This window comes from Prunus mume, linkage group LG1 (assembly GCF_029339155.1).
Source record: "Prunus mume cultivar Tortuosa linkage group LG1, ASM2933915v1, whole genome shotgun sequence".
Taxonomy (NCBI): Eukaryota; Viridiplantae; Streptophyta; class Magnoliopsida; order Rosales; family Rosaceae; genus Prunus; species Prunus mume.
The window spans coordinates 2,209,599-2,273,552 of record NC_142698.1 but is presented as its reverse complement, the minus strand read 5'-3'; the positions used below and the strand labels follow the sequence as shown (position 1 = coordinate 2,273,552).

Here is a 63,954-nt window from a genome sequence, read left to right as displayed (position 1 = left end):
TCCTCAATATGCAAGACCTCATCATGCTTCAACAAAGGCTCATCAATAAGCCAATTGTCTTTCCAAAATTTAGTAGTATCCCCCTTACCAACCCTCCAACCTATTCCCTGCCTCAACAACTCCACTCCATACATAACACTCTTCCAAGTGGTAGAACAATCCTGTCAAAACATCAAAGAAGGATCTAAGACAGATTTCCCTTTAAGATATTTAGACTCATAGATCTTAGCCCATAAGCCTTTGTCATTTTTATGTAATCTCCACCTAACTTTAGCCAAAAGGGCCTGATTCATGGCAGTAGTTTTTTTAAAACCTAAACCCCCCTTGTTCTTAGGACGACAAGCTAAATCCCATTGACAAAGGTGGATCTTATGCTTTTTCTCACTGCCACCCCAAAAGAAATTGTGATTTAATTTGTCCAGCTCTTGCCCAACACTAACAGGTAACTTGGAGGTCTGCATAGCATAGATAGGAACAGCAGAAGTGACAGCTTGTATAAGAGTTGCTCTACCATCCAAAGAAAGAAACTTTGACTTCCAAGAAGTAAGCCGCTTATGCACTTTAATTAAACTGCCATAGGTGAATTTAGTAATTCTAGAATGCAACATAGGCATGCCCAGATACTTACCAAGGTCCTCAGTAAAATGAGAGCCACAAATCAGACTTACCTCCTTAGATGTCTCCTTCCTTGTATTTGGTGAGCAGAAAACAACAGATTTATCATAGTTCACTGTTTGCCCAGAAGCACTGCAAAACCTCTCCAGACAACTCTTTAGCACCCTAGCTTGAGTAGAATTACCTTTAGCAAAGAGAACCAGGTTATCTGCAAAGAATAAGTGAGACACAGCTGGGCCAGATTGTGAAGATTTAACTGGTTTCCACACTCCTTTTTTAACAGAATCCCAAATAAGATGAGATAGCTTCTCAATACATATTACAAAAAGATAAGGAGATAAAGGATCTCCTTGTCTAATGCCATTCTTAGGAAGAAATTGATCAGTAAGCTCACCATTCATGCAGATTTGATACCTCATAGTAGAAACACAACTCAAAATCAATTTAGTGATAGGACAAGATAACCCCAACTCCACTAACACATGCTCAACAAACTTCCAATTTAATATGTCGTAAGCCTTAGAGAAATCAATTTTCTGGGCCATATAGCCTTCCTTCCCCTTAGACAGCTTAAATTTATGCATCAACTCTTGAGCAATAAGTATGTTATCTGTGATTTGCCTACCAGGCACAAAACTTACCTAGTTAGGGCTGATGATGTGAGGCAAAATATGTCTTAATCTAGCAACCAAAACTTTGGAAATAACTTTATAAAGGGTAGAGCAAAGGCTTATGGGTCGAAAATGCACCATAGTCTGCGGGTTGTCAACTTTAGGGACCAAGGTGATTAGAGCATAGTTAAGCTTCTCTGGGATTCGACACTCCTTAAAATTATTTACCACCATTTGAAAAATATCACCAGCACATTGATTCCACTGACTCTGATAAAAACAAGCAGGGAACCCATATATACCAGGAGCTTTATGCCCACCAATATTAAAAAGACTAGTCTTAACCTCATCCATATTAATTGGTTGAACCAACCCATGCAGATCAGCCACATCAATAGGGGGGAAAAGGTTAGGAGATCAACCACATAATCACCAAGAGAAGTAGTAGAAAAGAGATTGGAAAAATGATCCACCGCCAAGTTTTTTAAGCTATTAGCCTCCTTAATCCAAATACCATTAGCATTCTTCAACCTTTCAATCTTATTTCTTCTCCTTCTTATGATAGTAGTAGTGTGGAAAAACTTGGTGTTTCTATCACCATCTTGTAGCCAAGTAATTCTCGATTTTTGTTGCCAAAACACAACTTCTTGCTGAAGAATATTATTAAAATCATCAATCAAAGAGGTTTTCAAATTACTAAGAAACCTATTAGGCCCCTTGCATAAAGCTCTCTGGATACCAGTAATTCGAGCCAACAACCAACATTTTCTTTGGCGCAGCTGTCCAAAAACATTGATATTCCAATGTTTAAGACGCTCAATTAAGGCAAAAGTCTTCTCCACAGCTGTACCATCACCAAGACCCCAAGCTGCAAAAATAAAATCATTAAACTTCTGGTGATGCAGCCACATCGCTTCAAATCTAAAAGGCCTTAAGGCGGGGGAGGCTGAAAACATGAAGTAAGACAGATCTTAACAAGGTTATGATCCGACTTAGTTCTTGGCAAATGTCTCACAGTGGCTTCAGCAAACAACCCCCTCCACTCCAAATTACATATAGCTCGATCAAGCCTTTCAAAGACTTCCTTATTATTCCAAGTAAATTTTGGGCCTGAGAAACCCAAATCAACCATAGCATTGCAATCAAACCAGCTTCTAAAACCTTTTAATCTACAAACAGGAGCTCCTTCTAGCTTATCATTCACATTCAACATTTCATTAAAATCACCAACAATTAACCAAGGCAAATGTTGACTGTCAGCGATAAAACTTAGATACTCCCATAGCTTAGCTCTTTTAATACCACAAGGGCTAGCATACACATCTATAAACAACCAAGGAGACTGGCCAGGCCACGCCAAAGAAGCAAAAATAGATTGGTCTGAAGTCCCCAAAATATCAACGTGTACTTTAGTGGCATCCCATAGCAACCATAGACCACCAGAAAAACCAGTAGCATCCACAATTTCAAAATTAGAGAAACCTAGGGATTGAGCAATAGAAGCAGCCTTGCCACCGCTTATACGAGGCTTACAAATGAACAAGATGTCCATATGATGAGAATGGATCAAATCCATCATATTAGTCTTGAATTTTGTGCAAGCAGCACCTCGAACATTCCAGCAGACAATATTCATAAAAATAAGTAGAAAGATAAGAGGACCCAAGGGCTAAACCCTTTATTAAATACCAACAGTCATACCTTCACCATCGTTGAAGGTATTGCCTGCCAAGTTCCCACCACGTCGATTAACTTGACCTTCCAAAAGATCCATTTATCAGCTTGACACAAGCTATCAGAAATATTAGAATTCAACGTATCCTCATCACCCTCAGAATCTGTGCTCCCCACACTATTAACATCTTTCTCACTTATATTAGGTGGTTGATGACCAAAGATGTAGACACCTTTCTCATAGTGACTCTTTTGATCAGTGACCCAACTAAGTGATTTGATCATTAACAGGGCTAGAACAATCAAACTTCTTTCCCTGAACAACCATGTTTCCAATACAAGTTACAATTCCAGCAGACACATTTGAAGGACCACCACCTTTCCTGAAACTTATATCACTAAGAACTTTCCCCTCAAAAGGCTTATTAGAAATATCATTCAAAGCACTTCTAAGCATGGGCTTAGCATTCTTGGTTTTAGTCCCTACTTTCTTGCCATGCTCCACATCATGAAGAAATGAGCTATTAAAATTGGACTTGTCTTGCTCAACAAACACATCACTAGCCGCCTCATCTCTTCCAAAATTGTCACTAAGGTTCCTAAGCGCATCAAAACGTGAACCCTTAACCTTTGCACCAGAACCTTTACCACCATAAGCTTTAAAATCAGGTTTAGATCACCTGCGAGATTGAACATTTATCCATGGACCTCTTAAACCAGAATCAGCCAAAGGATCATTCACACTAGCTCCAGCAGAATCAGTTTTCATTTTATCTGAATCATCACCAACTGTACTCTCAGTGTTCACATCAGCAGGTACCTTAACTCTCAACTCACAATTTTCTCATTTATGCCCATATCTTCCACAATGGTAACAAATATCAGGCAAACCTTCATACTCAATGTTGTACCAATTTTGATTGATTTGTGCAAAAGCCTCCAAAGCTTTAGTTAAATCTAACTTAACACAAAACCTAGCAAACTTACCACGATTCTGAGCAATGGTCAGCGAATCAATTTTTAGTAACTTGCCCAGCAAATTACCAATCCGCTTCAAGGACCAAACGTCAAAGCACTTGAGTTGAATAGCCGACACCCTGAGCCAAGCTGCCATATGAGTAATATGAGCAGTGGCTGGGCAAAAACCCGGTCGCCATTTCTGCATTACCAAGTATTGTCTCGCTATGATCCAAGGACCACCCGTCAGAACAAAGTTTAGATCCTCTTCAAGATCAAATTTCACCACATAGTAATCATTAACCAAATCTACCAACTTCCATGCCCTTTTCAAACTCCATTTATGCTATAATCTAGCATGAATATAATTATAGGTATGAGATTTACCTAACAATTTGACAATCAGAGCGTTTCTCCAAGGCTTACATAAACGATCCATAGCCCGATCAGAGAATTGAATACTTGGCCCACGTTCTCCTTGAGAAATTTGAACATCTTCATCATCATTTAAATCATCATAATCAGCATCAAGAGAATTGATATCAACTCCCACGTTTTTCTCCAAATTGACCTTGTTCATCAATTTGTCACGAAAGCTTTCAACTCCAAAAGTTGAATTCGGCACAGGACCTTGTTCAGATTCAGACATAACATGCTCCATCAAAGAGGGATTGGGCTGATCATCCATATCGCACATAGGGGCGCAATCATGTCCAACCCAAACTCGCTTCATTGAACGGTAGGTTTTAAGGAAAACCTCTGGCGATCCTTCCTCCATAATCAAAGAAGGGGCACCCCAAGGACAACAACAATTGATTAAGAACAAGACCTGGAAACCACCGTGGCCTCTAGTACGACGAAATCAAAAACGAGATCGCAGATCTGAAAAACTCAAAAAATTTGACCGCGCGTGGGGTGCGTACCTTAGTGTTTTAAATTTTGAAGAAATATTAACCCCACAAAGGTTCCTTTTGAGCACCTCATCTTTCAAATAAGCTTATTTGAGGTATCTCTCAACTAAAAGGGACTATATATGTATGTTTTTTTTGGGTGAAATTTAAATGAGCTTAGAGATGTTGAGAAGTAATGCACGCGAAAAGTTGCATTGACTATGAATGTAGCCTAATCCAGTCTCGTAAGTAGTCAAACAATCAATGCATCTTATTGAGTGTTGGTTAGATGAACTTGAGTTAATCGTAGTTATGACAGACTACATGAAAATTACAGTGAGAAATTACACAGAAATTTCAAACAACATATATGCTACAAACATATACCAACCCACCTTGTTTGCACCGTGATAGGTGCATGAAATGTCTTCCAACCAATCCAAAAGAAATAGGCTGCAGTCCTATCCATTATCTGTTGAATGAGTTGCTTCAATAGAATGTACGATATTCAAATCATTTTCAATTAAAACTATCAACATGCAATGGAAAAAATCATTTAAAAGGACCGTTGTACAATAACTTAAATCGAAGCTAGCTCAACTCTTAGTGGATTTGTCTACGAAGGTATGTTAAGATGTGACACCTAGATTAAGAAGAATAAACGGTTAGGTTCAACATATGGACAAACACCCTAAATACATGTGACACTTAAGCTAAATCGTCCAAATATAGTTCCAAATGGTCCAATAGACGGTGTAGGACGTTCTCGAAGGTTGACGGGGCCATGGAAGACCTATGATTTTGATGCAAATTATATAAATGAAAAGAGCACTAGAAGTTATACAAAATAGACAATTTGGATTAGTGAATGAGTATCTCTGTATATATATATATACACACACACACACACACACACATAGGGAGTTTCCATTGAGGGATCCCTCAAATAAGCTTATTTGAGGGACACCCCTTGTAGACCCCACTTCGGATTGTATTTCACTAATCCAAACCGTCTATTTTGTAGATACTCATTCAAAGATCATCTCTACAAAAAATTACTTGAATCCGATATCATTTGACCACTAAATTGAGTTATTAAAATTTTAGTACTTTCTTGAAGCCATGTTCATTGATTTTGTAAGACACAATTGGATGTCGAAATGGTTTCAGATTTGTCTAATTTTTTGTAAGGATGATTTATGAATGAAGACCTAAAAAATAGATGATTTGGATCATTGAGAAAAAAATTGTAGGGTACTCTAAAGGACGTCCCTCAAATAAAATTATTTGAGGGATCCCTCAATAGAAGAGGACTATATATATATATATATATATATATATATATATATAAAGAGAGCTTCTATTAAGGGATCTTTCAAATAAGCTATTTGAGAGACACTCCTTGTAGGGCCCACTCCGGATTGTATTTCACAAATCCAAACTTTTATTTTGTAGATATTCATTCAAAGATCATCTCTACAAAAAAATCACTTGAATCTGATATCATTTGACCACTCAATTAAATTATTGAAATTTACATACTTTCTTGAAGCACTGCGTTCATCGATTTTGTTGGTATGAATTAGATGCCTTAATGATTTTTAATTTGCATGATTTTTGCAAGGATGATCTCTGAATGAAGATGTGAAAAATAAATGAATTGAATCGTTGAAAAAAATTTCATAGAGAACCCTAAATAGTGTCCCTAAAATAAATTTATTTGAAGAATCTCTCAATTATATATATATATATATATATATATGGGACACCCTTTATAAGGCATACTTCGGATTGTGTTTCACTAATCTAAACCGTCTATTTTGTAGATACTAATTGAAAGATCATCTCTACAAAAAATTACTTGAAGTACCGTGTTTATTAATTTCTGTAGGACACAATTGGATGTCGAAACGGTTTCCGATTTGTCTAATTTTTTGCAAGGATGATCTATGAATATAGACTTAAAAAATAGATGGTTTGGATCGTTGAAAATAAATTTGTAGGGTATCCAAAAATGTGTCCTTCAATAGAAAGGGACTATATATATATGTAATTGCGCGCTCTCCTGGTCCATGGCTACCAGGGAGTTTCTTGGTCACTTGCCATTGGAGGTTGGAAAAGCAGAGCAAATGATGAAAGATGGAAAACTTCAAGTTTAAGCTTGGCCTAAATGTCCGATAAGGAACCTCCGCTAAGTGCAGTAAGAAATGCCCTCATTAGAGAGTGGCGCAACTCAATCAACATGGTCGACGTGAAGATTGCTTGGTCCAGACCCGATATCTCCGTCATCACGGTGACAGTTGTCGCCGCTGACTTGCAGATTGTAGGCGTGCTGTTACTTTAATGGGGAAACATGTAGGCGTGCTGTTGTCCCATGCTACCTCTGACCTTGGGTAGTGCTCTAAAATCCTCTTCTGTAGCACAAGGTTGCTTCAACCTGCGCTGCAAAGGTAGAAAACAACATGTATGATGTCTCCACTTACCGGCAAGAACAAAGAAGACATTTGCCATGCATGCCAATAGGTCCCACACGGTTTTTTGCCATTTTTTAATGGCAGATATATTCCAAACGTGGCCAGCTTTTACCATTCAAATGTCAAGACATGTTCCCCGCCGATAAATTGAGAGCCTCCCAGAGAGAAAGTGGGCAGGTAGTTTGGGCCCTCAACTTGAACTTTGAGGACATGAACAGTCAGGCTTAGCCGTGTGTCAACACCGGTTTGACTAAAAAGGAAAAAACAAATCACTCCATCACCGCCTCTTTAGACCACCCAAGCCGTTTGTCCATCATACCCATTCCAAATCTAAACCATATGCCTTCCTCAACCAACGAAACTGATTATGTTCTTGGAAGGAGAAGGAGAGGGGCATGGCGAGAGAGAAATTAAAAAAAAAAAAGTAAAAAAAAATATTTAATCTTTAAATTTTCTTTTAAAATATGTTATATCTTTTATTTAAAACACGTGACACTGTATTATTGTATTTGTGGTCCTATATATGTGTCACGTTAGCATTTTAATACATTTTTTGACAAATACTGACAACATGATCATTTTGATGTATGGATAATAACCTTAAGAACTATTAGTGTCACAAAAAAAATATTAAGGATGAATGCGGTAATTTCACAAACCTCAAGGATTATTTGTGATAAAAAGTTGAAAAAACAAAATTGTGAACAAATTAGAGGTTACAATTTTTTTCTCTCTCATTAATTAGAGGCTAGCATTGAGTAGGCAAATTAAAGAAATTGGTATTATTTAATTGACCAAAACAAGTTCAGATTATCCACAAGCACAATCCTTGTGAAGGCCACGACACCTGTGATGTTAATATTTTTTTTGTTTTAAACAAGTTAAGAAATTTTATTTCTGACGTTTTCTCTGTGGAACAAAAAAAAAAAAAAAAGCAGAAATTTTCTTTTGAAAAAAACTGACATTTCTAATTTTTTTTTTAACAAGGTGGGAAGAAACTTTTTGTTGTTGTTGGAAGATATGCTTTATTAGAACACCAGATGCGAAGAAACTTGTAGATTGGATAAATGTAGAAAATATGAAAGAATATATTTAATAACGGTAAACTTAGAAAATAAAAGCTAGTTTGTTTAATACATTAATGATATTATTTAAAGTGTATTAAAAGTGACATGTTTTGAGGAAAAACGAGAAGGTTAAAGAGAAGATTTGGGCTCTACTTACAACAATTCCCTTTTTCGATTATGAAAATGACACTATACAAAAATTGTACTTATATATGAAATGTATTTTGGTAAATTTGTGTGAGTAATATTTTTTTTAATTTTATTTTTACAATTTGTAACTGATCCTATTTTTAATTGAAATATTGTGTCGAGTTGTATTTATGTATATTTTCCCAAAATCAATTCACTATTTTGTTACTCACTTGTAAAATTGATAGGTAGAGAATGCAAATTAAAATTTACAAGAAATAAAATTAATTTCTTCGTTGGGATCATGACAAGGAGATTTCAAATAGATATAAAATATACGCCAATAGAGACTTCTCACCTTCCTCTCCCTGCAGGTTTTAATTTGCTCCATTTCTCTGGAAAAAAGAAAAACAAAAACAAAAAGAAAGAAGCAAAACATAAACAAAGACAGAAAACGAAATCTAAAATCGAACATGCACCTTTCTTGGAAAGCTACTTGTGCTGCCTTGGTAAGTGTTCTGCTTTTCTTTGAACTCTCTGTATCGGTAGCTTCTTTCAGTTATCTACTCGTTTGTCTGGTTCAAGTTTCTTCATGTTATGTGCCAAAAGCTAGTTTAATCATCACTTCCATTTCCAGCAGATGCATGCTTGCTTATCAGAATCATCTGAGGATTTCTTTGTTGGTTTCTCATATCTGATGTGAGTCGCTAATTAAGCTTTTGTGTGTGTTGTGCAGTTCATTTCTTGAGCTTCTTGGGAATAGGCACACTGGAACTTGTTTCCCAAATTGTTAATGTAAGTGGTTACACTTTGACTGATGAGGTAAAATTAAAAGTTGATTACAATGGAAGATGGGTTTTATCAGTTTTAAAGATGGTTTTCATTTATTTTTGTTTTACAGCAGGAGGAAGAAGACTGTCAGTGGTAACAGTGTTAGATTAGAACTGTTGGTTTTCTGTTCTCTCCCTGGAAACATGATTACCACATCCTCTGATGATGGATTGGACACCGAAACCAAGGCTGTTGAGAGGTTGAGGCAACTTATGAGGGAAGTAGCCCCTAAAACTACCAACTTTCAGGTACTTATCCCTGATTCAAATTCCCAGCATTTCATCTTAGGTCCTGCATCAGAATTCGTAAATGATGTCCCTGATATTGATATTAATGAATTTCTGAAATGCAAAAGTGAGGATTTTCTTATAAACAATCAAAATGCCAAGTTCTATAAATGGTTTCATGATCATCATCGGTTTTGGCCAACTAAGCACCCTAATTGGGTCTCTTGGTTTCAAAGAGTCGAAGATCAAAAGCAGTATATTTGGCATCAAGCAGGAATCTATGATATTCTCCAATTCTCCAAGTTTACCATTCCGTTCAATCGTTCTTTAGTACTTGCTGCACTCTGCTTTTGGTCAACTTCCACAAACTCTTTTCACCTTGGGCATGGTCCCCTTACTGTTACTCTCTTAGATCTTAGTGCTTTGGTAGGACTTAGACCAGATGGCCCCCAGTTTGATGCTCTTGTTGGTAATTCCATCTCCATTCCAGATCATAACTTTGGCATTGAGTTTACGAAGCTCCAAAGTTTTGCTTCCTTCATTAGAGAACATAACAAAGTTGAAGGAGTTGTCACAGAAGAAGAGCATGTAGCTTTTCTACAATACTGGCTTTGTCGTTACCTAATTTGTTCTCCTTCATTCAAGATTGTAAAAGCCAATTTCCCCTTGGCTGTGGCTTTATCTAGGGGTGAGTCATACGCTTTAGGACCCCTTGTTCTTGCCTACTTGTATAGAGGCATCAACGACTTGCTTCACTCTCAGTTGGGTACTGCTGGAGGTCCATTATGGATTCTACAACTATGGCTTCATGCCCACTTTCCAAAATTGCGCCCTGGTTGTTTTTCTGTTCCCCATCTCTCCTGTGAAGGACTAAAGTATGTTTTGTACAAAGAGCCTGAAAGTTCATTTCATGATTGTTTAATGTATATGTGCCACTTTGACAGAGAAGAGAGTTTTAACTTCATCCCATATTCAAAGTCAGATGCTTTACCTACATGGTTGATCTTTCCTCGGTCTGAAATGACCAAGACCGAGCTTTCTACACTCGTGGACATGTGGGCCAGCTTTCTTGTTAGTCGTGACCTTCCTCTTGGTATCATGATTGGGAGATCTGCAAGTAAAACTTGCGGTGTTGAAGCATATTGCCCAAATCTCTGTGCCCGTCAGTTCGGTCTGATTCAAGGCATTCCTACTCCTCCTTTCTTCTCTTTCAATACCCATTCCCCGGAAAGAGCAATATTTGACACTTCTGAACAATTCCTGGTGCTTAAGGTTACCATATCTCTTTTGTTCAAGAAACTTAAATTTGTTCCATTTTCACTTCTACCTAGTGCCACCTCATCCTTCCAATGTTGGTGGGAAAAATTCTATAAGGAAGCCTTTCCTCATGATCAAGATTTGAACTATCTTTTTAAGCTTGATGACTTGGACCAGAACAGACCCCTTCAACCACCTAAGTCAACATCTGCTTTCAACAAGCGTAAAGGTACTTTCAACCCCAACTACTTGTTTGTTGAATTATTTGAAACAATTAAAAGATGAGATATTAATGCTCTAGCAGCAACAAAATTGTAAAAACTGGACAATTTGAAAGAAGTTATTTATTTCTTCAACGGCAACCTCTGATGAGCAGAAAACCCTACTGGTGTTCATTAATCGTTGATTGGACTGATGGATTTGTTATTATATATACACCATTTAATCCAAATGCTTCTTTTAGTTTAGCTGGGTTGGTCAACCTCATTACATTTTAAAGGTTTCAATAGTAGTTATGTGGGTTGGCCTTCCAGTGGCTGATTGAGAATTCAAATGCATCAAAGATTTTGTCAAAGTTGTTTACCTTGTTGGCCTAGGCAATGATATCATATTTGTTTGATCGTTAAAATTTATAACTTGCTCTTCCTATGCAGAGTTAACCTCCTTCCAAATGGAAGGCGGCAGATCTGACCAATTGCAAGCACCCCCACCAACAAAACGAATGAAGTATGTGGCTCAGGAAGCAAAGAGTTCCAGTGTAGCTCATTGCAAAGAAGCCCAGCCTCTGGCTAAATTTCAGTACCTGCCTGGACGAGGGAGAGCTCATAGTAAAAAAAGAACGATTATAACAGAATATCATTTGTTGAGAAGTATGATAAAGGGCAATTATCTATTTCATGCCAAGTCCAAGGAAGCCATTGTTGACAAAAGCAGTTTAAGTGTCTCCAAGGGTTGTGGCGAGAAAAGGATAACCAAAGAGGAAGAGCATCGTTTTTTGATAAATCTAATTAAGTCCAATTCTCAATCTCACTCTGAGGAAAAGAAAGCGACCTTTGAGAGAAACACAAGTCCTCTTCGAACGAAACAACAATCTGATGCTCTAGATGAGGGAGACATTGTCAAATTAACAGAAGATAACATTAGTTCTAAACTGAAAGATCTTCCACTAACTCAGGCTTTGGATGCATCAAATGGAGAGCTGCCTAGTCGAATTTCTGTCTCCATCAACCCAAATAGCTGAACCTCAGCTTCATCCAGAGCCAAGCATTCTATTCCCACTTCAAGAACAGTCATGTCATCCAAATCCTTCGAGGAAAGAAAGTGGTTTGCACCACTCTGGCTTTCTTGTGAAGCATGATCATAAGGTAATTTTTATCTAACTTCAGTATTCCTTATCAGTCGTGTTCTAATTCTGACAGAATCTTAGCTTAGATGTCAAAGCCCGAGCCCTCTATCCGAGCTTTGGACTTTCTTGAAAGATATCTCCTCCAGCATCCAGATGTTTGCATAGTCACCAACGCCAAAGAAGCTCTCATTCCTAATTCTGATGAAATTTCTAAGGCCAAGGCCAAGATCCAAAGTATTTCCACACTCTCTCTAGATGAAGTCATGGAGATTGAATGTTTACATAACTTAAAATCTTCACTGGAAATCTTGCTCATAGCGAATGACCAAACTGGAGTTGAATTTGCGAACATTGAAATTGTCCAGGAGAAGCTTGCTTTTGTGGAGTCGAAGTATCACTTGGCTAGTGGAATCACAGCTGAAGTTCAAGAACAATTTAATCAGAAAATTGAACTGGAACAAGAAGTAGAAGTTTATTCTCTTCGCTTTTCTAAAGCTCAAGAAGATGAACCAAAGTTTCTGAATTGTATCACTGTACAAAAATCAATCATTGAAGAGCTTGAGAAAAACTGGGTGAGGAGAAAGCTGTTTTGAAGAAACTGGAGGAGTTTCATGCCAACGCCAAAACCAAAATGGATCAAATCAGTTACAAGCTTGAGTACACACAGAAGTTGCTTCATGATCACTGTATCCATGAGAAAGCTCGGGTGAAGAGAGTGTTGCAAGCCAAAAGGGACTTTGAATCTATGGAAGCGACTTGGGTTCAGATCCAACAACTGCTTTCCTTAATTAGTGATTTGTCAACGGAGGAAACAACCCCTTGAGGGTTGTCATGATAGAACTCAGCTGATGTAGAGGTGATATTTTGAGATGTTGTCCTTGTTTCCTTTGTCCTTCCCTTATGTTCCCCCTTAAGTTAAATGCAACATAACATTAGAAATGCAGTGGTGGTTGAGCATCTTGGCAGGGAGGTGGTTTTGCTGCTTGTGCATCTCTTAGTGCGAAATTGCAGTAAAGGTGTTTAAGGTGAGATGCCAGTTTTTACTACGTAATGGCAAAGGAGATTATTTTCTTGTCATTTGTCTTAACAAAAATATCACCGTGTACTAATTTCTGTGCAACTTAGTTATTGCCTCTGTGAACGTCAATGGTGCCATATAATGTGTTATAACGTACTGTTTGGCGTATGCCTTACCTTTGAATACATCGAAATATATATGTGTTCTTGCATTCCTTTGTTTGGAAAGATGTGGGAAGTAACTTGCCGCATTTTGAAATGAACGAGAAAGTTCAACTTAGGGGAGAAAGTCTTGAAAATATGGTTGAAATGGCCAACCTTCTAGTGTGGTGTCAGACATTGATATATTACTATTGTTCCTTGAGAGAGAGAGAGAGAGAGAGAGAGTTTCTCCATCGTACCATTTCCTGGGGGATACTAACCAATAAGAAGCTAATACACTTCAAATATTTATGGAAATGCAAGGAGAACTAAAGAGAATAGCTTTGAGTCTTGTTGAAGAATGGAAAAGAAAGGTTAAAACGTAGTTTCTAGCCAGAAGCAACACTTCAAAAACTAATAATCATAGCCTAAAATCAGATTCTATTACCTAACAAATTGTGAGAAAGGTCTATAGCATTGCAAATGTTTTATGGGCATCTGGGGCATTGTAAATCTTGCAATTTACATTCGGACACAGCAACTTCATCATCTGAAACCTCGTAGACAAGAAAACAAACACCAAGATAAGGAAAATGCATTCAAGCCTCCACCTACCGTAGGTTGTGGAATACAGAACAAGGATGTCAAACTCCTAATTAGGTTTCTCTATCGTCTTACCTCCAGATCATATAGTTTCTTAAGCAATTTCTTATTGGGTTTCTCAGATAACTCGTGGCAGCATTCATATTGCTTCTGAACCCATCCTGTCATGGTACTAACATGTCGAACTTGATGACCCAAACAAATGAAAACAAGTTTGGATGATAATCACATTATTCAGAATTTTATCTTAACATAGCATAAGGATTGTGGAAGCAAATATTTACAGATTCTACGTCAAATAATTAATTCAATTAATTTGGAAATTATTTAATTAAATTGGGGATCCTTGTCATAATTGGGGATTTGATAAATCCCTAATTAACTCAATCTCTCCAAATTGGAGCAAGAATAATTCCTTTCCATACGTGGAATTATTATTCCGAAACCCTAGCCTCCAAGGCTCGTATAAATACATGGTTACTTACAACGCTTGAGGTACGTTTGAAACTCTGCAGAAATCCCCTCTCACAAACCCTAGTCGCCACTCTCTCTCTCTCTGACACAAGGCTCCGGCCACCACATATGTCTCCGGCCACCCATTTCTCCTTGAGACGAATATTCTCTATGAGGAAAATCACTCCCCACAAATTGGTGCTTTCGTTGAGATATTCGAGATATACTGAATGGGATGCTATTGAATTCAAATCGAGGGAAATCCATTTCCCCCCTCATTCATCGATTCCATCATCGATCCAAAGTTCTCAAATCGCCATGGTGAAAGAGGCCCCACCATGAAGAACACGGTGTGAACAGCCACCGCATCAATGGCGAAATTCTGCCAAGCCACCCAATGGTCGTTCCTCTCTTGGTGAATCCATCACCTCCGAAAAACCAATGCACGCCAAGAGGAAAATATCCTCACTGCTTGACTCGGCTGGAGAAAGACACAGCGACAAAAATATCACAAAAAATAAATCAGAGTTTGGATGCAAGGCTCCAAATCATCAAACAAAACCAAAAAGAGAAAAGTTGGATGTGATGGTCCTATGCAAAGAAACGATTTGTTTCTTCTCCTCGTGATGCAGCAGACAGAGAGAAGAACAACTTGTTCTCCATGAAAACCGTTTGGGTGTCCCCTCCTGATCAAATTAGAAGACGCCTAAGCAGTGAAGGAACCACCAGCTTCCAATCTGCAATATCCAGAAGCTAAGACGATAGTGACGCTGGGGCTCGCCATCGCATCACCAAGAAAAATGGAGGCCACGCTGCGATCGATCGAGGACCTTCCCGGACTCGCGACACCGCTGGCACCATAGGAATCGCCGGCCTCCAATTCTCAGAACCCCGGAAAGACGATGCAGCTCGATGCGGGAGAAGTTGCCGACATGCCATCGATGATTCCGCCGAATCTGCCCAGCGGCATTGGCGCTCCTCCTTTTGACGTCTCGCGACGCCGACGTCACCATCGAAGCTGGGAGACTCCGGTCACTAGTCGTTGCATCGCTGGAGCCGAAACTCTATCTCGCGACAATAGCTTTTTCCCTCTCTCGCGACAAACGGCTCTTGCTCCTTCTCACACCAACAATGGCTTCCGCGCCTAAAACACAGGTCAGTTTCTCTTTCTCTAATATGTTTAATTGTTTTAATTTCTAATAAATATTAATATTTAATGTTTTATTAAGGAAAATGCACGTTCATTGTGAATATTCCACTTAATATTTATTTTGAATTGAGGCACATTCTTAATAAATAGAGTAATGATACTTTTAATATATTTGTATACTACATTCTTATACCACCTTGTATGTCAGATGAAGTGGACATCACCATTAATTATAAAGTGACAATAAATTATGAACGAAAAGAAAATGTTGAATTAATTTTAATTGATGTGGTTGTTCACCTCATTTGTCACATAAAGTGGTAAAAGAAAAGACTTGCATTACTCTAATAAATATTAAAGGGACATTTTGAGAAAAATTTTAAAAGAAGCAAAAATGGACAAAAATGCCTTATTTATTTTTAAATTTTAAGAAATCCAATACATTTATGTCTTTGATTTGAAAGTTAGTGTTTTTTGAAAAGCTTTGGCTTTTTCCAAAGTGAAATTTTTTTTATGTTTAAAACCTAAAAAACCTAATATTTTAAATTTAATATATTATTATGAAATTATTAAACATGCCTTATTTAATAATTTTATTATTTTCTCAAGGCACATGTGATATTATAGTTGGCATATAATTATGTTTTTGTTATCATGCCCGGTAATTATATTTTATCATTAATGATCAGGAAAATACCAAATGACTTGGTGACCAAGCTGCGAGTCCTTGGTCTACCAAATCAATGATTCCTTGGTCAACTTGATCCATGATTCATCGGTCAACCTGATCCACGATTCCCAAGGTTACTAGTTTGGTGTACATGGTCAACCAACTTGGTACAAGCAAACAAACTTGACAGGAAGTTTGTCTTGAGTAGGTCAGACATGCGTTCATCCCCAGCAGAACTATCACCAACTCCTGGACTAGCAGTTTGTGTAACTAGAGGACTCTTCGTTCGAGAAAACGACTTTCTAGCCCTCTTGACCGCAGCTTGCAATATTGAATCAACTTTGTGCTTGATTATTCATGGCTTGGCAGATGAGTTGTGATAAGGGTACAGTTCTCTCGCCATCCCCTGCATCAAAGATGACTTGAACTATGCTTCTCAACAACCTCCTTACAGACAGATCACTGTGTTTTGAGCTATTCGATCGAGACTTGAGCAGAATATCATGAACCTCCTGCATGCCACTAACCTTCTTGTTGTTTGCACCGATGAGGCACTTGATCTTGGCATATGAAGAAGGAGCAATTCTTGTGGGATCCTTCTCGGCAGATGAGACCCCTTTGAAGAAGACTTGCACGTGGCAAAAGGAGGTCTCGGTTTCTTTCTCTGTGGAGATGCATCCCTTGATCGTGAGGTTGCAACTTCATCTCCGATGGATTTATTAGCATTCCTCTTATCGGAGCTCGGTTGAGGACTTCTTTTGTTTAGCAAGCAGATCATCCGAGTTAAGGAGCAATTCTTGTGGGAATCTTCTCACAGATGAGACCTCCTTTGAAGAAGACTTGCTCATGGTAGAAGGAGGTCTCGGTTTCTTTCTCTGTGGAGACGCATCCCTTGATCGTGAGGTTGCAACTTCATCTCCGATGGATTTACCGTTAGCATTCCTCTTATCAGGGACTTGGTTGAGGACTTCTTTTGTTTAGCAAGCAGATAATTCGAGTTTAGGCCATGCAGCTTTCACCTTGCAACATCTTTGGCATTGGGCTGACCACCAGATCCCTTCAATGCTCACTCAACAACCAAAGCCACTCACGTAACTCCGGCAGGAATATTCAGGGCCTAATGAACCTTAGTCATCTTAGTCACATTCCGAAGAATTCAAATGAAGCTTGAGCAAATCAATAGAGTACAACTTACCATCGCAATAGGTGAGCAAGACGAGCGGACCATCTCCAACCTCACCTTTCCATTTGCCGCTAACCTCCAGCACATTAGTATGCCACACATGGTCCCCTTGATTGAAATCGCCGAACAACCTCGGCATTGAACACGCAAACCTGAGCATCCTTCTCGCAGATCTCACCTCGAAGAAGTAGAAGAATTCTCGATCGTCATCTCCAGCTTGAAAAAGTGGCTTAGAATTTCAGCAGATGATCGCTCGGTAAACATTCGAGTACATTCGCTCGGAGCACACTCCATGACGCAGAACACCTCATTGAAGAACTCGACAACGGAAATGTGAAGCCCAGAAGTATAAGGGACAAAATGTGATAACTAGGGCGCTTGAATTGTTCGAATCCACGCGAGGCACATCGATGAACAAGGGCTTTGCCAACTTGAAATGCACATCCTTCAGAATGGCAGAGTCGAAAGTGACACACCATGTTTTGAATCAAGCGGTGGTGACACGGTGCATATTTGCCACAAATATTTCCTTGTATACTTTGGAGCTACTCCACAAGTACAAGGGACTTGTGAGTTCGGTGATCGGCTTCTCCATTTGAAAGACATGGTCACTGAGCAACTGCAAAAAATTATGAAGACAATCACAAGTCAAGATTCCTAGTTCGTGGTATATATTCTTCGTTATTTTTGCAGCTGTTTAGCGACCATGACTTTTAAAGGGAGAAGCCGATCACTAAACTCGCAAATGCCCTTGTACCTGTGGGGTGGCTCCAAAGTATACAAAGAGAGATTTGTGGCAAATTTACACCGTGTCACCATCGAGGCCTAGTTCAAAACATGGTGTGCCACTTTCGACTCTACCATTCTGAAGGACGGGCTTGTCAAGTTGGCAAAGACCATGTTCAACGATGTGCCTCTTGAATGGATCCGAACAATTCGGGCACCCGAGTTATCATGTTTCATCCCTTCTATGTCTCGATGGGCTTCACATTTCCACTATCGAAGTTCTTCAATGAGGTGTTCTGCGGCATGGAGTGTGCTTCGAGCCGATGTACTCGAATGTTTACCGAGCGATCATCCGCTGAAAATCTTAGCCGCTTTTTTCAAGTTGGATCTGATAGTGCAGGAATTCTTCTACTTCTTCAAGGTCGACACTACGAGAAGTATGCTTAGGTTCGCGTATACAATGCCAAGCTATTTGACAGTTTGAGTCAAGGCGATCATGTGTGGCAAACCGACGGCTGGAGGTTAGCGGTAGATGGAAAGGGAGGTGACACCGCTTGTTCCTCTCACCTCGTGATGGTAAGTTGTACCTAACTCGACTTCGCCTTCTATGTGCAAAAAATGACATCCATAAGAACCTCGATCTCGACTCGGACTTGACAAAGGTTCATTAAGCTTTGAACATCCCTGCCAAATTCCATGAGTGGCCCTAGTTGCTGAGTAAGCATCAGAAGGAAACTAGTGGTCTGCCCATGCCAAGATGTTGAAAATGGAGACTGTATAGCTTAGTCCCGGATGATCTGCCTGTTGAGAAGGAGGAGTCCTCAACCGAGCTCCCTGAGAAGATGAAGGCTAGTAGTAGATCCATGAAAGATGAAGCTGCAACCTCATGATCAAGGAATGTGTCTTCATAAACAAAGAAACCGAAACCTTTTTCTGCCACAAACAAATCTTCCTCGAAAGGGGTCCCATCTACCGAGAAGGTCCTTATGGGAATGGTTCTTATCGGGATCAAGCACCTCATCATCGCGAACATCAAGAAGGTCAATAGCTTGGTACTGGGAAATAACCATTGTTCCCATCCACCCCAACAGTCGTCAAGATCTGTCCAGGATAAGGCCCTTTCAAATGACAGTCATCAACACCAATAACAGGTCTGCAACCTTCTAAAAATCCCTTCTTACATGCAGCCAAGCACACATATATTCTTTGAAACATTATCTCACCCTTCACAATCTGAGTTTTAATCTTCATTGTACTACCCTGGTTTGTAGTTTTCAATTCTTCTGCATAATCCCACAATCTAGCATATTGTTCTTTGAAAGTACCTTCATTTAAATCTCTGGCTAGCCTCTTTGCCCTATAAACTTGAAGTTTGGTGACTTTTATTTTGTAATCTGCCAACACATCTTGTTGAAATGATTTCAGATCAAAGTCTGAGTTGCGGCTCAGCTTGTTTGCATATCTGTCACAAAGCCATTTTGATGTAGTATGCCTAAGCTTGTCCACTCTTCCACACTGATGTTCTAGGCTCAAAGTTTTTATAGCAAATGTCCCTTCCTCTCTATTAATCCTTGATCCATATACCTGGAAAGAATACCCTTTCACACATTTAGCCTAAACTCGTATGTTGTCGTTTTTTTTCAATTTCACTTCCCTAGCCTCTATAATTGCAAGCTCCTTGATAGCCTCTATCAGAATTTTTTTGTTTGCAAACTTCATTCCCAATCTAAACTCAGGATTTTTCAAATGCACATATCTTCTATACTGCTTAAATTTTGGCAGCTTTATCTTTTTTCTACCATTACCCTCAGAATTAGTCTCACTTCCATCAAATTCTGACGTGTCGCACCATCTGATGACATCTCTCCTTGAGCACCATGACTAGTCCCTTCATCTGCTACATTCTCTCTAACAGTTGGCCTATCTTCTGCCTCATTGTCACTGAACTCATAATCACTGTCTTGAATTTCTGAATCTGCATCTTCATCTTCATCTTCATTTGGCAATTCTGCCCCTTCATTATCAATTGTCACATGTGCCCCTATATCTTCATTTGGCAATTCTGCCCCTTCGGTATCAATAGTGAAATGTGCCCCTATATCTTCATTTGGTAATTCTGCCCCTGCATCTTCATTTGGTACCTCTTTCACAACATCTTCATTTGTTAATTCTGCCCATGCATCTTCATTTGCCACTTTTGTCCCAACATTCTCAAAAGTCTCCTTAGCTTCAACTTCAATATAATCCACCCTATTCACATGGTAATTCTGAGTCAAATCCCCATCACAATTCTCTGCATCTGCATCATACTCATAGTCTTCAATCTCACTATAGTACAACACAATAACCTTATTGGATGGTATGTGACCAACCATTTCAACCACTGTAGCATCCGATGTAACAAGCTCTAGTCCACCCTCAGGATTTTTACGCCTAATTTCCAAACGTTGCTCAACTTGAGAAATGTCAACCTCATACCCAAGACCTCTCCCAATTTTCAGTAAATATAACAAGGACAGAAATCCTCTATAATATTATCCAAATAACAGACCTTACCCATCTTATAAACCCCATTTTCAAATCAGTGCCATGATGTAATTCTAGAGTGCACATTCCATTGTTATCTGCAAAATTGAAACAACAATATGTTATTCTAAAGTCATAGTTTTGTTGTTAATGCTAACGACAACAAGGCAACAACTACTGGGTTGGGTGTGAACCAGACAACCAAGGGACCACAGCCATTTAAAAAAACACCCTAAACCCTAAACATGCAGGAACCACAACCAAGGGACCATAGACATAAAGCTTACACTCTACAGTCAATGTAGCAAAAGCCAAATCCACATCAACATACAAGAAAACGATTCCTTTACCCTTACTTTAAACATAAAACAACCAAAAAGCCGAACACAAACACATAAAAAGGAATCTTTATAAAGAAACCACAATTCCAGACAAGGACAACTCATCTGTTTCATCCATTTCCAAACAAAAACAACATAAAATGATTATAGAAGCCCTTACCATATTTGGGAGTCTGTCCACCCGAACAGAATTCAAACTCCATTATCAGCAACCAGTGAATTTCCCAAAATCTCCAAAAATCCCCAAAATCAAACCCTAACCCAAACTCCCAAATTCGAACTCCAAAACTAACACTGAAATTACACACTAACTTCACCAATTCAACGACTCACACACTACTATAGCATCGACCAATTCAACAACTCGCATTAGAATCCCTTTCACTCGATGGTTTTCACGGGAAATGAGAGGCCTTCTCAAAAAGTCGCATATACCCTTTACCCTTAGTTTTGAAGGGATGTTCGTTCTGAGTGAAAGGGCTTCTCTAAAAGTTGCATATACCCTTCAAAACTCAGTCACGTAGCCATCACGTGATCAAAAGTAACGGAATCTATCACGGAAAGAGATTTTGGTATATTATAAAAGTTGAAGGACGTTTGAATTGAAAATTTTAGTTGGTGGACCAAAATGATAATCGCGGGATAGTTGGGGGACTATTTAGGTCATTAACCCTTGAATTCCAATTTACATATTGAGGTTTAGACTTTGGGTCTAGAATTTAGGTCTAAAGCCCTAAATCCTTATTTTCCAAGACCCTTCAAACCCTAATCCCCCTAAATCATAGTTAAACCTACTAGAATCAACGCCAAATGCTCGGTCAGAATTAGATAAATGACGGTTAATTAATGTGTTTTTATTCCATTTTCAGCACTTCGTTTTGGGATTAGGCATAGAGTTTAGTTTCCTAAAAGTGACACCATTTGTATCATCTTGACGGACCATTTTGTGCATGATCTCGACAAACCATTTTTGGTATCATCTCTCTAATAGACATTTTAAGGGTATGACTAATATCTCCAACTCCTAATCATTCAAAATTTAATGAAAATAGGGCTCCAGGATAACGTCACCCATAACATCTAAATCATCACCAAATGCAGCATTATTTTCAGCCCCCATAAAAATTCATCACAATTCACAAAGTTTAAACTGTTAAACGAAATAGCAGCTCTAAAAAGATCACAACATCGCAATTTCATCAGATTGATTCTGAGAAGGTAGCAGATAATTCCTAAAGCCCAAATTAAAACAATCTTGCATAAAGGTAAAGTACAATCTTTTATCAGTACATTTTTCAACACAACTGTGTTTGATTCTTATTGTAGAACTGGAGCATCGGTTATTATATTGCTTCCAAGAGCAACCCAAGTTTAAGACCGTCTCTCATTCTTGTCTTCCCACCACTCCAGGAACTTAGTTTGTGCAGCCAATGTGTCCAACCTGTAAAGTTGCAGCCAGTGGTTTGCAATTTCGTGTCCAAATGTCCAACCAAAAACACCTCCGGCTAGAAATGATAGTCCAGCACCTGTCAAATAGAACAGGGTTCAGAATCTAGAAATTCCTCCGATCCATAACATAACCTTCTATAATCTATCTAAAAACCCTTATAAAGATTGCAAGTTAAAATGCCCATAAAGATATCATGTATTCACAGATGTTAATATTGAAACATTTAAAAATTGTAAGTTAAAATGCTCAGAAAGATGGCATGTGCATCCCTGAGCTATACAAGTCATCTGCTATAATCAGAATACAGCTGATTTCTACCAAGCCACGTTGGTATGTTACTAATATATTCACAATCTGTAGTGTACACATGAGCTTATGCTCATTTGGTACTTGCATGAACCAAAGTTGCAGTAAATTGAAATGCAATGTCTTTTCATTGAGTCATTTCCACACTTTCAATATCAGGATCAGAAAAAGAGGTGGTTTGTGAAATCAGTATAAAGACCAGCACGCTTCTGAATCACTCCCATATGAGAGAGAGAGAGAGAGAAAGAGTTGCATGTAGCAGTATACCATTACATACTGTTCCTTTATCTCTACCAAAGCTTGAACACCTAACCTTTAAGTTGCTTTCAACAATTAAGGAAAAAACTTGACCTTTTCAGGCTACATAAACTCTGGCCTTTGGAAAAGGAGAACAGTTGAAAAACAAAAAAAAACAAAAACTAGACTAAGCATATGCAAGGTTTTTCAAAAATTTATATTTCCAGAACATTCAGGCCAAGTTGACAGAAGAAATATCAGGAAGAGAGAATGAAGAAGACAACTTTGAAATATAATACGGGACCAACTTGAAGCAGCTATAATTACAGGGACACTTCTGGAAACTACCTTTTTTTTTTTTTCACATCATGATATTTTTTTGCCACTGATAGAAATCCATGTTGGTCCATTCTACCAGAGCCAACTGGATAAGCATTAGCATTTTCTTAAGTAAGCATCTTTTGCCAGCAAAAACGGATTTAGTACAGGAATTAGATGTGAAGTATTAGATATGCATATTCATTTATCCACAAATTTGAACCGTTGCTCAAGAAACTTTACACAAGTGATGTCATGTTAATTCAGGCAAAGCAGAAAACATCAAAGGTCTTTTTGAAGAAAAAATTTAGACTTTAAAGAAAAAAAAAATATGAAGAGGAACTGAAGAATTGGTGAAATCATTAGAGATTCAAATGATAGGCAGCTCAATCAATGAAATAGCGAATACACTAAAAAAGAAGAGGCAACGGTCTACCATGCAAACTCCTTGAATATTTCCACGTAAAGCCAGCAGTTGATACTGCTCCAATAACACTTCCTGTAAGACCAAAGTTCACTGCTTCCCTAGCAGTCTTCAGCTGAAAAAGGGAGAGCATGTCAATTAAGCCTGTTAAAGTGAAAATGCCATCTTAGGGGTACAATATGCACCATGAAAAGAGCCAGATATTATATTAGCAGACATCTTTTCAAGTTGTGGGCACAAGATCTGGCTTACTGGACGACAGTACAATACAACGAAAAAAGGTTGGAACATTGGCAGCAAAGTTAAGATTAACAAATAATATTTTATTGCACTGGGAAAAGTAAATAAAAGCCACTTCTTAGAGTTGAAAAAAGAATAAAAGATATCTAAAATATAAAAGGCAAATGAAATCTGATATGCTTGTCCACTTCATTTATCTGCATTTTGCATTAAGGTTGGTGCCAAGATAACTAGAGATAAGGAAAGATACCAAAAGAAAGAAAACCAATTTAGACACCGGACACAAAAAAAACAGTTCTTGTAGTGGACCTTGATAATTTGGGTAAAGTTTGATTAGTTGTTTCCTTGTTTGCTCCGTTAACTAGACACGATTTCTTGACAACCAAGAATCTTAAAGTTTCCAGGATTACAACCAGACATGTAAACTTAGAAACCTATTCAAAATGTCCTACAAAAATGCCATAGGTTTACATGAAAGAAGAAATCGGAAGAACGAGCCCTCTAGCAACAATACCTCTTTCTATTTCCACTATTTCATGCACCTCGTTTAGATTTCAGGGTCATTGTTTTATTCTCTTCAACACATCATTAAACTAAAATTCAAAACCAAACACTGTGTGTGTGTGAAGCAAAACTGTGAGCATTTATCAATGCTTGCATCCCTTATTCTGATTACTTTCCTGTCAAAAGAACAACAGTCTTGAATCATATCTAACACAAATTCTGAGGAATTCTTCATCCTTTTTCCTAAGCCATTTAAACACCCCACTAACCTACCATCCATATATCAAAATTCCAACCTTACTCAGAACTGGTAACAAACACATAAAACGAGCAATAGTTTCACCATAACAATTACCACTTTAGTAATGAAGGTCCATTGCAGTTAAGAAGAACCAAAGATGATGACTAGTAAAAGGATTTTATAGTCAAGTACAGAGGTATCAAGCTAAACATTTATTTTTCAATTATAAGCCAAAATTTGACGGATAAGAGAGAAACAACTTAAAATTAACAACAAACAGCAAAGAAATCCAAGGGAAATGCAAGCATAAATAAAATGGGGAAAAAAAAACAAACAAACGAACAAAGCCTGCCCAGATGAATATTATCAACTCAAAATCAAAATTATTCATCTCCAAAAAGAAAAATCAAACCTCATATCCAAAAATAAGACATACCTGGGATATCATCCTACAACAGAAATGGACAGTTAAATATCAATGACTGAAAAACGCACAGCTCAAAATGAAATCAAATGGAAAAAAAAAAACCCAGATGAAGAACATTAAAAAAAATGAAAAAAGGACCAAAGATCAATCCAACACAAACAAAAATACGAATACCAGATCCACGAAGGTCAAAAAACAACAAAAACAAAGAAACCCAAAAACCCATTACAAACATAAACATTTACACGCAGATACAGCAGAGTAAAATGAAGGGAACAAAAGAAGAGAAGGTTTAGAAATTACAGCGGGGCCATGAACAGGGTCAAAAGCAATGAAAGCTTCGACATCAGACTCAGACCAAGGTGGAAGAGGCTTATCGCGCTTGATGAACTTGGAGTAGTTGCTGAGGAAGGAGAACCTCTCGCACCAGAAATCCCTGTAACCATCCCAATGCTTCTTGAAGAAATACTGAGGTGACGAAGGATCGGCCATATCCTATTGCCGCCTTCTTCTTCTTCTTCTTTAATCTAAAATCAGAGTGTCGCTGTTACTCTTATGCTCGTTCCAGATTTCACTCTCCTTTCTCATTTCATTTTATATAAAATGTTGTTCAACGATGAGACGACGAGTGCGGGAGGGTGTACTCCTATACGACAAAGTTTTGGTGTGGTGCTGTGCTTCTTCTGGAGAAACGTTCGGATATCGCCACGTTGGTAATTTTATTATTTTTGTTTTCTTTATTTTTTATTGATTATGAACATGGTTATTCATGAAAATTTAATCTCTTTGATTTACTAGATGAGAAATGCTAGCAACCTTCTCTTTTGGACATTTTTTATTTTTTGTTTGATATGTGTAATTCTCTTTGCACTTAAAACAATGTCATTAATATATTGTACAAGCTAACTTTTGCTTTCCAAGTTTACCCTTATCAAATGTATTCAATTTATTCAAAAAAAAATTACAACTTTCTTACCATCTTATTAAAAAAAAAATTAACGCCAATTACTTTTTTAAAAGAAAATATTTTCTTTTTAAAAAAAGAAGAAATGTTTTTTTTTAAATTTAAAAAAAATAAAAATAAAAATAAAAAAGAAGTCTAAACATGACGTTAAAAAATGGGACATTTCCTCTTTCTTTAAAAAGCAGAAATTTTCTTAAATAAAATTTTTTTTTTTTTTTTTTTTAAAGATGGTAAGAAAGTTGTAAATTTTTTTTGGATAAATTGAATACATTTAATAAGGGTAAACTTGAAAAGCAAAAGTTAGCTTGTATAATATATTAATGACATTGTTTTAAGTGTAAATAGAATGACACATGTCAAGCTAAAAAGAAAAAAAACCCAAAAGAGAAGGTTAGAGAGAAGGTTGCTAGCATTCCCCTTAGATTATGATATGTTGGATTAGAACATGGAGAAAACCAGAAGTTGAGTTTAGAATGATAGGCCTCACCTGTTAAGTAGACTTGACACATTCATAAATGACACATTCGTGGGAGCAAATGTTCACTACATGTTGGAAATGACGTCCAATTAATGAAGAAACCTTAGTTCTTAAAACATTGTGGTGTTACACAAAGAGCATAATACCTAAGATTTAAATATTTCTCAAGTATGAATTCTAGGGGTGTAAATCATGTACCTTGATTTTTCGAAATCTTTGGCTCTTTATATTGTTTCTAGTGAAAATGATTGTGTCATATCTTGGTTAAATGTTTGTTGAACGTGTCGAGTATCTTTAGAGGTTGAAGAAACTTATGGGAGATTTATTAATTTGTAATTAGAGTGAACATGAATGGGAGTGAGCATGAATAGGAGTGAAGTTGAATAGGAGTCACTGCAAACAGGGACGGATCCAGGAATTTTCCTTGTAGGGGTCAACGTCTAAAAGGGTAAAAACTTTCTATACAAAAATAAACCCATAAAATGTGTTGGAATTTTAAAAAGATTTTAAAAATTTAACCATTTTAATTATTTAATTATTTTGGATGTTTTATTTTATTTATTGTGGATGTTATATATATATATATATATATTTATTTATTTAATTTTCAGGTATTATTTCTATATTGAATACCTTAATTTTTTGGTTTAATGTAGTGAATGTTACATATTCTTGGATGCCTATAAAAGATCACTTCTCCTTCACATTTGATACACCATTAGAATATCATATACCACAATATGATTCTCTCATTTTCTACTTTTATATATATTTTCTACTTTCTATTAGTATTTTTGGGCAATGGTTATGTGACTTGAATATATATATCTGTCTATGAACGTACTCATAACGGTTCTTGAGTTTGTATACAATGGGTCGTATCTTGGAGTCTTGTAGACCGTCAATACCTACACGTAGGGAGGCTACAAAGGCTTTAGGACAACGTCTTTGACGTACTTCACCGTACTTGTTTGGGCCTAAAATTGACACGCCTAGACCAACAAAGGAGGCCTAGAATAAAACCACAATACTCAAATAGTTTTGTCTTTGAAAAAAGGGGGAAAACAGAAGCCCAAAATCCAGAAAGGCCTAGCCTAAGACCTATCAAAATAGACAAGCAAAACTTGGGCCTCAAAAGAAAAGTCACCTTCGGGCTCAAGACAAAAATAAACCCAGCACGATTTTGATAAAAGAAAAGACCCATTTCTTTTCAGAAAACCACATGACACCCTTTTATCAGATTTAGAAAAGTCAACAAAACCAGCCATTACAGAGATGATTAGAGAGGGTCAGTAGCTGGCAAAACTGGAAGGGACATCTCTAAAATTCTGAAAGATCCTTACATATGAATATATTTAGAGATATTTCTTCTATTCAGAAGGTGATTTTCCCAAAGAGATGAGCAAAGAAAGATAAACAGAAAACAGTGGACCTGCTCAAAATCGAGAATTAGACTAAACATCACGGTTCTCACAGGGGACAGTTGGAATTAAAGAGGGGTTAGGTTCTTTTTCAAGAAAAATAAGGAAGTGATCTTAAGAACTGACTATTGAGAGCTTATCTACTAGAAATTGATCAAAACCCCCTTTCTTTACAATTAAAAATGAAATATCTTTTTAAAGAAAATTGCTGCCCATTATTTAAAAGAATTACCCTACTCTAGATAATATCTCTTATAAATACAAGAAAGGAGTGAACAGGGCAACGACATAATCGATCCAACACTCAAGTCATCAATCAAACAAACAACTCAAAATCAACCAAAAGCTCACTTGAATTTCAAATGAAAACCAGCTTTAGATCAGAATTCCCAAAGTTCAGACTTAGAAAATAAGTCATTCAAAATGAGATTTATCTCGTTACAAATTTGGTTCAGCAAAAAACCAAGATAGGTAGAGCTTGAGCTTTTCCCAAACATGAAAACCTCAACAAATTTTACAGTGCAGTCTCTAGCCCACTGAAGTCCTCGAGAACCCACTTCGCCCTTACATATTGAAGAAGCCGTAGTTCTACCCACTGTAAGCCTCACAAAAGCTTGAAATGTATTAAAGCTCTGCCAAAATTAACCTTTGTATCGATCTACAGCTGAAGTTGTTAAAGTCCAGTCCAGCCCGGATCAGTAACCTCCTATCCAGCAGAAATAGAGTTCCAGTTGTCCTTTCATCTTTCTAGCTTGGATATTTATGTTTATAGTTTTGTAAAAGGCAGTTCTGCCTAAGAAAGCTTAAATTCCATCAACCATTCTGGCCAAGAACAACCTCTTTATACTGAGATAAATTGTTAAAGTCCTCACCAGTCTGAGGCAAGAAAAGAACTTACTTGGGAGATATTCCTCACCCAAATTCACAATCGCTTGTTTATGGAAATTAGTAACTTGAGGCTCAAGTTATCTATTGTAGAATAAGTCTGCTACAATCTTCATTACTAGTAGTGGCACGCTCATACACCAAAGAAAGTCGACTTGCTGAACAGTCAATAGTTTTCAAGGCAGTGAGGAACTTTGCTCTTCCACCACAGGAGTGATCACAAAACGGGTGAATAGTACTAAGCTCACCTTCTTGCTTATAATTTATTTTGCTTTACTTACCTATTAATTTTATTTTTTTTTCAGTTTCATTGTATCTTAATAACTTTTCAATTTGTTTATATGTTATTTATAATATAAGGTTTTTTGTATTTGGCTTTACGGAAAGAGGAAAACTATAATTTTTATAACAAAATGAAACAATAATTTATAATTCATAATTAATAGAAAAAACCACATTACAATTGTCCACAACGAGTTTTCATATTCTGAAAACGTCCCATTATAGTTTCATTATCAATACAAACAAACACATCTTTCTCAATATAAACAAGTAAGATATCACTTAACCATTGACTCTTATTCTGTTTCAAAGTGGACTTTTCACAATATTCATAGCAAAAAATGCTCTCTCCACCGAAGCAGTTGCAACCGGTAAAGTTAAGGCTAATGTTAGAAGCAAATAGACATAATTCAATGTTCTATGCAACCTTTTCTCCACCATTTTTCTTGCAAGGCCACCGATCCCTTTCAATTGAGAAAAATAATTTCTCGTACGCATAAGATGAATATAAATCCCAAGTTGATCTTTAAATGCCAAGAGGTCTCGAGGAGTAAATTCTTGATGATAAAATTCAGCAAAACGAAGAAGCTTCTGTTTGTCAAAAGCTATGAATGAATCATTCGGACTCAAAAATGCCAAACAAAGAAGTAACTCAGTATTTACCTCACTAAAGCGATGATTTAACTCCGCAAGTTGCCACTCAATGATTTGAATAAAGATGTCCACATGAAAATGATGGATTCTTGTTATTCTAGTCGCTCTGCGATGTGATCTCCATTTAGCTACATATGCATCATCCATGTTTGGAACCTCAATATCATGTTTGCCACAAAATGAAGATACTTGATCAAGGAAGGTTTCAAATCCATTATCTCTCATATTTTGTAGTGCTTCCTTGCAATCTTCGCCTAAAGACATTGCATTCCCAATATCTTGGTCTTTCTTTTGTAATGCTTGTAATAAATCATTTGTGGCTTCCAATAAAGATCTCATAAAAAATAGGTGATAACAAACTCAAAATATTGTATTTCTCTCAGTGACCTATTTGCTTCACTTAGAGCTATTCCAGCGGAGAGCCCAAGCCCGAGGCTAGGGGAGGCAGCGCCAAAAATCTATTTCAGCGGGCCTTGTTTCCGGGCTGGCTGTGGGTCCCACGCATACGGGCTGGCCAAAAGGCGAACTCGCCGAGGGGAGTGATGACGATCGAGCGGTGCAAATTTTTTATGCGTGCATTACACGCACCAATAGTAAAAAATTTGAATTGACGTGCTCGACATCACCTGCATTTCCAACGGCCGAAGCCACGTGTCTTCACCGGGCCCGATCTGTTTCTCCTCCTCCAATCCAACGGCTGGCCTTTTTTTAGCAACAAAATTATGAAAAAAATTCGAAATTTTTTTAAAAAAATACCACAAAATTCTGATTTTTTTTTTCTATAAATACCTATCAATACCTTTCACTTTCAACACCAATCCTCATACATTTTCTTCTACTTCTACTATTATTCACTCTTTACTCAACATTTTATTATAGTTCAAGTTCTATTTTTATTTCTTTTCTTTATGGCTTCTTCTATCGAAAGCGGAGGGGCGTGGAGCACCATGGAAGATGTTTTCTTGTCTGAGTCTTGTTACTCCAAATTAGTCATTGTCCCGTGTCAGGAAATGAGATGAAATTTTGTTATATGTGGAAAAATAATTCATGCCGAATTTATTGAAAGAATTCCGGGGTCGACTCGTACGGAAATGACATTGTCTAGTAGGTGGAAGATTCTCAATAAAGAGTTGGCAAAATGGAGAGATCCTTGGCAAAAGTGATGGACAACCATAGAAGCGGGGAAAATCTTAGTAATGAGGTAAGTATTTTGTAATTTTGTTTTATTAAGTTTAATGTCCTAATATTTTTTTTTTTTTAAATGTTTCTTGCATTTTCAATATTTTGTTAATATTTCTTGCATTTTAAATATTTTGTTAATATGTCTTGCATTTTCAATATTTTGTTAATATTTCTTGCATAAATAATATTTGTTGCATTTCCAATATATTTTGTAAGGTTAATTGCATTTCCATTATTTTTTTTTATGTTACTTGCATATCCAATATATTTTAAATATTTCTTGGATTTCCATTATATTTTTTTTGTTAATAGATGATTTAAGCACAAATGTGGTTTGGTGCAATTGGGCAAGGCAAAAAAGCTTTCAACCATCATGAATGTTGGGAGGTGGTGAAAAATTACAAACGCTTCAGAATTATTCCCACAGGTCCCGCCGTTATGTTAAATGAGACGCTACTCCATGATTCAACGACATCGGATTCACCTCTCGATTCCCCTATGAGTCAAGACTCACCCATCGAAAAGGAGCCGAGGCCTATTGGCCGAAAGGCTACGAAGGAAAAGAAAGGAGGGTAATTCGAGCAATAATACATCAAAATATTTGGAGGAAATTGCAAGGCAGAGCCCAATAGGAGTTGAAATGGAGCAGAAACACCAAGAGAATGAGATGGCAATTCAAGCAGAATATGCACAAGAAAGGGAGTATTTGCGTAAAAAAAGAGATGGACAAGACGGATCGGGAAACCATGGCGATGGATACAAGTCATATGTCCCCTGAAACAAAACAATTTTGAAAGCTAGAATGAAGGGATGTTATGAGAAGAAGACTTTTCCGTGACGATGGACCTAGCAACATGGATTGGTTAAATGATCAAAACCATTAAATTAGTTGGCATACCTTTTATTTATTTGTATTTTTCATGTTTTGTATTTTTATTTGTTATAATTCATGTATTTTATTTTAGTAGTAGTTATTCTTTATTTTAGTTCTTGTATTGGCTTTCTTTATTTAATAAACAAAGCATTCAATAAAATACTTTTTTATTCAACATATTCAATACATCAAACAAAACATAATTAAAAGGAAAAACCACAACCAAAGCATAATAAAAAATATAAAAAAAACTACAAACAAAGCACAATAATAATAACAAACCACAACCAAACCATAATAAATAAAAAACAACACAACCAAACCATAACTAAATAAAACCTAACCAAAGCATCTATGCTCCATCATTCATCTTCATTGCCTTTCACCACCCATAGATACTTCATCAAGTCAAGTTGATGTCTTTCATGAATATACAAAGATTGCATCTCTGTATATCGATCTATCATACGGGTCATGAAATGACCATCCCTAACCAACGGATCCAACTCAAAAGGTTCTCCACTTGGCCCCATGGGCCTTTCATAAATTTGTGTCAAGGCCGTGTTAAAGGGATCTGGTTCGTAGACCTCTGCAGCATCATAATCATACTCATCCTCCACAATCATATTATGGAGAATGATGCAAGTCATCATAATGCTTCTAATGACCTCCTCATCAAACATACGGGCCGCATCTCGAATAATCAACCACCGAGCTTGAAGGATGCCAAAACATATTTCGACACCTTTCCTGTATCCTTCTTGATAACGAAGCAAATAATTTTTGCTTCTGGGATCGGAGATTCGGAATGGATTTGACAAATATGGTCCATCTCGGTAGATGCCGTCAGCTAGATAATACCCCGTCTAGTAGACTGTGTTATTGACTTGATAGGTGATATTGGGGCCTTGGCCTCTCAAAACATCGTTGAAGACCGGGGATTGACCCAACATGTTGAGGTCATTTTGGGATCCGGGAACTCCGAAGAAGGCATGCCAAACCCATGTGTCGAAGCTAGCAACGGCTTCAAGGATGATACTTTTTGTGCCTTTTCTATTTCCGTAATCACCTTGCCAGGCAGTTGGGCAATTCTTCCATTGTCAATGCATGCAGTCGATGCTACCAATCATTCCTCGAGTAGGTCCCTAGGTAGTCCCTAGTGTACAGAGTTTCAACAGCATCACAAAATCTGACCAAGGCATCCAACGTAGTGGACATCCCCATCCGGGCAATCTCATCCACCTAATCAGCAGATGCTCCATATGCCAACATTCATATAACAGCTGTAACCTTTTGCTCAGGAAGAAGCCCCAAAACTCCAGTAGCATCACACTTTTGAACAAAGTATGCATCATAATTGCAAATATCATGCATGACTTTATTAAACAAATAGGGTTGCATTCTATATTCGCCTTTGAAAATTAACATCAGAGTACAAACAAGTTGGGATAAAATAATCTTCCAAAAGATTCTTATCCCGAGACTGCCTATGTCTGTCCACATTCCGGCGATGGCCGACTTGTGAACCACGGCGGCAACCTTGGTTCTCTTCATCAATCAAAGCCACTGCTATGACAACTTGTTCATCTTCTTCTCTCTGCAACATATTTCTTTCATCTGCTTTACGGCTTCTCTCATTTGTTTCTCGCTCTTGCCTCTCAAAGCATCTCCTAAAAGTCTTCTATTTGAGAATGGAATATGAATTCTAAGCTCTGATAAATGAAAATATAGAAAGATGTGGTGTGAGAACTATGACCATTGCCTCTCATTTTATAGAAAATTTTGGCCAGATAGAGATGCCACGTGGCTTGATTTGATTGGATGAAAATCTTATCTGAAATTTAAAATTCATTTCCGAAATTTGAAATTTGAAATTTATCTGAAATTTGAATTTTGCAATTCATCCGAAATTTGAACCCAAATTTATCTGAATTTTAAATTTTGAAATTCATCCAAAATTTGAACCCAAATTTGTCTGAAATTTGAATTTTGAAATTCATCCGAAATTTGAACCCAAAAATTTATCTGAAATATGAATTTTGAAATTCATCTGAAATTTGAACCCAAAAATCTTATCCGGAAATTTTATCCGATTATGAATAGTCTTGACACGTAGGAACCCAAAAATCTTATCCGAAAATATTATCCAAATTAATTATTGAGGTAAAAAAATTTGTGAAAAAAACAAAAAAATGAATAATAATTGCCCTTTGCCATGACAACGGGTAGAAACACACAATACTATTTGCAATGGCAACTACTATTCACATGATAGTGGCTGGTAATGGGCAAATGGGTGGAGTTGCTCTTATGTTATTAGTGGAGCCATCCTCAATAATCAATTGAAACACTTTCACCACATATTTAAATATATAAATGATAATAAGGAATGTACCACAATGTGAGTTCCAATATGTGTCACTAGCACGCTTAAGACAAGTTTCTTGATTTAAGCCTCGCCCTGTTGGAAGATTATCATTTTCAAGAGCTTCTGTAATATCCTTTTGTAGTTGATCACTAAGCATGTCACGATGCTCTAACAATCTTAACCAAGTTATTGCAAGATGTGAAGAAAGTAGCAACATCGGCGTTTCCCTTTGCCACGGCCACAAGAGCTAATTAAAGTTGATGTGCAAAACAATGAATATAATAGGCACAAGAATTTTCTCTCAAAATCTGTGTTTTAAGACCATTGAACTCACCCTTCATATTACTAGCTTCATCATATCTTTGTCCTCTTAACATGGAAATGCTCAATTATTCTCTTGAAAACAATGTGTCAATAGCCTCTTTTAGTGAGTTTGATGTAGTGTCACTAACATGTTGAATGCCCATAAACCTTTCAATTACATCCCATGTTTTGTCCACATAATGGAACACCACCGTCATTTGTTCTTTTACAGATATATCATGTGATTCATCAACTAAAAAAGAGAAGAAGGCACCATAATCAAGGCAACGGGCTTGAATACCACAGTATTTTGGGGGAATAGGCAACAAATTTTATCCATTGCTAAAGGACTTTTTTGGCATAGTGTTTGGCCATCTCTTTCTGGCATTTAAATGGTTATGAGTGTTCTTTTGATTAACCCCTTTTTTCTACTTCCCATCACTTGCTCTGCCTTAGTTGAAAATTTTGACTTTTAGAGTCGCATGGGCTTTCTTATGAGAAAAAGATCTCCCAAAAGATCTGCTGATTTGAACTCTAGAATTGAGATCAATGGTGATGATCAAATTTTTGGGATCTTTAGAGAGATTTGAAACTGGGCCTAATCTTTAACATGAATTAGAAAATTGACTTATCTAGATTAAATCACCATTTAATGGAAATTAATCTTTAATATGTGATTTTAATTCTTGCTAATTGTTATACAAAGGTCCGAGCCCCTAAACCATCTAGGCTGATTCTAACTTCAATAATCAAAGCCCAAGCTCCTGTTTTTGACATGGACCAATAATCAATTGGGATAAGGCATGTATTTTTGGCCCAAGCAACTTTATATTGAAAATGGTAATCATTTAGATTCATTTTCCTCAAAATTAGAAGAAGTTATAAGTTTCTATATCCCTCTCTAGAAGAACGTAAAATTAGATTTCACTGGCATACCCCTAGAGTGGTTTAAGGACAGTATTTACCTAGACAGAGCGCAACATATTATTATTATTTCTTATAATGAACTGCTTAGTTTGGCAAAATCAACAAAGACAAGGATCCTTACCAAGCAGGACATTCAAAAACATAGAGGAGCAATAATAGCTAAGCAACAATTATTCAATGATGATCGTCTGAACCTCCTTCACCAATCCAACTTTATCAAGATTTATTCAGAGACTATATCCAGGAGATCAGATGACACATGAATTCAAGATAAGCATGACATGAGCAAAAGTTTTTGATGAAATCTATAACCAGATAGCAGAACAAATTGAAGCAGAAGGCAAAGACAACTCATACTCGAATAGCTTAGGAGAAGAAGAGCTACACAATATAGACAACATAATGGAAACATAATGGAGTCCTCATCCTTTCACATGAAGGATCATCCTAGCAGATGAAGAATAATCTACAAACTATTTGGCTCTATACGGCATTATTTGAAAAGAAGAAACATTTTGGTTCCATACAACTAGCAAGAAGCAAAAGAATTCCTTAGGAAATTCAAAAATAAATAAAGGTATTGCTGTCCAAATACAAAATAATTTTGGCTTCTTTTAAAATACTTCTCTTGCTTTTAGTCTTTTTCAAAATGTCCCTATATTTAATTAGCCTTCCCTGACTCTCTCTCTCTCTCTTAACTCAAGTGGTTAACACTTTTGTTGTTTTTAATGCTATCTCAATTTGATGTCAACCCTTTATTTCCCAATCCAGAATGCTGCAAACGGGTCTCGACCCTCGTGTGGCTATGGACTAGTCTCATTGAAGGGCGCGACATGCTGATGAAAAATGCTCAGGTACAAGTTCTCAATGGTTCTAATACCAACATTTGGACTGATCGGCACACTTCCCAAGATACGTATGTTCCTTTGGTTTCTTTTATTGCGTGGGAGATATGGAAATCCCGTTGGAGGGTGGTATTTAATTTTGTTGGCTGTTACTGCTGCCACGGAGTTTAGAGCAGCAAGGTCCCCCTCCTTCTACTTTGAGTGAGGAGACCATGCCTCCTCTTAGCTCTCCTACTTGGTGTCGCCCGGTGACGGGTGTTGTTAAGTATATATTCTCTTCATGGCGCTTGGCGGAAAGATACGGTGAAGTCGGTTCTGGCTGGGAGTTGTCATTCGTAATGCTGAGGGTAGCTTCTGCGGGGGAGCTGCTAAATCCAGTTCTTGAGCTTCTGCGCTTGTGGAGGAGGCTTTGGCAGCTTCTCTTGCTTTATCTATGGCGGATCAACAAATCAGATTCTAAAGTTCTTTTGGATGGGGTTAATGGCAAGGATGGTAACAGAATCTGTATGAGACCAGGCGTATGAGTGAGTCATTTTCTTCTGTTGATTGGAGATGGGTTCCTCGTCAAGTGAATCACGCCGCCCATAATGCGGCTGCGATAGGTATTAGAGCGGCGGAGCTGGAAAGACCACCACCATCTCCGGTTCGTGTTTTGAATATGGATGGCTTGCCTCGCCCTCCCCTGTTATTGTTCATTTGCTTTTGGTGTTCTGTTGTTGTTCTGTTTGCCCTTTTTGGCTTTTAATGAATTGATTTCGACCAAAATAAAAAAACCCTCTCTCCCTAAAGATTTACCTAGCCACACCTCCTCCCCCTCCCCGCTTTCTCCTTCAATCTTCTTAGATCTGGTTTATCAATGCCGACTAGCTATTGTTGTAATGGTATTTCTTAGGGGTGTGCAAGATACACTTTAATCCATCCAAACCGACCAATCCAATCCAATTTAATACAATTTTAATCAGTTTCAGTGATTTGGTGGATTGGATAAGATCTCTAATTTCCAAAACCGATAGATGACGGATTTACTTATGAGAATCCAATCCGCCAAACCAATCAATCCAATCCAATACAATTTTAATCAGTTTCGGTGATTTAGAGGATTGAATTGGATCCCTAATTTCAAAAACCGACATGGTTGGATAAGATGATATATTTGCTTATGGGAATCCAATCCAATCTAGTTAGTTTCATGCTTAAGAAGCTCTGCATGAGAGAGATATTTGGTTAAGCTTTTCTTGCAAAAATGGATGAGCTGCTTCAAGATTTGCTTTAAGGAATAATGGTGGCAAAAAGGGGAACCCTTATGTGCAGTTTAAGAAAACATCAGAAATTTTCATTTGGTTTTCATCTTTTAACGACGAGTGAGATTTCTTGGTGGCTCAGCTCCTTGTTTTTAAATGAAATTCGTATTTTTCATACATATAGGTGCCAATGCTGCCTAAAGCAAGCATGTATAAATTATAATTTCTCATGGAGTTATAATATCTCTGCCATTACCTACTTGTAATTTGTAGCAACTGTTAGTTATATCCTTTTCTGATTCGAGAAATATTACCTGTAATCAAAGCAGTGCTCTGATTCAATTATATCCAGTATTTAACCAATACATAATAATAAATTACTTAGTGAAGTGCAGATGTAGAAACAATGGATGATGAAGCAAATTAACCCCTGTATACTTAAAAACGAGGTCAGTACAAAGTTAAAGCATACATTTTGGAACCACCTACAACGGAGATGCACGACGCGACAATCCCAGCCCTCAACATTTTTAAAGTAGGAAAATTATAGAGAAGAAAAGAGGGACGGGATGAGAGGTTGAAGAAACCTCTAACATAAGAATAAATAGTACTAGGTAAACTGACTCTTTTAACCTCAAGCTAAGTTGTAGACTGCAATGAAGGGCATCAGAACACTCCCCATCCATAATTTTCCATCCTTTTCTTCCACTTCACTGACAGCTTTAACAACCTTACCCTGACTATCTTCTAATATCTGCAAAATCTTGCCCTCTGGGCTGTACTTCACAACGACTGCATGGGGTCGGCCCCCAATGTGAATCAGGAACTGAATCTTTGCTGAAATTGGAAGCTTGAGTAGGAATTTCCTTATTTGAGGGAATAAAGCACAAAGATGAGTGTACATATTCCGGCGACAATGGACTGCTACCCAAAAGTCACCATTTTCATTAGTTCTGACGTTGTCAGGAAATCCAGGCAGCACGGCAAATACTTCTGAAGTTCCTGCTTTTTCACCTTTCAACCAATACTTGCGTAATCTACATCAATAATGAAATGGGTTTTATCATTAAGTACAAAATGATTGACAGATATTTTTAGCTTAAGATAGCTGCAAACAGTACACAGAATATTCTGAGGCATCTTATCTACCATTAATCATATCAGACCAATTTACTCTAGATGCTTGTTCATTTTGTAATCATACAGAAAAAGCTTCCGTCATACTTTTCTGACCCAGAAGAAATCCCAGTTCTTAATTCTTATTACCCTTCCGTAAAAGGAAAATAAGCAGGGTAAAGTACGGCACTTAGCACTTAATTTCTTGTAAACACCTCCTGCAGCTTTTGACATGAAATTTATATAGATTCTCCAGGAACCAGTAGTTACTGGCTTTCTGAGACACGTGAAGATGGCATATGAAGTTTTACATGAAAGTAATCATTAATACATTGAGTTCTGCTTGATATGAATTATTGAGCACCTCTCAAATACGAGTAAGTTGACATAGTATCAAAGCTTGGTTCAAGTCATAAGTTTGAACTTTTGTACCTGCCTATTTCCAATCATTTCTGTTATACTCATTTCAGGCCCAATCCAGTTATGGTATGGTGTGGCCGTACATTATGATGACAGTGTTAGGTGCAGTCGAACTGTACTCATTATATTTTTTAGGCCAATTTCTTAACAGCTTAATTATTCGAGATCAATGGAAAATTACCCAAAAACTGCAAAGAGGGTTCATAGGATCCAGGAGAAAGTTTTCATCCCCAAATTTGGTTCCCTGGCAATCAAATATATTGCAGTGTGTGAAAGACAACATCCATCATATCAGAAGAACAAGGGTCCATGACTCGTCATGTATATCCTACCCACTCATGCATGGCCCAGACCTAAACGCAGGGTAGAATTGATACACAGTGATCATAACATGGTAAGTTGAATGTGTTCAAAAGAAGATACAAACTCACCTGCCTATGGCTCCTTCGCAAAAAACAAAGAAGGAACCATCCTTGCTTAGAGACAAACCATTTGGGAATTGGAGATTCTTCTCAAGAACAGTGGTCTCCTTTGTGGTTGGGTTGTATTTTAGGACCCTCCCAGTATCCTCTGCAGAGAAAACCAACTGCATGAAGTTCCTGAATGAAATCACTCTGTTAGAATCACGCAAAGTGCTTCTCTTATGTTAAAATTGTAAGTACAAAGGCAAAATGGAAAAAGTCGTGTATTTTGGAAGAGCAATGTGGCAAAAAAAAGAAAAAAGAAGAAGAAACAAATAGACTCCCACAATATAGTAAGAACAGGACTGAAGATTTGTCAGGGGCTGCTCAAAAGAAAAGGGCCCTATGCACGACATTTCATCTACACTAATGACTCATTTAATTGATTCTTCTTTGGCTTTGTACATTACTGAGGGGTTGAAAGTAATTAACCGATGATATGAAAGATGTAAGGAATCTTTTGGGAAAAACAAGATTCAGCAATAAGCAAACAATGGATGAAGGATTCATCAAGATATTTGCAAATTCAAAAGAAAAAACCTTAAATAGGAAAAATGAAATCCTCAGAAATCGCATTGGCAATGGTAACAACACATAGAGGTTCAGGTTGTTTGGATAAGATGCTGTACAAACTGACTTGACAGGGAACAACCAATTAATTCAAAAGCGATGGGAAATGATTTAAAAGAAATGCACATATTGAGAATTAGTGCAGTAGTCATGATATTCATAGATTCTCAATTGATCCACAATGTCATTATTCCACAGATGTTAGTTCTAATGTGAAATATATTATAATATAATATATATGGAGAGGGAGACTTATTCTGTTTAGTTTGTATTATTAGCATTTTAGGGATTTTATTGTTACTATAATATGTTTATTTCCTTACCCCAGTAGGATTTCATTATCAAGCTACCTATAGGCCTTTTTTGTAAAGAGACTTGACTTTGCCTAAGCTTTTTCACTCCAATCTCTCATTGATCTCTCTCTTATTTCTTTACTCTACATCAGTATTATTTACTATCAATAATTTATTTGATCATAAGCATGTCATTGACTGACAACTCACTGCAGCATCTGCTGCAAATACCAGATTGACATCGAAAGCAGATGGTCAAAGTCACTCAATCAAATCAGTTGCATGAGTTAAGTGTGAAATTCAAAACAAAGGAATTCCCACTCTATCCAAATATATGACTTGTACAAAGTCCATAAGCACAGAAAAAACAAACAATTCAGGTATATCAACAAATACAAAATGGGAACAGGACTAGTAAGAATATATACACAAACAATTGAACACCCTAATTTCAGTGAATGGGCCATTGATGTCAAGTCAATATTCTATGAACGTAAAAAGTTGCAACAAACTAGGGGAGAACTTCATTAGGCATTATGCTTTAAAGTTCCAATGCGATTGCAATGCCTTTCATCATAACAGGTGTTGCAATGCAACCAATTTATGGTGGACTTCCACAATTCTACAATGCCCTAGAGTAACTGGAAAATCCGCTATTACTGGTCAGTGAACTATAATAACAAATTAAGCAGACATCTTCAGAAATGGTGAATAACAGTTTATGACCCACTCACATCAATAAGAATGCCAATCTCAAACCACATGTTCTCAACATTCAAAAGGAAAAGGCATAACCTACTGGCAGAAATGCTATTGCAGAGAGAATTTCAAGAAAAGCATAACCTACCTCCTCTGGTATGTGGTGCTACTATCTGTAAAATAAACATTCCCTTCTTCATCAATGTCTAGATCATTAGTAAATCTTAATGGCACCCCTTCTGCCTCAGTTGTTAGTGGAGTTGCCAAACCACCTTCTGGCCCCACCTTCAACAGCCCAAAATATGCATCTGCAATGTATAAATCACCAGTTTTCTTGTCAAAGCGAAGCCCCAAAGGTCTTCCACAGATGTGCTCATTCTTCAAGTAACTCAGAGGTGATGGTTTTGGACTACATATATCTGACCTGTATCCCAAACAAGACATAAACAAAGAAATGTATCATTTCAAACAGTAATATTTGAAAAGTAAATAACCAAAAACAGCAGCATCAGATTTAGTTACTTTTTCTCAAAATAGAAGATGCAAGAAGCAACTAAAATCCATTGAGGACATTACTAAATGACTTCTCATCCTTACACCGATAAGTTCCTTTTCCATGATCAAACAACTTGTTTCAATAAGTGGTCTGGCTACAATAACGAATTTCTCATGTAAACGAATTCACCATGAAGTATAAACGTCAGAAACTTAATAGATGGCATCATGAAAGTAACTAAATTTTGAAGCTTCAACTGAAACCGAGATTAAAAATTGGTAGTCCGAAGAGCGGAGAAACATAATTTCCAAACGACCAACTACCATAATCAAAAGCAGTTGCGTTCTTGAGAACAATCAACAGAATTTTGCTCACATTAAACTAACAAAAAATTCAATAGAGCACTGAATCATGCAATTTTTCTTTACGCAATGTGCTTTTCTTTTTGAGTAAAACCCACAATCAAAACTTAAAAACTGAGTAAAACCCACAATCTAAAATGAAAAACTGCGTAAAACGCAGAACTCGATTTGTGAAAACTCACCTATGAGGCGAAGTATAGGCAAAATCAGTCCAAGACTGGCCGTTCCAGAACAAGACTCTGCCATCAGCAACACCCGCGTAAGGTCCACGGCCAAGTGGGTCAAAGGCGACACTCTCAGGGCCTTGCACTTGGTTCAGAAACTTAATCTCCGATTTCTGCAGAAGGTTCTCGGGGTCTCTCTCTGTAGGAACCGAGGACCAAGAGGGCATGTCCACCTTATAGGCTTCGAAGTCCGGGAAGTCCACAATCGCACTGTGCTTAAAAGGGTCTAGCCCACAGTACAGAGCTAGCACAAGGAACAGAGCCGCTAGTACTCTGGTGGGTCTCATTGCCTCCTAACTCTGGTCTCAGCTGGAGAGAGAAGGAGAGAGAGGACTAAAAGTTGAGAATAGAGAGAGACAATACGTGAAGAATAAGAAAATGAGCAGAGGAAATTGTAATGGAAGAGCCAAGAGGGGTTGGTGGGTCATTTGGTCACTGACTCACCGGTCACCAAGTGAGGTAGATAGGAGGTGTTCACGGCAATGGCTTACAATTTTGGACTAAAATACAATAATTTTTATAAAAAAATAACATTTCTTCCAAATTTTAGTATTGTATTGTAACAATGGCCACCATGGCTCTGATAGGAGGAGAGAAGAGAAGTGGTCAAATCTAGACTTTGATTGAACCAAGGCTCGTATTGGTCAGAAGCTAAAGTAGAGGTGTCAAACGACTTTGATTGAACCAAGGCTCGTATTGGCCAGAAGCTAAAGTAGAGGTGTAAAACGGGCCGGGCTGAGCCGGTCCGTCTCATTTAAATTTGTCTTTTAACGTTTTACGTGTTGAGTGACCCATTTAATTTATCGCCGTGCCGTACCGCCTATTTAGTAAAATCATTGATCCCGGCTCGGTCCAAAGCCCATGTCCACATTGAAATGGCCCTGGCCGGGCTTGTGCAGTACTCGTACTCGTACTCATGCTCGAGCCATACTAGGGCCTTGTCACGCCCCAATTCGAAAATAAAGAATATTCCCGAATCAGGGTGTGAGTCATATCATAGTCATAAGAATAAAATCCTACAACCATGATATGATGAGAAAAAGAGCCACAAATAAATACAATTTTACTTAACAACATAGAATCAGAGTCGCAGTAGCTCGTAGTTAAATACACACTAAGATCTTTATCAAACGGTTGACTACTTACAAAAGTTAATTACACAAATCAACAACAAAAGCCTAGTAGCCTGGTTGAAACCCGCTCCCTCAAATTTCGCCTTAAATCCTGCACATTCTATTAGGGTATGAGCATTATAATGCCCAATAGAGTACCATCAAACCCCTCAAGGTCAACTATCACAGTTAATCAAAGTGTCATACATCAAATAACACAAGATACATAAATTTTGCAACTATACCAAATAAATAAATTTGCATATGCAGTGATGCCATGAATTCACTCCCTTCTAATCTCACTAATTCATACCATAGGGTAACAAGCCTACATGTCTCTTACCATGTGTTTTACCATTGTGGCTCCAAATACTTTAAAATATAAACTAGCGCCCATTCGCCCCTTAACCCAATTTTCTTTTGTTTACGAATTTCTCAACTTTCACTTTTAATTAGAGGCCCTGCTCCCATCACCTCGAATTTCTCAACTTTCACTTTTCATTAGAGGCCCTGCTCCCATCACCTCATTATATTCAAGCTCTGCTCCCGTCACTTGAATGTATTTTACTTCTTCTTCTTTTTCTCAAATATACCTCAAACGACACACACACACACACACACACACACACACACACACACACACACCTCAAACACCATTGTCTTTATGATGCATATGTAATGCAGAGCAAACATAATTCATTTGTGCAGAATAATAATACAAATAATAAAAATAATATTTCAAGCTTCATCACCTGAATAATAATAATATTCATCCAACATAAAAAATAATATCCATGGAGAAACATCGATAATTATATTCACATAACATCAAATAATATTCACCAAGCAAAATAACAATAACATTCATATTTATAGTATTATATATAAGCACCAAGATTAAAAATGATATAACCCAATCATCGAGAATCAGGAAACCCTATCTCATGTCCAGCTAGCTAGAGTATCAAATTTACCCTTTAGAGATTCTCGGAGTTGTCGAATCTACCATTCTAATCCAATTCCTGAACAAATTCAAATCCAAATTATTATTGAGCAATCTTCACTTTATTTCACCTAAGTCCAACCTCAACCCTTAGCATTTCTGAGATTTTGCGTGAAAATGACGAAAATGCCCCTAGGACCAACCCCGGGTCCAAAACGGCCAAATCTAGTCCAAAATAATCTAAAACTCAGTCCTATGCCCTATCAACACCAAAACAAGGCCACTACACCCATTATCCAAAAGTTACTATTTGGGTCTCGCGGGCCCCACAACAATCCATACTTTGCACCACCTCGGATTTACTCAAAACATATACCATCGGACTCAGATTGAGAAATCAAGTCGAATGGACTAAAAATATGGCGTCGGAGGCTGCCAGAACAGCTGCCACACGCCTCCACTCTCCGGAGCCGCGAGTGGCTTGTTTCCGGTTACTGTTCATCATCTTCCCCAAAAATCCGGGAACTTCCCCTGTTTTTTCAGATTAAAAACTCAGATTTTGCGACACATTTTGACCAACCTAAAGCTAACGAAACCGGGAAAACTTGTAGTGGATTTGAAGCTTATTCTCTCTAGTTTCTAACCCAACAAACCACACTCAAAACGGAGCTAAACGAAGGAGAAAAAGAGCTCCAAAGTTGGGCTCGAGACTGGTTTTTCTGCAGAAAGCAGATTTTTTTCCAAACTTTGCACCTGTGTTTGACCCATAAAAACTCAACCAATTCGACGAAATCAATTTTTTTTTGTTCCTTGCCAAGTCTAGTTTAAAACCCAACAAATGGCTTCCTTAAAAACTCAAAGGATTGGGAGTAAAAGAGAGCCAAAGTGAGGCTCACGGACTGCAATTTTCCAGAAATATTCAAATTTCCAGATTTGGTTTTAAGTCATTTTCAACCATTCTATCACTTCCAAGTTGTTACTAAGGCTTATAAAACACTTTTAAGCTTCATACCTATCAATAAAACTCATCAAAAACTCAAAATGGAACCAAAATCAACAACACCCATACTTGAAAAATTACTCTATGCACCCAACTCGAAAATAAAGATTCAAACTCTTCCAAATCAATTTTCCCATCTCTCAAATAACTCAAAATACTCTTCTAGAAACTAGAAACACACAAACACCAAGTTAAAACCAAAAACTCGAAATTTGACTCACCTTAGAGATTTTTCTTCTCTTCTCTTCTTCTTTTTCTCATTGTTCTTAGTTTCTTCTCTCTCTCATTATCTTCTTCCTCCTACCACAACTCACCTCCCCTAGTTCTTAGCTTAAGTAATTACTATACCTAGCCTAGACTAGATAACTCACCTCCCATAGATTAATAACTCATCCCCCAAAATCAGAATTTTTTTTTTTTTGAAGAGAAAGAGGGAAGGGAGGAAGAATGGAGGGAAGAGCAAAAGCTTGGCTTACACGTTGGCTTCTTCTTATTTTTTTTCCTTCTTTTTTTTGGCCTACAAGGATATTTTGCTAATTATCCACCCTTAAGGGTATTTTTGTTCATGTTTGTCCAACTTCAAATTAAACACACTTAGTTTAATAATCTCAATCCAAAATCACTTGATAAAATACCCATAATCATTTTCCACCATAATATTATTTTTCACTAAAATGTGAAAATCCACCTTGAATTTTTCGGGCTATTATAGGCCCAAAGAACCAACTCATTTAATTTGAATTTTTTCCACTTGTTTTTTTTTTCCACTAGATAATTTAAATTATAAACACTAAAATTATAATTAGAGGAAAGAAATGATGAACTATTTAAAAACATTAATCAATCAAACATTCAAACAATATAAAAGGGTCGAGGGCAAAAAGTGTTCAACTCCACGAAGTCCACTTCAACTTTTCATCTTTAAACAACTTATTATTCTATATGTGAAGAAATGTCTTGTTTTGATCATAAGAGAAGCCTATATGTCTTATATACTGATTAGATATCAAGTCCAATGTTGTTTCATTAATTTGTAGTTAATATGTTTAATTAATTAAGGACCCAAGTAATTTCCTTAAAATGAAATACATCAAATATATGTTTATGATTAAAAAAAAAACCATATAAAAAATGACATTAGATGTCAAATTATTGCATTTTGACTTTTGAGAAGAAAAAACTGTTAAGTGGGCCATGCTTGAAGCGGGCTTGGGTTCGTGCCGTGTTTGAAGTGGGCTCAGGCCATGGGCTGGCCTAGTCCATTGGACCTCATTTTTTTATCTCGCCCAGCCCAAGTTTTTGTGCTGTGCCAAGCACGGCCCATTAATATTCGTACTCGTGTCGTGCCATACCTCATTTAAACGGGTTGGGTTTGTGCCGTGGTGGGCCGGCCAGTCTCGTTTGACACCTCTATTGTTAATCGTACAATTGAATGATGTGCAACTTACCGTAACCACATAAATATGAGTTGTGGGGCCTTGTTCAATTGCACCTTTGCAAACTCGGAAATTCCAAAGTCACAAATTGAAATAAATTATACAAAAGCACACAAAAATCTTACATTTGGAAAGTAACACGCATTTTGATTTTCATGGGATTTAGAAGTTTTACCTTTTTATTAGAGTTATGATGAACATGACTTGTTCAAATAGTGGCCGATTTGAAGGTCGTGCTAATGACATTTTGAGATGAGTACATGTTTGTGACAAATGAAACAAAAACGTGTTCAGATCCTATGTCCATGTGTTATATGCCATAGCTCGAGTAACTAGACGAACAACAAGTGAAGATTGATCTAGCTCTGGGGTCTTCTTCTTCCGTCTTCCTATCTTGAAACTAATGATTTAGAGACAAGCTAACAATATGGGATAATATATGATATCTCATTAATGAAAAACCATTGAAATTTATACAAACAAAGACTCTAACCATTGGAGTCTAGGGACATGAAGACTCCAACAATTATGCAGCAACTAATAAACATGTGTGCAACCATTTCCACTAACTCATGGACCCACTTTGGAGAGAGCACGTGACATTCCTTCCCGCACCGAAAAAACCTTGTCCTCAAGGTTGACATATGGAAATTTGAGAGCTAGTAAGTAAATCTAGGGAAGAGTTCCATTTTTATTTTCCTCCACCTCTCTCCAAATCTCATGTTCACTTTCAATTTTGTTTGTTGGAGCTGGCACCCCTTTAAATACCACATCTTGTCCACCCACATTAAATGTGAAAATACATGTAGGATAACTAAAAATGTCTAGAGAGGGTGAATATGCCAATTTAAAATTATAATAAATAAATAAAAATAAACTTCAGTAGCAGGATTGATATGACTTATCAATCCTGTAAACGTGCAGAACATAAAATAAAGGAACACATAGAGAATTATTTTACATGGTAAAACCCCACCTTTGGGGAAAATCCACAGGACTCCTCAATCCAAAACAAATCCACCATAGAACGATGATTACAAGAAGTAATCACATACTTATCCTAAACACATTCTAGATAATGTTTACCGACTTCTTCGTAACTCAACTTCTGTCACATGATGATCTTTTGACACTCTTTATGTTGAACACAATACTAGTTACGATTGCTTCAAGCTCGACAGAGTTCTTCCAACTCTCCTTATGTTGATTTCGATACTGGTTCCGACTGATTCAAGCTCACTGGAGAAAAACGGCCACAACAGTCTTGTTGCGCTCAACCGTATGAGTCACCGAACATGCAATGAATGCAATATGAATGATAAAAGTGCTTGATAAATCACCAAATAAACATGAAACACTTGATGATTTATCTCAAATAAAAACTCAGCTTTCCAAAGTTTATGGACTGAAAATATGATTGTGAAAGCACTAGAAAACAAAGAAAACAAAGGTCTTATTTTATAGAATTTTTCCTTACGAGAAAGAAAACACATTGAAAACCAAATCTCCAATTTCTAAGGCTTGATAGAAAATCACGAAAGTATCTTTCATATTCTAAAGATTGGTCACATGTAGTCCAACCAATAGGAAAGGAGATATTTAATAAAGGAAGATTGTAATTAATCACAATATCAAATGAATCCGTATATGCCTAGTCATCTATTAAGGGTATCTTTACTCTTTGATATTGTGATATGATTGAAACATGATTTCCAAGCAACCAAAACAGGAGAGAAAATCAAAGGGATGTTAAAACAAGAAAGTTGGAGAATCAAATTGATTTGGGCCAAAATTGACTCAAAAGAAAACACTCCTAAATAAACTTCAATGCACTTTTAAAAACAGTAAATCAATAAAACATCATTGAATCATCCTTTAAAACAATCCCCTAATATACATGCATGATAATGACATCAGTAACCCTTGAATCAAATGTCTTTCACGTGTCAAGCTGCAAGTCTGCGTTTTGAGGGTTGCTAAGCTATATAATCTTGTAGTTTCTGAAAATTAGAGACAACAATTTTGCTTCAACCCTCTAGCTAAAAGACACTTCCAAACCTATACTAAGTTCTAGGAAATTCCAATACAATTTCTTACTAACAAAATGTCATTTACAATTTAGAGAAACCCTAAGCAATTGGCCCTAACGTGTGAAACCATTATGCTCCCAAAATAGCATCACAACCCTTTAAAGGATGAAGAATCAATAGTGATGGGAATTCCTTGGATTAGCATACACCACCTTGCAAAGCCCAACTCTAGTAAGCGTTCATCGTTGGCAACTAACACCTCAAACTTTCCATAGTTAGTGGGATTAACACCAACTTTCTGTGCACCTTTATTACTCAAAAAATTGTGGGTGCTTCCAGAATCCACTTAGAATGTCATTTGATGCTTACCCAATTTTTTGTGCACTCGCATTGTTTTTGGAGTTCGACCACCATAAATAGCATGGAGAGATACTTCAAGAAATACTTCTTCACCCAATTCCACTTCATGAGTATTTGCATCCTTGGTGTCATTTTCTTCATCTGGCCAGCACAATCAATGAGAAATAATTTTTTGCACCGATGACCAAGACTAAACTTTGCATCACAATTGTAGCAAATCCCTTTATCTCGTTGTTCCTTTAGTTTGACTGCAAACAGCTGCTTAATTGGCATGAAATTTTGTCAATTATCTGACTTTGTAACACCATTCGTAGAAGCCTGTTTCACGTCCGAAGTTAAGTATTGCCTATTTGTTTGATTGCGGGACTCATATATCGAGCCAATCTGATGGCATCAGAGAGTGTTTGCTGTTTCACACTTGCACATTAGTTTTGATAGTCTCCTTCAAACCACTCACAAAGCAGCCAACTTGTTGATCTTGAGTTAGTCTTCCTACTTTAATCAATAATTTATCAAACTCAGTTTGATAGTTTTGTACCGGACGTCTTTGTTGTAACTTTGTTAGATCACCAAAAAAGTCTTGAAATTGAGTTGGACCATACCTATCATTAAGGCCTTACTTGAATGTTTCCCATGTGGTGATGGTAGTTTCCTCCTTTGTCAATTGAAACTAAAGTTGAGCATCCTCTTCTAAATTGAATAAGGCTAACGACACTCTCTTCCCTTTTGGAGTTTGATGAATTTCAAAAAATTGTTTGGCTCTACAAATCCAACTTGTGGGGTCTTCTAATCCATTAAAATGAGGAAAGTCCAACTTTACTAGTTTATGAAGGTAAGAGCTACCAGAGTTTTGAGTGGCTCCCTCATTCCCATTGAATCAACCTTCGCCATTTTAGGTGGCGTTACCAGAGCTTTCATTACATTAAGAGATTTGATCAAGGCGTGTATTCAGGATCGAGAATATTTCATGCACCTCCTTAATTATTTTATCTTGAACGGTCACAAGGGAGTTCACTTTAACCTCTAAACGTCCTAGGCATTGCTCCCTATGGGAAGCTCTGATACCAGATTGTTACGTGTCATAGCTCGAGTAACTGAACGCAAAACCAATGAAGATTGATCTAGCATTGGAGTCTTCTTCCGTCTTCCTATCTTGAAACTAATGACTTATAGACAAACAAAGAAGTGGAAGAGTAATGATATGGTCTGCTTTGAGGGAACCCAATAACCTCCAAGTTAGACAAGCTAACAATATGGGATAATATCTAATATCTCATTAATGAAAAGCCACTAAAATTTATACAAACAAATACTCTAACTGAAAGCATAGAAAGAAGGAAACTTTCCCACGACGCCAGCACTATGGAAGTGGATTAACTTGACTCCTACAACTACTTAACAGCTAAAGTCTAAGGACATGAAATGCAGTAACTAATAAACGTGTATGTAACCACTTCCACTAACTCATGGACCCACTTTGGAAAGAGCACGTGACACCATATTTTCGTCTGTCCCTCCATGATCATGTCTTAATTTTTTGACACATGGTATCCCACTTAACCCTACTTTAACATAGTTATTCCTACTCTAACTCTGTTATCTCTAAATAAAAATAAAATAACTAAATATGTCAAATTCTTATCAGTGCAAGCATACATCTTCTTTGATAGAAGCAAATGAACCGTCTTTTTTCTGGGAGTAGATGCCTCCAATCCAACTTTCTATTAAATAAAAATCCATCAACAAACAATTCTGAGGGAGACTCTCTTGCTGCAGCAGCCAACCTGAGGATGGAACATGAGGTTTGAGTTGGCTAGATCAGCGAACAAAGCAGCAGACTCGCTTGTGGTAGTAGTCGACGCAAGGATGGAACTAGAGGTTTGGGTTCATCGCCCTCCATCTTTGTTGACCCATGTGCTTAACAAGGATGGACTTCCATGTCCACCACTCTTGACGTAATTGTTAGTTGGTTTGGAGCTTGATGTTGGAAAGTTGGTGTTGTGTTTCTAATTATGTTTATCTCTAAACCAATTTGGGTGCTCTTTTCCTATGATTGGTTTGAGTATGACACTTTTATTTTCCAATTGTTATCTTGCCTTTTCGCTATGGATTTAGGCTTTTTCATCTGATGTATCTTTACTCTTGGCTTCCTGCCTTTAATGAAATCACATCTATTATCGAAAGTGTATGACGGTTGAAGTGTACAAAAGATGTTCGAGAAATGTCAAGCTAGTTTTCAATTCACAAGAAGCAATATAGTATCACAAACCTTTTTGGCTCATTTAACACCAAAATTTCAAAACTAGGGATGGCAATTTTCCCTTCGGGTAAGGGTCTTCAGGGGGATTTGAACCTAATGGATTGGGTATGAAGGATAAAAAATGGGTATAGGGACGAATACGGGAAATTTTTCAGTTATGGTGTTCAGGGAGGGGCGGGGATGGTATATTAATCCTCAACCCGAACCCACCTCATTTAGAATATTATATTTTATATAAAAATGTTATTAAAGTGATTGTGCCGACCAAGTTTTATATTTCTTAGTATTATATTATATATTAATTTAATTTATATGAATATTAAGCCACACTACTTATATTAACCTCCAGCCAATATGGAAACATTCTTATATTGTCTTATAAATTATAAGTATACATTTTTATTGGTTTTTCCTTCCATAATGGTGCGAGTTGGGGAACAGTACATTTTTATTGGTTTTTCCTTCCATAATGGTGCAGGTTGGGGAACCCGTTCCCCAACAAAGGCGGGGATGGAGAATCTCCTATATGAATATTATGGGTATAAAAGCGATGATAGAAGAAAAATGCTTAGCTGGGATGGGAATGGGAATGAGAATGGGAATGGCATACCACCACCGAATCAACTCATTGCCATCCCGATTCAAAACTAATCCAATACCATATCAACCAACACACACTCTCATGTACTTTCCAGTACCATATCACCCACACAATTTCATATAATTTTTTAGATTTTGTTGTCCTTGTTGCCAGTTGAATATGCAAGCGACATAACTCTTTAAATGCCTTCCTACTTCTGCATTTGGGTCACTTTCACTTGTAATATTGCAAATAACTTTTGCAATCCTAACCTTGACATTTTTTGTCTATCTCTTTAGGATGTATTGAGTCGAAATCCTTTGGATTTTTTTTGTAGAGAGAACCTTTGAAGCATGAGTACACAAGATTCTTGCAAACTCAAACTTCTTACAACTATAGAAAAAAAAAAATTTGAATCATCAATAGAATTGTATGTGACTCTGTGATGGAAATGCTTCCCACAAGCCATGAATCCATATTCGCTCACTATTCCAATCTCACCAAAGAAGTTCAAGGCACAATCATAAGCTTTACAAAATTTATTTTGAACCAAAATGAACACTTTTGGGGTTGTAAACACATGAGAACTTTAACTTGCTTTAAAGTCAGTCTTTAGCTCTTCATAACGACAATCCTCAACCAATCTTTGGAAATATTAAAAAAAAATGCAGTTCATAACTGACATACCTCTTTAGAGAACAATTCATGTGTAGTGATAATATATGCACAAAATGTTTCTCACCCATAAACTAATGCCCATTTATTCCTTATACAAAATAATCGACTTAATGAGTCATTGCTTTGGAGATTATATTTGTCAAGCATGTTCTTCCATGCATTCAGACAACCCTCTTCTTCATCCTCATAATCATAAACGCAGATGCTGAAGTCTTTGGCAACTTAATTTCTCGTGTTCTTCCATGCTTGGCTGCGTTTTGATAAATATGCCATATGCATATATGATGACATGATTCTGGCCATTTAATGTAGCTATTGCAATATCTTGGTATGTAAGAATGGTATTTGGTTTCTTTCGGGACATAGCTTTGACAAAAGTGTCAAACAACCATGTGGAAGTGGACATTGTCTCATCATATAACAATGCAGCACCAAATATAGCCATTTGCTTATGATTATTGACACTAAAAAACATAGCAAGGTCATCCCTCTTTGTTTTTCCTATAGGTAGTATTAAAACATTCCACATCATCAAGATTGCCAAATAATGGCCCATGTGTACAAAATTAAAAAAACGCATCTGCTACATCATTAAAATTAACAAACTTTTGGATGGAGTTAACGATGGGGGGCAGATTGGGTGACCAAACCTCGGTCAAGGGATGAAAGTGGGCCATTTTGAGTTTTGGGGAGCAAAGTATGATTTGACCAAAGTTTCAGGGGCCATTGGTGTAATTAAGCCAATTTTTTATTTGTTTAAACTTTAAAGTTCTCACACTCAAGATTGCTACATAAAGGAGAAAACCAGGAGGAGCATTTACACAAGTCAGAACTTTTTCTTTGTCTTTTATTTTTTGTACTTCATTTTTTACTCTTTTCTTATTACTTATTATGATTTAATTTCACATATTTGCTATATGAGATGTTTGATTTTGTTGTTAGTATGTTTAATTAAAGGTCCTTCTATATATTATTTATAGGTTATCTTTTATTATGTCGGATCACAATTGAAACCCCAGAAGACCAAAGAATTTGTTGTCTTTTTTTAAGAAAAAGAATGATGGTCATTGTCTAGTTTAATGCCTTCCAGTGCTTCTGTATCTACTCCAATTTGTGATGAGCAAAATCTTCTTGAGTCTCCCATTATCAAGCCTCCCATTGTTGAGCCTCAAGTTGAAAGAGTTAATTCTCAAAGAGTCGATGATGATCAAGATTTTAATATCAATTATATTGAGCGTGATCAAGGATTATGTCATCTAATATGCAAGTATCCAGTGAATGAACAAGATAATGTGCGAAGAGCCTATCCTTTTAGGACCATGTCGACCGGAGTTAGAAGATTATCCAAGCCACTTAGAAGGGTGTGCCTTACGTCTATTTAATAAAAAGTTGTTCAGCCAATTCACTTGGCTTGAGTATTCAGTTGCTAAGAATACGTCATTTTGTTTTCCTTGCTTCTTTTTTTATATGAATCAGTCACATCGAACATTTATTGTTCATGGTTTTCAAAGTTGGAAGAGAATTGGCGGGAATAAATGTTCATTTCAACATCATGTCGGCAAGCTAAATTCACTACATCATCTTGCAATGCAAAAGTGGAGTACCTTAAAAAACCCATCTCTTCATATTGAAAAAGTGGTAGACAAGCAATTACAGCAACAAGTGATGGACAATCTGTTGTGACTTACAACCACAATAAAGGGCATTCGATATCTAGCAAACAAGCGTTGGCTTTTTGAGGCCATGATGAATCTGTTGACTCATCTAGCTGAGATAATTTCATTGAAATGAATAAAGTCTTTTGCAAGAATGGGTATAGAAGTTGAGAAAGTTGTCATATATAAGGCTTCTCAAAATTCTCAGTATATTGCCCATGACATACAAAAACAAATCTTGCATATTTTTGCTAGCAAAGTGAGGAAACAATTTGTAGGGAGCTTGGAAAAAGGAAATTTCGTATTCTTGTTGATGAATCACTTGATTAATCTGGTAAGAAACAAATGGCTATTGTTCTCAGATTTGTTGACTATGATGGATTTATTCGTGAGTGCTTTTTCGATATTAAGAGTGTTGTAGACACTAATGCCTTGACTCTTAAAAAAGAGATATGCAAAGTGCTTGATAATAATGACATTCTAGTGGGAAACATGTGTGGTCAAGGGTATGATGGTGCAAGCAAAATGCGTGGTTCATAGAATGGATTACAAGCATTTTTTCTTCAAGATTGTCTATATGCATATTATGTGCATTGCTTTGCTCATCGCTTGCAATTGGTATTAAATGGTGCAGCTAAATATGTGAAAATTGTATGGAGTTTTTTTTTTTTTAATGTTGAATAACATTGTGAATTTTGTTAGTGCTTCTCCTAAGCGCTGTAACGAGTTAAACTTAATTTGAAAAACATAACTCAAAAAGTTGTTGGATTTTGGGGACCTTGAGACAAGTAGAGGACTTAATCAAGCTTGTAATTTGAAACGAGCTAGAGCCACTTGTTGAGGTTCTCATTTTGCCTCTATTACAAGTTTGATGAGTTTATTTAAAGATACTTTAGTACTTCTTCAGGAAATCACTGATCATGTGCCTAACTAACAATTTTGTGATGATGTAAATCGTAATCATATTGCTATGATGTCTTTTGAGTTTGTGTTTTCATTGGTTTTGATGGATAAGTTTATGAGATTGACCAATTTTATTTGTTAAGCATTTCATACTAAAACTCAAGACATTGTAAATGCCTTAAATTTTGTTGAAAACATAAAAATGCAACTTCAAAATATGAGGGTACGTGGTTGGGATGATTTATTGAGGAATGTGGTATCATTTTGTGAACTACATGGCATTGATGTTCCTAATATGGGTGTTGAACCAAAAAAAAATTCAAAAATTGAAATGTGGAATTGGATAAGTCCCACAATTTTGATACCCGTTATTTGCCATGTCTAGCAAGCAGCAAATTGAGGGTAGAGATAAGGCTTAACAGCCATCTACAAGAAAGGGGTTTTGGAAAAAGGTGGGGGTCTAAACCAATGAAAACTCTTAAGAGAGATTAGTGGCTCCTATTTTTGGGGGAGCTGATTATTCAGTTTTAGTTAAACATCCTACACTAAGAAGGTCTCTGACTTATAAAAAGGGCATCAGTAAAGAAATGGAGGAGGGAGGAAAAGAGAAAGAGAAGGAAACGACAGAAGAAGAAAACTGTTGCAGGAGAAAAATTGCAAGAGCACAGGCACAAGAGAATACTTTTCACAAGTATATCGATTCTTTCAATTAATTCTTGTTGGGTGGCAACCCTTAAGTCATTTGGTTGGATGATAAATCCATATAGGGTGGCAACCCTCAAATAAAATTCTTGGATGGTAAATCCATAATGGGTGGCAACCCTTAAATCATGAACAATAAATCCATGAGAGGATTCCTGTTCAACAAAGCTCTGCCGAGCAAAAGGAAATCCTTTGAAATAGAAATGGTGTTTTGAGGGTTAATTCCAAAATATACAAAAAGAGAGAGCGTGAATTATCTCTTGGACTCTCTAACCACTCCTCTCCATCTCTGCTTGAGAAAGCCTTTATTTTTCTCTCTAAGCAAACTACATCAAAAAAAATGAAAAGGATGTTAGTCATGAAGAAAAGAATAGGCAGGAAAAAAATGGAGATCTGCAACAAAAAAAGGAAGGCCATGTTTTTTCTGTCACAGCCTTTCTCCCTTTCTCTCTTGGATGATTCGCTTGTTGGGCATATAGACAAAACAAACAAAAAAATAAAGAGAGAGAAAAGTGGTTGTACGCCACTTGTGTCTCTGGAAAAAAATAGATGAAGCAGCCATGTTTTTCTTTTACTGGAGGAAAGCTTGGTGCATGCAATGGACAAAAAAAAAGGTTGAAGATAGCACGTTGGTTCTCTCTTGTATGGGCTTGGTGTGGCAGGTTTAATGTTGTAGATAACACCAACGAAAAAAAAGAAAAAGAAACAGCAACCAAGAAGAAAGAGAAGAAGAAAAGTCAACAAGCAAAAAAAAAAAAAGGGAAGTGGTTGTATGCCACTTTGTTTAATTTGCATATGGATGAAGTCTGGAGGGTAGGCTAACATGAGGAAAAGGTGTCAGTTTAGAAGAAGGGGTAAACTGTGACCAACAAAGAAAAGTCATACCTTGCGGAAGTTTTCTTCTCTAAAAAAATCTGACAGTGAAGCAGTAAAGATTTTATGGCATGAAGGTTGAGCCAAAGTCAGTCTAGCGCTCTAAATAGAGCAGAAGTCTTGGTAGTAGCGTAACTCTTCTCCAAGTCAAAAATTACAAGTCCTTCACAATCTCTATCTCTGAAGTCCTAGTTCAATCATGATTGGTTTTTGATAAACTAGATGAGCACAGACCAATAGATAAAAAAAAAATTGTTAAAGGGCTCATAGTCAGATTATTGAGTCCTTGAATTCTTAAAAGCCCAATATATTTAATAGGAGGCTAAATAATTGCCCATTAAATTTACAGAGGCCCAAATTTCCTATCATATGGTTAATGGATTAATTTAAAAATCCTCATAACCATATTTGGGCCCAAGTGCAAATGTCAACTTTAGAAAATTAATGGGTTAATCAAAATTGCTCATTATTTTTCTTGGACATTGACAAAAAGAAGAATGGTACAAAACTATCCAATTGTTCCCATAGGTCATCTACCCATGAAAATTCCAATGAGATTAAATTTGAATATCAAAACACAAACTCTCAATTAGTGGGCCACACTTGCCCATTAATATCCAATGTTTCCTGTAGGTTTTCTACCTATGAAAATCTCCAAATTGTTTCAAATGACACAAAATTCTAAATTATTGGGCCACACTTACCCATTAATTTCTAAATCTTGGAACTACGTCAGTTTGATCCCATCAAGAGTACGTAGGCAGTCTAGCATCCCAATAGACGCAACCGCAACCAAATTCTCGCCAATCAAATCTCCATACAAATCATTTTGGAACTACGTCGGTTTGATCCATCAAGGATACGTAGGCAGTCTAGCATCCCAATAGACATAACCGCAACTAAATTCTCTCCAATCAAATCTCCACACAAATCATTTCCGAACTACGTCAGTTTGATCGGCAATCTAGAGATTCAATCTAGATGTAACCATCCCAAACACAACTCCATATCGAATCCCTGGTTTATTCAGTTAAATTCACTCCAACACTACTCACTCATATCCATTCAAATTCCTCCTTTTGGATGAATCATTTATTCATTGCGAATCTTTGAACTATAAGTGGCTTGATTCCTATAAGAGATATGTAGGCATCCTGAGGTTGGACTTGGGAGCATCTGCAAAATCAAATACACACATTCTGTTTCTTTATGATGGAATCAGAATGTGTTCCCTTGAAGCACATATGTAAACTTGCTGAGAAATTCTATCATGTTGATTTCCTTCCAAATGAGTTGAAATCTTTAGAAATAAAGTTGAGGTATTTTCAAAATGATATAGATCGTTTTCCTTGCTTTAAGGAAACAACCACTCTTTCTTAGTTATGTCAACAATTGGTGGAAACAACTTTGGCTGAAAACTATTGTTTGATTGATAGGTTGATTCGGTTGGTGTTGACTCTTCCTGTTTCTACAACAACAATAGAACGAGCTTTTTCATATATGAGAATTATCAAGAATCAACTTCAAAATACTATAGTTGATGAATTATCAAGAATTAACTTCGATAATGCATCGATAATTGAGGAATTTTAGATTTCTAAGCCTCGTATGGTAAACTTTTAGATTTAACTAGTATTGTTTTGTTTTGAGGGTAAGGCTCATTATGTTCCCCCTCATTAGGTGTATTTTTTTTGTTTATTAATGAAATTCACTCATACCGTCGAGTCTGTAATGTAAGTTTCGTCTGGTCGACTTTTGAATCCTAGATCCGCCACTGTTCGACATGATTGTATTCCCAATTCGACATAAAGCAAAAGATGATGTATCAAATTTAGTGAGTATGCAAGGATTTGATAGTGACGTATTCAAAAAGGAAAAATTGGAAAAGACTTACAAAAGATACAGCAAAGTCTGTTTCATTGTTCAATGTTCAAAGAATATCGTTTCATGGAGACTCCACGTTTTTCTTTTTAGTCAAAGATGTTGTATGTTTCTGGAAATACGAAAAGACGATGCACTTATAAGAATTTGACATATTTTATTATTTTATTTTTGTGAAGAGATAATAGAATTAGAATAGGAATAACTCTGTTAAAGTAGAGTTAAGTGGGATGCTAGGTGTAAAAATAATAATAAAATAACATATTTATATTATCATTAAAAAAACAGGAAATAACTCCTCTCTCTCGTGCTTCCCGACCCATCCCCACCACCATCATCTCATCGTCTCCAACCCACCCACCCCCCACCAAGATAACTCTCTCACCTTCATAACTAGAACATATTGATTTATGGGTTGCTACTTTATGTTTTTAGTGTAGCAATCTTTAACCCAACAACAAGTCGAATTTGAGCCATTAATGTTAATTCAACCCATCAATATTCAAGACCCAAATGCAATCTCAACAACTTAATCTATAAGACCCAAATATGATAGGAACCCCATAAATGTGAAAATGGAATTGGACCCTACCTTTCCATATTCCATACCTCCAGACTGAGCGAATAGAAATCTTGTAAAATCAAAATGCCACAAAATCCTTTGAGTTTTGCAAGTATGCACTTAACCCAGATTTGGGTTGGAAGTCCAGAGGGAGAGCAGAAGAGCAATAAGTAATCTAGAGTGCCCTTCGAAGGAGGAGCTGAGGAGGTTGTCGTCGAAGGAGAATTTGACGCCATAGATGATGCGGATGGTTTCACAAAGAGAGAGAGAGAGAGAGAGAGAGAGAGAGAGAGAGAGAGAGATAGATAAAGGGGCAGGGTCAAAAGTCGTTTGACAAAAAAAAATGTTGGTTTTATAAGGCATTGCAAACATGTTTAAGTTGAAATTAGTTTCACATTGGAAAACTAGAGTTCCTTGGAAGTCTTTAAAATACTTACTCTTGGATATCGAATAGTTTAGATTGGGCCATGCAAATGGCCCAATTGAGTGGTTGTGGGTCTGGCCTTTGGGTCAATGGTTAATTAATATATATAAATAATATATATATATATAATCAAAAAATGGGCCTTGGGCTCTTGGGCACTGTGATTTAAATTAAACCCAATTAGTAATTAATTCTCAGTTAATTAATTAACTAATTATTGAAATTCAAATATCAGATAATTTTTTGTCTGATTGGGTTTGTCGTTATCTGATACTTGTTGGAACAGGTATCAGCCACTCTATATAAACATGAGACCTGGTTCTATTTTAAAACATCAAATTCATAGAGAACATTCATATAGGCCTCATCATTTGGCCCGCGGGCTCATGGGCCGATGGGGGCCGCCCGGCCCATCGAGAAATAGCCCGGCCCGACCCGATATGGGCTTTTGGATGGCCCGGCCCGTATTAGGTCGGGCTAGCCGTGGGTTTAGGTGTCTGAAGCCCAGCCCGGCCTGATTAAGCCCAAGAGAGCCCAGCCCGGCCCGTTAGGCTCGTATATATTGCCGTTATATAATATAGCCGTTAGGGGCTGTGCTTGTTTCTGGAAAAAAAAAAAAAAAGGGAAAAGGCCCAATAGCCGTTTAGGTCAGACAGCCCAATACAATACCTCTATATAAAAAGGCAATTATCAGATCAGTCTCCAAATTCTAAACCTAGCGCCACACCCACACTCTTGCTTGCATCTCTCTCTTCCTCTTCGGCTCTGTCTTCCTCTTCATTTCTCATTGGATTTCTCGATTCTCAACCTCTTCATTTCTCTTCGGCTCTCTCTCTTCTCATTCAATCTTGTAGATCCAAGTCTGAGAGAAACTAATATTGCAGATCGAAAACAACGATCCAAGTCCAATAATTCAAGTATCCATCTGAATTTCTTCTTTCAGCTAAGATCTCTCTCTTTGATCTTATTTGAGTGCAAGAGAAACTAAGATTATGAGAAGTTCATCTCTATCCTTTTGCTAAAATCTCTTTGCTGTATAGAAGTTCATCTATTTCTTTTATTGTTATTGTTTTTATGTTTAGCTCTTAGTTTGTGATGATTTGCTTTGGCTTTATGACTTTTTATGCTCAATTTGGTTTTGTTGATTGCGTCTGGAAATTCTACTTGTGTGTGTAAATTGAAGTCTCTGTTATGGTTGTTATTTAAAATCTACTGGTGAATCTTCCTTTTCCAGATTTGTATAGATATAAACTATATTTATATATTTGATTTCTATCACAGACAGCCCAAGATCTTCTCCTATGTAGTTTAAGGCCTGAAACCCAATAGCAATAGGTCCTCCCAAAAAACCATCTCAGAACACTAAAACGTAAAGTAGCTTTGATGGATCACAATCTCAGTCAAGTTCCTGAAGGTCAAAAAAGAAAAAAATCTGAGACCCCAAATACGTGGCAAATTCAGAGTGGCCATGGAACGAGCCCCATTTTGGCCAGCCCCTACAATTCTCCACAAACATAGAGAGAGAGAAAAAAAGTGAACTTGTGACAGAGACACCTGTGGTCATATTAAGCCTCCAAAATGGACACTACACTACCGAACTTACTAATCTATTGGTGTATTATCTGTTAAATTTATGTATCACTTGCGGATATCCTATATTTATATATCTTTTCTTTATAGAGCATTTCAATTTCCCATCTCTGTTAAATTTATGTATTATCTATTTTCTTATGAAATCAAATTTATGTATTATTTGTTTTCGTCTACATTTAGCTTGTCTGAGATAACTATTGTTGAAATATTTGTTTTCATTTTTATTGCAGGAGTTTGTGTCTTGCTTTTTTGAGGATTGCAAGGCATTTTTTCATTTTCTATGGTTGTTGGTGGAAAAAGGTAAGGAATGTCAATTGTTTTAGTTTGTTAATATATCTTTCTGTTTTTGTGCTGAACTTTGATTATTAATGAGTTCTTGGTTTATTTTGCAGGAGTTAGTGCTGCAAAAGTAAAGCTTGTGCTCTGCTGGAAAATCAAGTAACATCTTCCATTTTGTCTTTAGTTTCATAATATCATCAAAATGGATTCTTCTAGTGCGTCACCTTTGACTGAAACTGAAAGTACAAATGATTTCAATCCCCCTTCAGAGTCACCTAGTGCACCTAGATTAACAAGTAAAGTTTGGTCTTTTTTTGAAAAGGTTAACAAAATTGAAAATGGTAAACTAGTAATTAAGGCTAAGTGTGTTATTTGTAATACTTTGTTGGTTGGTAATTCTAGTAGTGGTACTAGTCATTTATCTCGTCATTTAAAAAGGCATGAAGATGCACAAGCTAGGGTAAATCCAGGTCAAATGTTATTAAATGTTGATCCTGCTGGAAATTTGACTAATTTTGTTTATGATCATGATATTGCTCGAAAAGAACTTGTGGATTTTATTATTAGAGCTGAGCTGCCATTTAAATTTGTTGAAAGTCATGATTTTAAAGGCTTGATTCAGCGTACATTTTGTCCTCAATATAAAGGTAAATGAAAGGATGTAATTTTAAAGGCTTGATTCAGCGTGCATAGGTATGTTCAAAAGGTAAATGAATCACGTTTCTGTAATTTACATGTATCTAGTGAAGAAGATTGGACAATAGCACAACTTGTTAGTGGGTTTTTACAAATTTTTTATTCTTCAACTAAGATATTTTCTAGTGTGTATTATCCTACTTCAAGTCATGCTATTAATTGTTTAATAGATATTCATGGATCATTTGCTGCATATTCTGAATTTTCTGTTCTTAAGGATGCTTTGACTGAAATGCAAACAAAATTTGATAAATATTGGAAAGAGTTTCCTATGGTTTTTTGCTTAGCTACTATTATGGACCCTAGGTTTAAATTATTTGCAATTGCTGAATGGTTGAACATGATAGGTATTGATCAATTAACCATTGACTCAAAAATTTTAGCTTTAAAGACTTTATTATTTCAGTTATTTGATATCTACAAGAAGAATGTAATTCCTGATGTGGTTCAAAATGTGCAAAATGTTGCAACTTCTACTACTTTGAGTCAAACTTCTGGTCCTATATCTGTCCCTATAATGAGAAATTTTTTAATTGAAGGCTTGAAAAGAAAAAGGCTATCTTCTTCTTCTTCTTCCACCAACACTTCTGAATTACAATTTTATATTGATTTACCAACAATAGAAGTAGTTGATGATAATCAATTTAGTCTTTTGGATTGGTGGAAAAACAATAAATTAACATACCCTATTGTTTCCCTCATGGCTAGAGATTTGCTAACTGTTCCAGCTTCTACTGTAGCATCAGAATCATGTTTTAGTGCAGGTTGTAGAGTTGTATCAGAGAAAAGGGCCAGTTTGAGTCCGAGTACAATAGAAGCTTTAATTTGCTTGAAAGATTGGGCCTTGGCAAATTCAAGAAAGTAAGATGCAGCAGTAGATGAGCAACAAGCTAAAGAATTAATAAACATAAGAGCATCAAGACCAAATTGGATGGCAGATAGTGAAGTTGAGATTGTTGGTGAATCTGAAAATGAGACCATTCAAAGTTGAAATGTTATGTAATAGGATTATATTTTATTTTGCAAGGATGGGATGTTTGTTGTAGTAATGGACTTTCGGACTTTATTATGCTTTTAAGTGTTTGCCTTGCAATGAAGTTTTTGATTAGATTGTGAGTGAATCTAATTTGATTGTGATTAGATTGTGATTTTGTAAGACCTTTTTGTTTGGAAGGATATAAGATTTGTAAGACATTTTGTAAGATTCATACTTTAGCAAGAATGAAATGAATTTTATATATTTGACTTTTTAAATAGTAAGCCCATTTCGGCCCGGCCCAATTAGGCTTGCTCGGCCCAGCCCGATAAGGCCCATTAAGGCCCGGCCTATGATTCAGGCCTGGGCTTTGAATTATTGAAAAAAGCTCAGCCCAGCCTAGCCCGCTAGTATTCTTTTATGTGTTTGAACCTGGCCCGGCCCGGCCCAAGCCCAGCCCATTGACGAGGCCTACATTCATATCATCATTCATGTATAGCCTGAGAGATAAACAACACACAGATTTCTCCAGAAATCAAAGCCCTAATGCTAGGACTTTGATTTAGATAGTTGTATCATAATGGAGCAAACACCTGCAAAACTACAAGCACTGAGTAAGGGGGAAATTATGTTTCAAGTACATTGCAATTCTGCAAGCTTCTATCTGCAAGAGCCGTTTGTTTTTATTTTATTACTGCCATGTTTAATTTCGTTATTTTATTTGTTGTTTAATTTAATTATTAAATGTAATACTGATTGTTGGTCTTTCAACAATCTTGAAACAGAATATGGATCAACAATTAGTGTCAGTTAATGGCGTCAATGGGGCTAAAAATCCTTATTATGAAAAGCCAAAGAAGTTCAAAAAGTGGACTCCAAACGATGGCATCAAAAGATGTTGTTTTATTTAAC

At 36.8% G+C, this 63,954-nt stretch overlaps 3 protein-coding genes, 1 long non-coding RNA gene and 1 pseudogene across 7 annotated transcripts in view; 2 read left to right on the top strand and 3 right to left on the bottom strand.

The window, feature by feature from the left end:
- LOC148920676 (uncharacterized) overlaps positions 1-4,545 on the bottom strand; it is a 5,657-nt gene extending 1,112 nt beyond the window's left edge. Inside the window, exons 1-10 of the mRNA XM_089044024.1 lie at positions 4,245-4,545; positions 3,792-4,124; positions 3,609-3,674; positions 3,260-3,542; positions 2,928-3,168; positions 2,280-2,754; positions 1,649-2,172; positions 1,365-1,496; positions 270-1,256; positions 1-161 (exon numbers count right to left, since the gene is read on the bottom strand). The exon at positions 1-161 is cut by the window's left edge and continues 119 nt beyond it. Coding sequence (XP_088900150.1) covers positions 1-161; positions 270-1,256; positions 1,365-1,496; positions 1,649-2,172; positions 2,280-2,754; positions 2,928-3,168; positions 3,260-3,542; positions 3,609-3,674; positions 3,792-4,124; positions 4,245-4,545 — 3,503 coding nt within the window. The remainder of the gene's footprint in view (positions 162-269; positions 1,257-1,364; positions 1,497-1,648; positions 2,173-2,279; positions 2,755-2,927; positions 3,169-3,259; positions 3,543-3,608; positions 3,675-3,791; positions 4,125-4,244) is intronic.
- A 4,223-nt stretch (positions 4,546-8,768) lies between these two features.
- On the top strand, positions 8,769-13,306 carry LOC103330039 (uncharacterized; annotated as a pseudogene). Its single transcript, XR_016123366.1, has 5 exons — positions 8,769-8,926; positions 9,154-9,212; positions 9,322-10,961; positions 11,386-12,096; positions 12,164-13,306. The product of XR_016123366.1 is annotated as an uncharacterized LOC103330039 (transcript).
- Positions 13,307-21,975: 8,669 nt separating this feature from the next.
- SDH6 (succinate dehydrogenase subunit) lies at positions 21,976-25,652 on the bottom strand. 2 transcript variants are annotated; one of them, XM_008232344.3, is made up of 3 exons: positions 25,338-25,642; positions 23,635-23,737; positions 21,976-22,413 (listed from the first exon to the last, which is right to left on the bottom strand). In XM_008232344.3, exons 1-3 carry the CDS (start codon positions 25,524-25,526, stop codon positions 22,259-22,261), a joined length of 447 nt encoding a protein of 148 aa, XP_008230566.1. In that variant the 5' UTR covers positions 25,527-25,642; the 3' UTR covers positions 21,976-22,258. The 2 variants fall into 2 exon arrangements, with proteins under 2 accessions (XP_008230566.1, XP_088899989.1); XM_089043863.1 differs by having other exon boundaries at positions 22,314-23,304; positions 25,338-25,652.
- A 12,220-nt stretch (positions 25,653-37,872) lies between these two features.
- On the bottom strand, positions 37,873-42,720 carry LOC103329810 (protein STRICTOSIDINE SYNTHASE-LIKE 3). The gene is made up of 4 exons (XM_008232334.2): positions 42,058-42,720; positions 41,166-41,441; positions 39,426-39,593; positions 37,873-38,495 (listed from the first exon to the last, which is right to left on the bottom strand). The coding sequence occupies exons 1-4, from the start codon at positions 42,384-42,386 to the stop codon at positions 38,093-38,095; spliced, it is 1,176 nt and encodes a 391-aa protein (XP_008230556.2). The 5' UTR covers positions 42,387-42,720; the 3' UTR covers positions 37,873-38,092.
- Positions 42,721-60,224: 17,504 nt separating this feature from the next.
- Positions 60,225-63,269, top strand: LOC148920675 (uncharacterized). 2 transcript variants are annotated; one of them, XR_016123217.1, is made up of 3 exons: positions 60,225-60,415; positions 61,322-61,391; positions 61,484-63,269. It is a non-coding gene; the product is annotated as an uncharacterized LOC148920675 (long non-coding RNA). The 2 variants fall into 2 exon arrangements; XR_016123216.1 differs by having other exon boundaries at positions 60,225-61,391.
- The last annotated feature ends 685 nt before the right edge of the window (positions 63,270-63,954 follow it).

Coding starts and splice junctions, on each gene's coding strand:
- SDH6 (XM_008232344.3), bottom strand. CDS start 25,526: ATGGCCGATCCTTCGTCACCTCAGTATTTCTTCAAGAAGCATTGGGAT. Junction 23,738..25,337: donor ACCCTGTTCATGGCCCCGCT/GTAATTTCTAAA, acceptor TCCCTTTTTCAG/CTGAAGACTGCTAGGGAAGC. Junction 22,414..23,634: donor ATATTCAAGGAGTTTGCATG/GTAGACCGTTGC, acceptor TCTATTTGACAG/GTGCTGGACTATCATTTCTA.
- LOC103329810 (XM_008232334.2), bottom strand. CDS start 42,386: ATGAGACCCACCAGAGTACTAGCGGCTCTGTTCCTTGTGCTAGCTCTG. Junction 41,442..42,057: donor GCCTATACTTCGCCTCATAG/GTGAGTTTTCAC, acceptor TTTGGGATACAG/GTCAGATATATGTAGTCCAA. Junction 39,594..41,165: donor AGCACCACATACCAGAGGAG/GTAGGTTATGCT, acceptor GATTTCATTCAG/GAACTTCATGCAGTTGGTTT.